The 72,089-nt window shown below is 35.2% G+C and overlaps 3 protein-coding genes across 3 annotated transcripts; 2 read left to right on the top strand and 1 right to left on the bottom strand.

The window, feature by feature from the left end:
- The first annotated feature begins 39,193 nt into the window (after window positions 1-39,193).
- LOC110657387 (uncharacterized) lies at window positions 39,194-49,080 on the top strand. The gene is made up of 12 exons (XM_021814566.2): window positions 39,194-39,603; window positions 39,677-39,761; window positions 40,044-40,174; window positions 40,280-40,382; window positions 40,591-40,605; window positions 43,230-43,375; window positions 43,535-43,715; window positions 44,944-45,018; window positions 45,638-45,754; window positions 46,219-46,263; window positions 48,428-48,526; window positions 48,833-49,080. Exons 1-12 carry the CDS (start codon window positions 39,317-39,319, stop codon window positions 48,851-48,853), a joined length of 1,305 nt encoding a protein of 434 aa, XP_021670258.2. The 5' UTR covers window positions 39,194-39,316; the 3' UTR covers window positions 48,854-49,080.
- A 116-nt stretch (window positions 49,081-49,196) lies between these two features.
- LOC110657388 (stem-specific protein TSJT1) lies at window positions 49,197-50,417 on the bottom strand. Its single transcript, XM_021814568.2, has 3 exons — window positions 50,100-50,417; window positions 49,777-50,017; window positions 49,197-49,687 (listed from the first exon to the last, which is right to left on the bottom strand). Exons 1-3 carry the CDS (start codon window positions 50,309-50,311, stop codon window positions 49,373-49,375), a joined length of 768 nt encoding a protein of 255 aa, XP_021670260.2. The 5' UTR covers window positions 50,312-50,417; the 3' UTR covers window positions 49,197-49,372.
- Window positions 50,418-62,964: 12,547 nt separating this feature from the next.
- LOC110666883 (CBS domain-containing protein CBSX5) lies at window positions 62,965-65,364 on the top strand. The gene is made up of 2 exons (XM_021827537.2): window positions 62,965-63,462; window positions 64,267-65,364. Exons 1-2 carry the CDS (start codon window positions 63,113-63,115, stop codon window positions 65,075-65,077), a joined length of 1,161 nt encoding a protein of 386 aa, XP_021683229.2. The 5' UTR covers window positions 62,965-63,112; the 3' UTR covers window positions 65,078-65,364.
- Window positions 65,365-72,089: the final 6,725 nt, after the last annotated feature.

Here is a 72,089-nt window from a genome sequence, read left to right as displayed (position 1 = left end):
CGGGGGCTTCTCATGAAGGGTCAAGATTTTCCTTGAGGGAGATGGAAGGTCTGGATTTTGAAGGACATGATCGGATGCTTGAGAATTAAAGAGAATTAAAATGAATGGCTGAGATCATTCTCAGATTACTTGTCCTTTTCCTCTTCTAATCTAACGGTCCCAAATTCTCTTGTCCGGGGCAATCCAAGGGCTAGGAGTGAAAGGCGCCGGTCTTTTCGTCTTCTTCTTTGATCCAAGGGCCCCGGGCTGGTCCTTACAAGTCGGATCAACGGTGGAGATTGGAAGGTATGTCAATGTCATGACATATTCGCACCGCCGAATGCGGGCGATTCTGGGTGCGATTGAGATTTCACCTGCAACGCTTTAACTACCTCGGCTCTGATTATGACGACAGCGGTAGGCGCCTTATTCTCTTTGTTTTCTGCTCTCTCCTCCTTTCTGATCTTCTTAACATGATCCTTCTCTGATCTTTTATACCGGCCTCCCTTCTTCCGATCTCTATCATTCCGATCTTTCCCTTAATCAGGCCCGGTCCGGTCAAAGCATTAATTCCTCGATTCCGGCGTCCGCTGCTTAGCAATAAATGCCCGATTTTCCCCTATATATACCCTTGACAGAAGAGACTTTCCTCATTCGATTTTCCTCTCTTCCTTTTTACTTCCCTGTTCTAGCTGCTCCGGCAGTAGTTCCGCCCATGATTGTGGCTTTTGATCTTTTTCCGATGGACCTCTTTATTCCCCGACTGAAAATTTACGATCCCGGTGATCGAGAAATTATGATGACTGCACTTAATGACCGTGAGAGAACCGATCTGGATCAAGGACCTCGATCTTATTGACCTCGAATCGTTCGACCGATACAAACGGCGAACTGATTTCGGGCGAGAAGACTGCTAATATTCCCCTTAACACCAGCAACTGCCCCTTGGTGTTCATCTAGCTCCTCTCCGCACTGGGTGTTCGACAATGCCTGCTTTCGAAGCAGAACATCGATGACGACGTCTCTCATCTTCATGGGAGTCATAGTCACCCCATCTGAGCTGTACATCTATCCGATGTCAACAGCCGGTCTTGTCACACCTTACCCCTCTGTAAGGCATAACATGATCCCGTAGAATACCTAATGAACTACCGAACTTCACCTACCGATAACTCATTAAGTACCCTACAAGGGATTTTAAACAATTTTCTTACTTTTGTCAAGTGGTGAGCATTTTCTAGTAAGTACTTAAAACATTTAGTTAAAATTAAAACTAGTTAAATTTTTGGTCCATTTTAGTTTTCCGCAAATTCTATAAAAATTTTGTGAGTTTCCTCCAGATTTTGAGAAAACCGTTCTTCAAATACCTGTAAAAAGCACTTCTAAAAGTTTTTCTCAACCACTACTTCAATTTCACCATCAAACTCAATCAACTTCACACTCATTTCAATAAATTTCTCAAAATACTAGCAATACATTTCATTCAAATTAAATAAAATAGTTTCATTCATATTTTATTAAAGACAAAATAATTTATATACATTCTTACAAAATTTATATCAAAAGAAATACAAACTAAACTTTATTACAAACTTCAAACAAATTTTTTTTTTTGTACAAGCTGGTCAAGACCCATTTTTACATGTCCATACATTTATGTGCAATATATACATCAAAAGAAGTATTTACAGTTAGGGTATAAATTATACCCAAAAACTTTAGGCTGGTAGCTTCTCACACCTCAAAGAAATTTCACCGCTGCTCCTCTAGTCTCTCAGATTCATGACAAAGAATAAAGCTATCACGAGTACTAGGACTCAGTGGTGCACAATGTACTAAAATAATCTTTATGCAAAACTTAAAGCACATTCATTCAAAAATTTGGCTAAACATGAAAATTAAATACAATCATGCATTGTGAGATTTTACATGTAAACCAAGTTCATTTCAAAGTATCAAAACACATTTCATAAAACCCACAGTTAGATCACGCCATTCGAAACAAATAGAATCTCAATAGCCAGAGGCTAAAGAGAAATCACATGAATCTCAATAGCCAGAGGCTAAAGAGAAATCATATCACAGGCTAGCTAGCTCAAATATATGGATATCCATTCACATCCTCTTCTACTGGCACACCTCAACACTTCTCCAGAGAAGGAATCAAAATTCGAAACTAATTACTCCCACTAGTCGTGCTAGTGAGGTGTTCAAATATATGGTCATGACACTGTGGTTTCAAAACTTATCTTAACAATTTGCTAAACATTGTCATTTCAAATATACACAATAACTTTCACAATTTAAATCAAACATCATAAGAATGCTATAATCCAATATTTCACATTATTCAAAACAATATGCAAAAGATGATTATAAAAGTATATGTTGTGCACAAACCTCAAACGAGTCGCCTGTTGGCCTTGACTCGACTCGGGTTCTGTCCCAGATTCTTTCCACCAAACACGAAATTTTCCAATGTTTCAGTACTAAAACTTAAAATAAATCCAAAATAAACTTAACTTCACATTTACCTAGCTCTAACGTGTTAAATTCGACATTCTCGAAATTTTGTGTTTCGGGTTACTATTCACTGCACTATTCCAGTCAAATAGTTGACGTTTTAAGGCTTACTAGGTATGGGAACTCTAACTTCACCCACATACCACATTTTGGTCATTAAACTTGTTGGTTTTGGTCATTTTCTCAAAGCTTAGGTCATTTTGGCAAAATTGCTAATTTTCGGTTTTGGTTCTCCGAAGTTACACTGTTCCATTGGTCGATCTACTGTTGGAATTTGACAAAACTTCCTTCATAGAAAATGTTCCTTATTGTCTTAAGTGTATTCTCATTTTTGGATCACCTCAATCGGAGTTTTGTAGCTCAAGTTATGGCTAAAATAAGTTTATCGCTTACGCAATCGCTCATGCTGAAATTTTGGGTTCTGGCAGATTTTGATCCAACTTTGGTCAATAATTTGATCAAGTTAAGTTCATAATTTGGTCTCACTTTCTTCATATGAAATGTTCTACTATGTCTTAGGTTTCCATCGGTTCAAGAATCGCCTAAATCCGAGTTTTCTAGAGAGAGTTATAACCATCCAAACCTTACTGCTCAACTGAAAATCTGCAGAGTTGCAGGTTTGGTAACTTAACTTTGCTCAATAATTTGAATGGGTTAATGGCATAATTTGGGGTGATGTTCTTCATGAAAGTTTTAAATCTATATCTCCTCTAACCGCTGGCCAAATTTCAGGTCAATTTGACCTGTCTAACTCGAGTTATGACCAAATGAACAGTTACTGTTCATTTGGTCAGTTTAGTGCAGTGGCAGCCTGCTATCAACTCACTTTGGTCAATTGTTTCACCAAGTTTTGGTCAGTTTTTGGCCATGGTTCCTTAATGAAAATTGTGCTCTTTTATGTCTATTTTCATCCCCAATTGGTGGCATATCCATTAGGCTTGTAAAATTTTAGTTTTGGTCCTTCAGTAGGTTTGGTCATGTTGCCAAGAAGATGACCATTGACCTACGAATTTGGCTTAATTTCCTACCATTCCCACACAACTTATTTGGTCATAATTGACCATTATTTCATTTCACAATAGGTTAAACATGCCATTTATGCATTTCTCCAATTTTTGGTTCATAAACCCTAGCATTGAAACCCTAATTTCACTAACTCTTGCATTTAACTACTTCTAATGATTTTAATGTTAATCATTTAACTAAGTAAGTTTTCTAAACTCATTCAATTGCATTATATTCATGCAAACCATACTCCTCTCAAGCTGCCCAAAAATTCAGTTTAATTCTTCCCCCATATTTGTTTCATTTAAATCAAGTTCTAAGCTCACTTAATTACCTAAACATGCATTTGAATGGATAAATAAAGAGTTTAGCATACTAACCTCAATTTAAATGCCAAACCTTCAATTGTTCTCTTTCTTTCCTCTTTCTTTCTTGTGCTTAAGTTGAGATTAAAGGTTCTAGTGAGGTATTTAAGGAAGTTAAGAAGGTTAAGTGAAGAAAATTTAGCTTAAATGTAAGCTTAAATGAAGAACCATTCATGGAGGATTTTGGGGAAAATGGGGTGGCAAAGAAAGAGGTGAAGAAGAAGAAAACCCTAAATTTTTTCCTTTGTTTTCCTTTTACACGTTTTTTGCTTATGGAAGACCCCTAAATCCAAATTAATTAATTCAATTTATTAATTTAGTTATGACATCATGCATGATGTCATAACTTTTGACTTTTCCAACCTCTTTCCTTTTCTCTTTTTTTTTTTTTTATTTTTCTATTAGTTCTTTAATTTAATTCTCGATTCCGAAATTTTCTTTTCTCTGATTTTATTCAACAGTTAGGTCAGGAGTCAGCTCTCGGGGTCAATTGACCAAATTGCCCCTCGCCGGTTCATCCCGGTTTGCAAATAATCCAATATTTCTTCCGGCTCCCTGACCTAATTATTTGACTGACTTAACAGTTCTTTTTCATGATTTTCTTTTCCATCGTGTTCATAAGGGTCCTAAGGACCGCAGTCACTTTTTACGGTTCGAAATTTGAGTTTAAAAGACTTAGCTGATCGTTCAGGAGGTCACTCATCAGTGACTCGGCTCGTTTAACCTCTTATGTTCTGTTTTTCTTATTTATAGTTAACTAATTAAACATTACTAATTATTTGTGTTTATGACTTCTCAAATTGTCTTAAGTGTGGCCCTAATCCTATTAATTGTCCGGACCGACACCGGTCACCGGAATAGTGAAATCTACCAGGCTATGCAACGGGGGTGTTACAGGTCTCCTGGTCAAACACATCTTTTGACTCAGCCACGAGACTAGGCTTTGACATAGGCCTTTTGATGGGATGTTCCACCGGTCTCTAGAGATCGCCCAAATGATGTATTTTATTTTCAATGTAATCCGATCTCTAGAGATCACCGAAATGATGTAATCCAATTTTAATGTAATCCGATCCCTAGAGATCGCCCAAATGATGTAATCCGATCTTTTGGAAATAAAGATTTTATTTTGTCGATCATCATCTTATTATTGTTGCATTAATTATTTTCTGATCTCTGAAGTATTTACCCGATCCAACCTTTAATTTAAATGACCCTTAACCGATCCGCAATTCAAAATATTCATCTTAATCTGCCGATCTCTAGTTAGCCGATCTCTTTATGGAATTTCCAGAAAACTCATGAGATGTGTCAGAAACAGCTGGCAGATCCCGCTAACCGATGCACCGCCTGGGATGCCGTGAGCATTTAATGCTCGGACGAGTATAAATAGGGGTGGGGTTAGCCAGTTACTCCCTTATATCATTTTCAGTCTCTTGCGAACAACTTCAAAATTCTCTCGTTTTCTCAAGTTCTTCCGACACCGATCAGACTCTAGTAAGGGCTTTGATCTTTCTTTTAGTTTAAATTCTTTATTTCCTTTGAAAATGAGCGGTGCCGAGGGTCAGAGAGCGACGAGCCCTCCTTCTATTCAGTTCTCGTGGTCGTCTGATGAAGTAGAGGTGGTAGGGCCAAGCGCGCGACCTGAACCTCCTAGGGTCTCCGTTCCAGCTCTGGGGCAAGCGGCATCATCAAGGCATGTGCCTTCTTCAGGGAGAGAGAGTCTTCCCATGGACGAGCTGCCATCGGTCCTTCAAGAAATCGATCTGCAGTCATTCAGCCAGGAGTACAACATTGAGCCTGATTCATATGAACTCATTCAGTGTCACGGTGATCACCGGGCCGATCATTTCTTCGAAGAGAACGACATGATTATAGTATATGAAGAACAGTTGAAAGCCGGGCTGCAGTTCCCTCTTAACGACTTCTTTAAGGAAGTCTTAAAATTTTACCAAGTGTGCATAGCCCAAGTTCACCCGAACTCATGGCGGATCTTAGTAGCCTTCCGAGGCCTCTGTCGAGCTAAGGGATTCTGCCCTACTCCTAAGGTATTCGCCGAACTGCATAGATTAACTCGTCGAAAGGACGACGAGTACTGGTTTTTCCAGGCGAAGCCACATTGCGGGCTCTTCACCGATCTGCCCTCCTCCCTGAAAAATTGGAAGAACCGCTTCTTCATTCTAAGGAGCAAAATTCCGAACGGCTTTGAGGGCTTCCCTCGTAGCTGGCTACACCAAGGCCCCTTAATTCCGAAGCGTCTCATGTTGAATAGGGAGGAAGGCCTTATGGTGATGGAGCTGAAAGAACAGGCGAGCAGAGAGAGGTTCTCTTGCTTGGATGCAGTGACTGCCGAACTTCATCACTGGACAATGGAGTTGATCACCGGCAAAGATCGCGGGCTTCAGCTCTCTGACCTCGGCATCGGTATTTCCTACATCTCAGATCTCAGGACCTTAGCGATCTCACTGACCTCTTCTTTGTGCAGGTATGGCAAGCGGCGAAGCTTCCAAGGAGAGCCAGAAGCGAAAGAGGGAGATCTCCCGGAAGGTACGGGAGATGAAGCGAGCTGAGGAAATGCAGACACCCAGGCATGAGCCCGGGGAAATTCAAGGAGGCTCGTCCCAACCTTCTGGACCTCCGGTCATAGAAGTGGTCCGATCTCCCCCTCGCCAAGAAGAGCCGCCTCCACCTCCTCCGGTTGCTCCAAGCGCAGAAGAGGGTCCTTCTCAACCTTCTGTGAGGCCCCTTTCTCGAAGCGCTCAAGTTCTGATCCACTCGCTGGAGAAGAACTGGACTATTCGGGAAAACCCGGGTTTTGCTAAGGTATTGGGATCCACCATCTGTCTTCGGGAGGACCGGGATAGGCTGTCCCCGGATAACCTTGATGACATCCTGACCTGATCCATGAGCCTGAATGTGGAGTGCACCGTGAACCAAAGACATTGTTCGGGAGAAAGCTCATCGCCTGGGTAAGGAAGTCGAGAAGATGGGTCACGAGGTGTCTTCTCTCCGATCCCAACTCTCATCCGCTCAGGATTACATATCTCAAATTGAGGGGCGGATGAAGTTCTATGAGGACAAGCTGGCCGAACAGTCTCGTGTTCTGGCCGAGCGAACCCGCGTTCTGGAAGAAGTTCAAGCACTTAGGACCGATGAAGTTGCTCACATCGCTCACCTTACTGAGGAGCTCAAGGCGAAAGAAGAAGAGATGGTGACAGGAGTGGCCGGTGCTTATGTGAATGCTCACAGGGATCTCTTGGCTGAACTCAAGAAGCATTACCCGAGGAGGACTTCTCCTGGATGGCAGACCTGGCTCCCAAGGGTGAAGGTGAGGGTGAGGATAGTGAGGAGGAGGCTGAGGGTGAGAGAGGAAATGAGCAGAATGTAGATCAGGCTGGGGGTGATCCTCCAGCCGAATGACCTGTACAAACTTTAATATGAAATGAAGTCTTCTTTTTGTCCAGTGAATGAATGTGATCGGAAAATCTCTAAATTATTTAAACACTTGATTGTCTGAGTATATCGAAATAACTAAAAGTAATTATTAACCTAAGTGTAAGAGGTCGGAAAACACAATAAGCATGAGATCGGCAGGGAACCAACGCTCAACAGGACTTGATTAAAATTGGAAATTTGGCTTGAACATTTAAGATCGAGATCATCATTAAACCGGATTGGAACCTTAACTTGATTATTCCTAAACTTTTAAAAGGGAGGTCGGCAATGAAACTGGTGACATAAAGATCTAGCGTTGGTTCAATTTTGTTTGACAGAAGAGATCGAAAATGTAATTGGCTGGCAAAGGGAGACTTAGTGCTGGGGATCGGTTTCGAAGTTTATTGATTCTGGGGGTCGGCCAAAATATGGTGTCGACAATTTTGATGATAACAAAACTCAAACAGAATCTATCTAACCCAGCTTTAAAGTGATGTGTAGATTCCTTCTCTTATTCATAAAGAATTTTTGAAGTTGCATCTAAGGAGAAAGGATACTCAAAGGCATTTCAAGACAAATCCAAAATGAGAAAAGAACAAGTCTATGAAAGCCAAGACTCAAAGTAAAGGTATGAAAGTCATAAAATTAGAGTTTGAGTCTTAGGACTTATGTGAGAAGTATATATGAGAGTTTAGTCGAATGGAGCTCAAAAATGAAACTTTATTTTATAAATTTTTTCTCTCTCATCATGAATTTGGATACTGCTATTGGAACATTTTTTTAAAAGGTCTAAATCATTTTATTTAAGATTACAAGTTGAGACATGCAGCTGTTGACTTAGTTTGCTAACTGGTTTGCTAAAATATTAGTTTGCTAATGTGTTTGCTAAAATATTAGTTTACTAACCAGTTTACTACTGTTGCCAAAATTTCATTAGTTTGCTAAATGATCAGAGCTGCTCAACTTCGCACAAAAGGACAAAATAACGGCCATTTTGTCTTGAGCAGTGTGTATAACATTCCAAAAGGGTTTCAAACGGTCTAACATGATTTTGGACTATAAATACACCTTCTTTACTCCATTTTACACTTGATGAAAGCTTACATTTTAACTCCAACTTTGATTTTTCATTTATTGCTTTCATTCAAGAGCTTTAAAGACTTTGAGCTTCCATTGGCAAATCAACTCATCTCTTCTTTATAGTTTGATTTGTATTGGGTAAGAGTGAGTGTAAAATCATTAAGTTGCATTTAAGAGAGGTTATACAAGCACCTATTGAAGCTTGAGAGAGAGTAAGTGCTTGAGATAGCACTTGTGAAGGGTTCAAGCTACCTTGGCAAAAGCTTGGTGTTGAAAAGTTGTAAAGGGCTTTTGGTCACTTGCCTTTAAAAGAGCAAATAGTAGAGAGAAGACTCAAAGAGGGTTCTTTGAGAGAGTGGATGTAGGCTTGTTAAGCCGAACCACTATAAAAATCATTGTGTTTGATCTCTCTAACCTTAACCTCTTTATTTTTGTGTAATTTAATTTTTATATATGACATTGAATATTGAATGAATAGATTGAGTTGGTATATTTGAGGTTTTATGAGTATGATGAGAAACTAGTTGAATATCTTGTGATGCATGTTATGTTAAAATTGCTATAAATATTGATTAAAGCTTGAATTGCAACTTAGGGACACTTTATTGAAATACATATCACTGTCATCATATATTAAGAAGCACCTAGTTGAACATAGCCACAATTTTTCATTAGGCTACAAGCAAGGGCCGAAAATTTGGTAAAGTCCAATTCACCCCCCCTCTTGGACTATTTTTGGGACAACAAACCTCTGGTTCCTTAATCCAAGTTGATTTTAATTTTCAGCATTTTGATTTCATGTTATCAACTTCTGGTTCCTTGATCCAAGTTGATTTTAATTTTCAGCATTTTGATTTCATGTTATCAACCTCTAGTTCCTTGATCCAAGTTGATTTTAATTTTCAGCATTTTAAATTTCCTATTATCAACCTCTGGTTCCTTGATCCAAGTTGACTTTAATTTTCAGCATTTTAAATTTTTTGTTATCAACCTCTGGTTCCTTGATCCGAGTTGATTTTAATTTTCAGCATTTTGATTTCATGTTATCAACGTCGAGTTCCTTGATCCAAGTTGATTTTAATTTTCAACATTTTAAATTTTCTATTATCAATCTCTGGTTCCTTAATCCAAGTTGACTTTAATTTTCAGCATTTTAAATTTTCTATTATCAACCTCTGGTTCCTTGATCCGAGTTGATTTTAATTTTCAGCATTTTAAATTTCATGTTATCAACCTCTGGTTCCTTGATCCAAGTTGATTTTAATTTTCAGCATTTTGATTTCATGTTATCAACCTTTGGTTCCTTGATCCAAGTTGATTTTAATTTTTAGCATTTTAAATTTCCTATTATCAACCTTTGGTTCCTTGATCCAAGTTGACTTTAATTTTCAGCATTTTAAATTTCCTGCCATTAACCTCTGATTCCTTGATCCAAGTTGATTTCAATTTTCAACATTTTAATTTCCTACCATCAACCTCTGGTTCCTTGATCCAAGTTCATTTTAATTTTCAGCATTTTAATTTCATGTTATCAACCTTTGGTTTCTTGATCCAAGTTGATTTTCATTTTCAGTATTTTAATTTCATGTTATCAACCTCTGGTTCTTTGATCCAAGTTGATTTTAATTTTCAGCATTTTAATATCATGTTATCAACCTGTGGTTCCTTGATCCAAGTTGATTTTAATTTTCAGCGTTTTAATTTCATGTTTTCAACCTCTGGTTCCTTGATCCAAGTTGATTTTAATGTCCAGCATTTTAAATTTCATATCATCAACCTCTGGTTCCTAGATCCAAGTTGGTTTTACTTTTCGGTATTTTAATTTTCATCATTTAATTTTCATCATTGATCTCTGGCTCTAATATCCCAACTGCCCAAAATATGGGTTCGAATCTTTACATAATTCCTATACAAGATAATTTCATTCTCTTTAATAGAAATTATGTAAAGTGGGGCAGCTGTAGACACCATATTTTGGCCGACCTCCGAAGTCAAGGAACTTTTAAACTTTTAACTTTATTATCCACTCTCAACCGATGTCCCCAATTACAAATAGCCTTTCCGGAATCACCAATTGCTTATCCCTGGAACAAATCGATCTCACGCTTAAGTTAGATTATTTTTCGATCTCTCGGTCTTTGTCAGACGAGTCCGAAACAATATTGGCTCTACAGATCACCCAATCTAGCCTAACAATGTTTTTCGATCTCTTTATGTGCGGATGTCGCGGAATTTCATTTGACTAATGTTGTGATTGAGCCTCCCGTATGAATTCCCCAGATATCCCTCAAAATGAAGTTAAGGTTTCTATCCGGTCTAATAATGGTCCCGATCTTAAAAGTTCAAGTCATTGTCAAATCTCTGCAACTCTAATATTCTAAAGTTTTATCCGGAATTTGGTTATGACTTAGTCCAATCTCATGTTCAAGTGTAATGTTTTTCCGATCTCTTATCTTCTGATTAATAGTCGCTTTCAAGTTTAATGTTCAAACTACATTCAATCAAATAAATACTCGGACAATTTGGTTTGGACGCTTTCCGATCTCATCAAGAAATTGAGCAAACAAAAAAACTTCAATCCATTTCAAGATGAAAATATACAAGTCATTCAACAGGAGGGTCTCCCCCAACCTACTCCCTGGGTACATTATCATTTCTCTCATTCTCTCTCTCTCTCTCTCTCTCTCGGGTTCCTCCTCACTCTCCTCCTCACCCCTAGGAACAAGATCCACCATCCAGGAGAAGTCTTCCTCAGGATAGTGCCTCTCGAGCTCTGTAACACCCCTTACCCGTGTACAGTATATCCGAGTAAGCAATGTCACACGGTGTACCGGCACACTCTATTTTACCTTAATTAATTTTTATCATGGTTTTGAATACAATATGTGAAATATAATTCATTTAAGCCATTTATCGAAATTATAATTTATTTGAGGTTCCGAAAATTTTATAGAAAATCCGGCAAAGTACCGGCTAAAAATGGAGAAAACAGTTCTTCGGAACCTGTGAAAAACACTTCCTATAATCATATTCAATCATCTCAAACTCCAATATCAAAATCTCAATAGTTTTTCAATTTCATTTCTCAATCATTCAGCTCATGTGATAGTCATGTGCCAGTCACAGATAATTATTTACTTTTCCATTCACAAACACAATCTTCATTATTTACATGAAAATCAAAATACATTACATAAGTTTCATTTACACAAAGGAAAATAAAAATCAATTACAAAATACCAAAATGAAGCCTAGTGTCCTACCAATGCACTGTAGATGGTGAGGTGACACGGACACTATGCAGAGCTGCAGGATGGACTCACCCAGTCTGTGGTCTACTGGGCTCTCGATCGGTATCTCCAGAACCTACGCGTGGCAAAAGCAACGCGCTAAGCAATAATGCTTAGTGGTGCAATAATAAAATAACAAGAAATAATAGAAAATAAATATGTATTGAATGTGCATGTTTTATTTGTTTTTTTTTATTTGTATATCCATTCATTTCGTTAACTTTTTCCACTTTCATTCATTTGGTTGCCCAAGTATGTAACACCCCTAAGTTCGGTAGTGCGTTCTGCTGTTTCGGTGACTAGTGCTGTCCGGACAGCTAGGATGCCTAGAACCACACTTCAAAATGAGTGAGGAGACATAAAATAATGAAATACAAGAAAAGAAAATACAAGAAAAACAAAGGAAAAATAATAGCAAAGAAATGTAACCAAGTTAAGCGAGCCGGAAACCCTAACGATGGGTGACCGCACCGGAAAGTCACGGCGTGGACTGTTGACTAGTCCTGGACTGCGGGGAACCCTGGAAAATATTTTTTGGACTTAAATAGATCTTTATTGAAGAATAAATCTCAATAGAAAGATCAAAGAAAAATTAAATAATTAGTACAAAGAAAAGTGAGAAATCGAAAAACAGACAAAACCCGGTGTTACCGAAAAATCGGATATGTAACCCGAACAGGGGCATTATGGTCATTTGACATCCCAAATTGTCTTTTGACCTAAATGTCCATTAAAAATAAATAATATTACACTTAGAAAATAAAATGAAAAATTAATTTGGTGGTACCTAAAGTAAATAGTAAGAATTAAGGGTTTAATGTGGAATAAATGAGAATTAAGCTTATAATATGATTATTTGTGTGAGTGGGCCACTAATGAATGAAATAAAAACATAATGGGGTAGATGTAAGTCCATAATGCAAGCTGAAACTTCATCTTCTCCAAGTGAATTCATCCATGCCGAATTGAGAGAAGGAAGAACCTCCATGGCCGTTTGCTCTCAAGCTTGATCCACCCCTCCATTTCACCTCCAATCACTTAGATTTCTTCATCAAAAATTGTCTACACATCATAAGGAAGAGCTTGATACCAAAATCAAGAAGTTTAATCAAGGTTTGGCAAGTTCCAACCATAAGGTAAGTTTGTATTTTTGAAGATTGCTTTGTTAAACTTTGTGTTCATGTTATGGGTGTTGGTTTTGTGAAGAAAAATTTCAAGTTTGAGAAGTTATTGATATGTTCATTGTGGACAGCCATGGAGTTATGTATTTGATGAAATATTTGTACATATATTTGATGAGAAATGATGTTGGTTAGGGTAATTTAATATCCTAGTAAATTATTCCATATATATATGGTGATTTTGCACTTGGAATGGGAATTGATGAATTATAGGACACTTTGGTGTTGAGGAAGCTTTTGGGCAGCCTTGGGATTCTTGGATAAATGTATGTGTTCATGAAGGTGTTGGCAGAAATATTGACATTAAGGTTGATGGATATGTATATAGATTGATTGTATAAAGTGTATGTAAGAACTAGTAAGGTTTAGGTGTATATGTGATTGTACTTAGACCTTGTAAATGTGAGTTTTAATTGGTGTATTAAGGATGTTTGTAATCTGCCCAAAGTGATGTTAAAGTGAAGTGGTATATAGTTTTGGTAATGTACCAAAACAGATTTGGTAGGGAAGTGAACATCTAGTAATGTAAGTGTGTAATTGATGTATGTTTAAGTAAGGTAGTTAAGGGCAGTATACATTTTAGTCAATAACTTTAAATGTGTAATCTCAATTGGTATGAGACCAATTGGAGGTGAAACTAGGCACAAAATGTGCCAACTTTCATTGAGAAAGCATACCAAAATTCTGCTTGCAAGGTGACATGAAAAATGACCAATTCAGATTGAATACACTTGAGGCCTGAAAATTTACCAATTGGATAGCAGTTAGTGTTTAGGCCATAACTCACTCAAAACAGGTCCAATTGACCTAAAATTTTAACCATGAATAGTTAAGACCCATACCTACAAGTCTTATGAAGACACCAAAGCCCAGAAATGACCATAAGCAAGTCAAACAGCTTGCACAAGTTCGGGTCCAAAAACTGGCCGAACCAAAGTTGACCAAATTGACCTAAAATTGACCTAATTTGATGCCATTTGACCAGCAATAGTATAATGACCATAACTTGGTCTACTTAACTCGGAATGACCTAAAATTTTGCCCCGCGTTCCATAAAATATAGATCTACAAGTTTTTAGTTTTGACCGAAACCCGAAAATCGAAGAAACTAGGTCGTTCGGCTAGGTCAAACTAGTATCCCGGAATCTAGCAAGTTGCATTAAAATGCACTAAACAAGGAAATGAGTTTGGTAAAACGTACCAATCCTAAAATACTATCGAATATGACATATTAATAACGTTAAGACCTAATTTACCTAGAAAACATCGAGGGTCGATATATGGGTTGATTACGCAAATAAAGGAATTCAGTGAATTACTTATCGAACATTATCGATAGAGACAGTTTAATTTAGTACTGAAACACTTCAAATTGTGTTTCTCAGTTACCAAAGACTCAGGAAAAGGGAAAGAAACACTGAGTCCAGACCAGGAGACAGTCATCAGAGGTTTGTGCACAATAACTATTTCTTTTGAATTTTTTCAATTGAAATGAATTATGACTATTTGTACATTATTGTTTTAAATTGTGGAAATGTGTTTGAATGGATGTTTATTACTTGAAAAGCATTGTAAATGATTTGAAACTGTGAGAAATTGTTTGAATGATATTGATGGATACTTATTGATTGAAAAGCATTAGAAATAGTTTGAAACCACAGCTATCATGTACATTGATTGTATTCCTCGCTAGCTTGTCTAGTGGGATGAATTGAATTCCCTCTCTGGCTGAAGTGTTGAGGTGTGTGCCTGTTGAGGACGAATAGAATGACTACTCATATTTTTGCTAGCTAGCTGTGTTATTCCTCATTAGTCATTGACTTTTGGGATGAATTGAATACCTCATTAGCCATCGGCTTTTGGGATGAATTGAACTTGAGAACATGATTAAAGCTGTGTGTGATTTATTGATGCATATTGTAAGATTGTGAAATGAGTTTAAATTCTTATTGACATTTACTGTCTTTTGAATTTAACTATGTTTTGATTACTGAGATTTATTGTAATATTGTGTTAAATTCCTTATGACATTATTGTCTTGAATTTAACTATGGTTTTAAGTATCCACTATTTACATGATTTATGAATTGTGATTTAAATTTGTATTTGGTTAATGTTGTACTGCGAGACATTGTCTCGTTGATAGCTTTATTCTTTATCGCAGTAGACAGCATGCAGAGGCGATGATTAGGCTGCTAGTACCTCCAGCGAGAGATTTTTCGGGTATAACGAGTATATGACTTTTTGCATTTTGTACTGTAATGTATGACCACTGTATGTACATATTGTTTTGGTTTGAGCAGTTGTAAATTCAAATTGTACCTTGAAGTCATAAAATAATTATGAGTTGTTTTGGCTTGTAAAAATTGTATTATATTTCCTTTATCTCAGTCTTTGCAAAATTACTATGGATTTGAGTTGAGAAACCTGTTGTGTTGAGAAAATGTTGGAGTTGAGATTTGGAAATATATTGAAGTGCTTTTTACAGGTTTTCTGAAGAATTGTTTTATCCAAAATACAGATGGCACTCTGCCAAAATTTTTATAGAAATTCCAAATAAATCAAATGAGTCAGTTATTTCACTTCAGTTCAAAAAGATTTTTAACACCTGTAAATAGTTCTCACCACTGTAAAAGAAGTAAGAAAAGTTTTTAAAATCCCTTGTAGTGTATTTAATGGGTTATCAGTAGACGGAGTTGGTAATTCATTAGGTATACTACGGGATCATGTTATGCCTTACAGAGGGGTAGGGTGTGACATGTTTTGGTGGTATCAGAGCAAAGTTTTTAAATTCTGTTTTCACCTGTTATTTGAATATTCTTTCTTCATAGTACAACTGCTCAATATCATTGTTTGATACATACAGTACATTACATTATAAATATGCACTAACGGGAGGAAATCTCCTTGTGTTATTTGTTCAGGAGATCTAAAATCCTCGCATTGAATATGGAAGAGGGTGATCATTCAGTCGATCAATCTATTGAGGCTGAGGTGCAAAGGGATGCCCCAGGCCTACATAATGTTAGTGGTTCAAAGAAGACCACCCTGCATCTGCAATTTCTGCTCGATTCGCTCGTGAGATGGCTGCAATGTTCCAACAAATGGCTGGTAATGCGCCTACTCAAGTCCCAATACAGACACCAGTGGTACAACCACAGTCTCCTACTAGGCAATATGATAAATTGATGAAATATGGGGCTACAGAGTTCAAGGGGACAGTAGATCCTCTAGAGGCTGAACAATGGTTAGAGAGGATGGATAGAGTATTCAAGAAACTGCATTGTCTGCAGGAGCTCAGATTTGAATACTCAGATCCTTACTACTGGGGATGCTTATGGTAGTGGAAAACCATTCCCCACATGCAGTAGAACTGCAGTGCTAACATGGAATGACTTCCTCGGGAATTCAGTAAATATGTCCCTGATGCTTATGTAGACCAGAAGCTACAAGAATTCCTAAGTCTGAAACAGGGGGGCAAATCAGTGACTGAGTATGAAAGAGAATTTTCCTGCCTGAGCCATTATGCAGTGAGTCTACTCTCTACCAGCAGGGAGAGATGCAAGAGGTTTGAAACTGGCTTGAAGCCCAGTATCAGAGTACAAGTGATCGGCTTCAAACACACTAACTTCTCTGAACTTATTTCTCAAGCTCTAGAGTTGGAAAGAATTGAGTTTGAAACTGCTCCTGAGAAAAAGAGATCAGAGAAGACAGAGAAAGAGGGAAAATCAGTAGAACAAAGTTCCAGTGGTCCTACTGGAAAAAGGAAGAACCATGGGGGACATGGCAGAGGTGGCAAGAAGTCGGGTAGGGGAAGATATTCAGGACAGAGACCTCCCCTATCTGGTCAACAGAGTACCAGAAGTTCCTACCCTCCCCGTCAAAGTGAAACTTGTGGAAGAAATCATGGTGGGATATGCTACAAGGCTATTGGAGCATGTTATAACTGTGGAGGCACAGGACACTTTGCCAAGGACTGCACCAGTAGTCGCAGAGTTGGACCACCTCCTACTACTGCAGAAGGGTCAGTTCAAAGCCCTATCACCAGAAGTTCACAACCACCTAGCAGAGGTAGAGGCAGGGGTAGAGGTAACCCAGCAGGCAGCCAAGGCACAGTGAAGCATTCAGAGCAAGATAGTGCTCCAGTCAGAGTCTATGCAATGAGGCAGAGGGAAGAGGCCGAGACATCTGATGTCGTGGCTGGTACCTTCTCAACTTTTAACCAAAATGTGTTTGTGTTATTTGATCCGGGCTCTACCCATTCTTATGTGAGTGCTAGCATCATTGATTGCATTGCTGTTCCATGTACAAAAATGGACTTTGAGGTGCTAGTAACAAGTCCGTTAGGACAGGAGGTCAGGGTTAATAGAATGTATAGAGATTGTCCTTTAGTGATCCAAGGACACACTTTCCTGTCTGATTTCATTAAAATGCCCTTCAGAGATTATGACATCATCTTGGGCATGGATTGGTTAGCTAGGCATCATGCCATAATTAACTGTAGGTTGAAGACAGTCACTTTTGGCCTTCCTCAGTACAGTGATGTGGTAATACACGGGGAGAGGCAGTTATTGCCATCAAACCTCATTTCGGCTGCACTAGCCAGAAAAATGATCAGAAAAGGGTGTGAAGCATACTTGGCACATGTGGTAGACACCCAAGTGGGGAGTCTAGCATTGAAGGACATCCCTACAGTACATGACTTTCCAGATGTGTTTCCTGATGAATTGCCAGGATTACCTCCGAAAAGAGAAGTACAGTTTGAAATTAATGTTATGCCTGGTGTGGAACCAATCTCCATAATGCCATACAGAATGGCACCAGCAGAGTTGAAGGAGTTGAAGATACAGTTGCAAGAACTACTTGAAAAGGGCTTCATCCGCCCTAGTGTGTCACCTTGGGGAGCACCAGTGTTGTTTGTTAAGAAGAAGGATGGTACTCTCCGCTTATGTATAGATTATCGGCAGTTGAATAAGGTGACAATAAAGAACAGATATCCATTGCCTCGCATTGATGATCTGTTTGATTAGTTGAAGGGTGCAGCTGTATTCTCCAAAATTGATTTGCGATCTGGTTATTATCAGTTGAAGGTGCAAGAGCAGAGTATTCCAAAAACTGCTTTCAGAACTCGGTATGGCCAATATGAGTTTCTAGTAATGCCATTCGGGTTGACAAATGCTCCAGCTGCTTTTATGGATCTGATGAACACTATCTTCAGACCATATCTTGATCAATTTGTGGTGGTGTTTATTGATGACATTTTGATATACTCGAGGAATGCAGAGGAGCATGACAGGCATCTGCGGATTATCGCAGACCTTAAGGGAGAAAGCATTTATACGCCAAATTGTCGAAGTGTGAATTTTGGTGAAAGAAATCTCCTTTTTGGGACATGTTGTGTCACCGAAGGGATCAAGGTAGATTCGGCAAGATAGAAGCTATCCTTAATTGGAAGCCGCCAGAACATCACGAAGTTTGCGATTTTAGGTTTAGTGGATATTACCGTCGGTTTGTGAAGGGTTTTCTATGTTATCTTCTCCTTGACTAAACCGCTTGGAAAGATGTGAAATTTCGGTGGGCGGATAAATGCCAAAGTTTTGATGAGTTGAAGAGGTGTTTAATCAAGCTCAGTCCTCACTTTACCTACTCGTAAAGAATACACGGTTATAGTGATGCTTCTCACAATGGGCTAGGGCGTGTCTTGATGCAAGATCGAATGTCATTGCTTATGCATCACGCCAAATTGAAACCGCATGAGAGGAACTACCCAACACATGATCTGGAGTTAGCAGCTATTGTTTTTGCTCTGAAGATCTGGAGACACTATTTGTATGGGGAGAAATGCTATATTTACACAGATCATAAGAGCTTGAAGTACTTAGGCACCCAGAAGGAATTAAATTTGAGGCAGAGGAGAAGGTTAGAACTCATTAAAGACTATGATTGCTTAATAGACTATTAGCCAGGGAAAGCAAATGTGGTGGCTGACGCCTTAAGTCGCAAGACTATGGCAAGTCTCAGAGTTTCTCCTTTGTCCATGGTATATGAATTGAAAGCACAAAGATGCGCTTTAGAGATTGATGATGAGGGACAGTAGTTGCATGGCATGCACACGGCCGGTGTTGATTGATCGGTCGAATGGTGCTCAGTGATGAAAAGTATCGGTTCTTGAAAGAAGTCCAGAGGCAAGAAACTGAATTCTCTGTGAGAGATGATGGTTTATTACTACATCAGGGTAGAATGTGCGTTCCTAGTGATGTGGAATTGAGACAAATCATTATGAAGGAAGCACATGAGTCTCCATTTGCTATGCACCCTGGTGGAACTAAAATGTACAGAGGGCTGAAGGAACATTACTGGTGGATGGGTATGAAGAGAGACATAGCTGAATTTGTTTCCAAATGCCTAACTTGTCAGCAAGTAAAGGCAGAACATCAAGTTCCAGCTGGTTTGTTACATCCTTTGTCGCACTGCAGTGGAAATGGGAACGAATAACTATGGATTTTGTTACAGGACTTCCAAGGACACAGAGTAGTCATGATGCAGTATGGGTTATAGTTGACAGATTGACCAAGTCTACTCACTTTTTGCCAGTTCGGATGGATTATAGCATGGCAAGATTGGCCAGATTGTACGTATATGAGATTGTAAAACTGCATGGAGTGCCAGTATCAATTGTGTCTGACAGAGATCCTAGGTTCACTTCTAGATTCTGGGATAGTCTTCAGAGAGCCCTAGGAACTAGATTGAACTTCAGCACAGCATTCCACCCACAGACAGATGGCCAGTCTGAGAGGGTTATTCAGATATTGGAGGATATGCTACGGGCTTGTGTGATTGAATTTGAAGGTAGTTGGGATACACACTTGCCTTTGATTGAGTTTGCTTATAACAACAGCTACCAATCAAGCATAGGGATGCCTCCATATGAAGCTTTGTATGGCAGAAAGTGCAGAACTCCTTTATGTTGGGATGAAGTAGGTGAAAGGAAGATGATTGGGCCAGAAATTGTCCAGCAGACAGAGGAAAAGATCAGATTGATTAGAGATAGACTCAAGGCTGCATCAGACCGTCAGAAGTCCTATGTTGATATGAAAAGAAGAGATATTGAGTATGCAGTGGGTGATAAGGTATTCCTCAAAGTTTCTCCTTGGAAGAGGATTATGAGATTTGGCAGAAAGGGGAAACTGAGTCCTCGTTTCATCGGACCATATGAGGTTCTGGAAAGAGTGGGTCCTCTGGCATATCGGTTGGCATTACATCCAGAGCTAGCAAAGATACACAGTGTCTTCCATGTATCCATGTTAAGGAGGTACAGATCTGACCCATCTCATGTACTACCAGTTGAAGAGATTGAAATAAATCCAGACCTCTCATATGAGGAAGAACCCATAGAAATTCTGGCTTATGAGGTGAAGCAGCTGAGAAACAAACAGATACACCTGGTTAAAGTGTTGTGGAACCATCATTCAGGCCAGGAAGCTACTTGGGAACGTGAAGAGGATATGAGGAGACAGCACCCACAGCTATTCAGAGACTAATGCCAGGTAAAATTTCGAGATGAAATTTAGTTAAGGGGGGGAGAATTGTAACACCCCTAAGTTCGGTAGTGCGTTCTGCTGTTCCGGTGACCAGTGCTGTCCGGACAACTAGGATGCCTAGAACCACACTTCAATATGAGTGAGGAGACATAAAATAATGAAATACAAGAAAAGAAAATACAAGAAAAACAAAGGAAAAATAATAGCAAAGAAATGTAACCAAGTTAAGCGAGCCGGGAACCCTAGCGATGGGTGACCACACCGGAAAGTCACGGCGTGGACCGTTGACTAGCCCTGGACTGCGGGGAACCCTGGAAAACATTTTTTGGACTTAAATAGACCTTTATTGAAGAATAAATCTCATTAGAAAGATCAAACAAAAATTAAATAATTAGTACAAAGAAAAGTGAGAAATCGAAAAACAGACAAAACCCGGTGTTACCGAAAAATCGGGAATGTAACCCGAACAGGGGCATTATGGTCATTTGACATCCCGAATTGTCTTTTAACCTAAATGTCCATTAAAAATAAATAATATTACACTTAGAAAATAAAATGAAAAAATAATTTGGTGGTACCTAAAGTAAATAGTAAGAATTAAGGGTTTAATGTGGAATAAATGAGAATTAAGCTTATAATATGATTATTTGTGTGAGTGGGCCACTAATGAATAAAATAAAAACATAATGGGGCAGGTGTAAGTCCATAATGCAAGTTGAAACTTCATCTTCTCCAAGTGAATTCATCCATGCCGAATTGAGAGAAGGAAGAACCTCCATGGTCGTTTGCTCTCAAGCTTGATCCACCCCTCCATTTCACCTCCAATCACTTAGATTTCTTCATCAAAAATTGTCTACACATCATAAGGAAGAGCTTGATACCAAAATCAAGAAGTTTAATCAAGGTTTGGCAAGTTCCAACCATAAGGTAAGTTTGTATTTTTGAAGATTGCTTTGTTAAACTTTGTGTTCATGTTATGGGTGTTGGTTTTGTGAAGAAAATTTTCAAGTTTGAGAAGTTATTGATATGTTCATTGTGGACAGCCATGGAGTTATGTATTTGATGAAATATTTGTACATATATTTGATGAGAAATGATGTTGGTTAGGGTGATTTAATATCCTAGTAAATTATTCCATATATATATGGTGATTTTGCACTTGGAATGGGAATTGATGAATTGTAGGACACTTTGGTGTTGAGGAAGCTTTTCGGCAGCCTTGGGATTCTTGGATAAATGTATGTGTTCATGAAGGTGTTGGCAGAAATATTGACATTAAGGTTGATGGATATGTATATAGATTGATTGTGTAAAGTGTATGTAAGAACTAGTAAGGTTTAGGTGTATATGTGATTGTACTTAGACCTTGTAAATGTGAGTTTTAATTGGTGTATTAAGGATGTTTGTAATCTGCCCAAAGTGATGTTAAAGTGAAGTGAACATCTAGTAATGTAAGTGTGTAATTGATGTATGTTTAAGTAAGGTAGTTAAGGGCAGTATACATTTTAGTCAATAACTTTAAATGTGTAATCTCAATTGGTATGAGACCAATTGGAGGTGAAACTAGGCACAAAATGTGCCAACTTTCATTGAGAAAGCATACCAAAATTCTGCTTGCAAGGTGACATGAAAAATGACCAATTCAGATTGAATACACTTGAGGCCTGAAAAATTACCAATTGGGCAGTAGTTAGTGTTTAGGCCATAACTCACTCAAAACAGGTCCAATTGACCTGAAATTTTAACCATGAATAGTTAAGACCCATACCTACAAGTCTTATGAAGACACCAAAGCCCATAAATGACCATAAGCAAGTCAAACAGCTTGTACAAGTTCGGGTCTAAAAACTAGCCGAACCAAAGTTGACCAAATTGACCTAAAATTGACCTAATTTGATGCCATTTGACCAGCAATAGTATAATGACCATAACTTGGTCTACTTAACTCGGAATGACCTAAAATTTTGCCCCGCGTTCCATAAAACATAGATCTACAAGTTTTTAGTTTTGACCGAAACCCGAAAATCGAAGAAACTAGGTCGTCCGGCTAGGTCAAACTAGTATCCCGGAATCTAGCAAGTTGCATTAAAATGCACTAAACAAGGAAATGAGTTTGGTAAAATGTACCAATCCTAAAATACTATCGAATATGACATATTAATAACGTTAAGACCTAATTTACCTAGAAAACATCGAGGGTCGATATATGGGTTGATTACGCAAATAAAGGAATTCAGTGAATTACTTATCGAACATTATCGATAGAGACAGTTTAATTTAGTACTGAAACACTTCAAATTGTGTTTCTCAGTTACCAAAGACTCAGGAAAAGGGAAAGAAACACTGAGTCTAGACCAGGAGACAGTCATCAGAGGTTTGTGCACAACAACTATTTCTTTTGAATTTTTTCAATTGAAATGAATTATGACTATTTGTACATTATTGTTTTAAATTGTGGAAATGTGTTTGAATGGATGTTTATTACTTGAAAAGCATTGTAAATGATTTGAAACTGTGAGAAATTGTTTGAATGATATTGATGGATACTTATTGATTGAAAAGCATTAGAAATAGTTTGAAACCACAGCTATCATGTACATTGATTGTATTCCTCGCTAGCTTGTCTAGTGGGATGAATTGAATTCCCTCTCTGGCTGAAGTGTTGAGGTGTGTGCCTGTTGAGGACGAATAGAATGACTACTCATATTTTTGCTAGCTAGCTGTGTTATTCCTCATTAGTCATTGACTTTTGGGATGAATTGAATACCTCATTAGCCATCGGCTTTTGGGATGAATTGAACTTGAGAACATGATTAAAGCTGTGTGTGATTTATTGATGCATATTGTAAGATTGTGAAATGAGTTTAAATTCTTATTGACATTTACTGTCTTTTGAATTTAACTATGTTTTGATTACTGAGATTTATTGTAATATTGTGTTAAATTCCTTATGACATTATTGTCTTGAATTTAACTATGGTTTTAAGTATCCACTATTTACATGATTTATGAATTGTGATTTAAATTTGTATTTGGTTAATGTTGTGCACCACTGAGACATTGTCTCAGTGATAGCTTTTTATTGTCGCGCAGTAAACGTATTGCATGTGGCAGATTAGGCTGCTAGTACCTCCAGCGAGAGATTTTTCGGGTATAACGAGTATACCACTTTTTGCATTTTGTACTGTGATGTATGACCACTGTATGTACATATTATTTTGGTTTGAGCAGTTGTAAATTCAAATTGTACCTTGAAGTCATAAAATAATTATGAGTTGTTTTGGCTTGTAAAAATTGTATTATATTTCCTTTATCTCAGTCTTTGCAAAATTACTATGGATTTGAGTTGAGAAACCTGTTGTGTTGAGAAAATGTTGGAGTTGAGATTTGGAAATATATTGAAGTGCTTTTTACAGGTTTTCTGAAGAACTGTTTTATCCAAAATACAGATGGCACTCTGCCAAAATTTTTATAGAAATTCCAAATAAATCAAATGAGTCAGTTATTTCACTTCAGTTCAAAAAGATTTTTAACACCTGTAAATAGTTCTCACCACTGTAAAAGAAGTAAGAAAAGTTTTTAAAATCCCTTGTAGTGTATTTAATGGGTTATCAGTAGACGGAGTTGGTAATTCATTAGGTATACTACGGGATCATGTATTTAATGGGTTGTCTCTTTTTATTAGTTGATTTAATGGTTGTTTACAGGTGATTGGTGGGAACTTCAAATGACATCATAATGATGTCATAAATTGCATTATATGGTATTTTCTTTTCCTTTCTTTTCTACTAATTTCAAATTAATTTTTCATCAACATTAATTCATATTTTATATCATAATAATTATTTACTCAACTGGACAAGTCGGCCAAAAATTGTCTCTGAAGGCGAAATGACCAAAATGCCCTCCGTTCGGCTTAACGGGTCAAAATTGTCTGTACCGATTGAAAATTTTTTCTAAATATTTTCTTGGCATTCTAATGCCATAGGAACCTCAATGACCCTTCTCTGGAGTCCCAAAAATTATTTTATGAATTTTTTCCCGGGTCTAGGGCTCCTAGTTACGAGAACCGCAACTTACCTCTGGGTTACCCATCGCTTGGGCACTGACTCATTTGACTTGGTTGTATTTTATTTCTAAAATTTTTACTAAATTTTTCTTATTAATATTTGAGTTAATTATGGTCCCTCACTTTAATTTAAATATTTTTCCGGACGTTCTAGTCGCTTGATCGACATCGTCACCGAATAGAATGTACGGAGTTGCTACCAGGAGGGTGTTACAACTCTTCCCCTCTAATTTAAATTTTGTCCTCGAAATTTACCTGATGCAAACAGTTGAGGGAACTGCTGCCTCATCGTCTCTTCACTTTCCCAAGTTGCCTCCTCGATGTTGTGGTGCCTCCAAAGCACTTTCACCAGTGGAATCTGCTTATTCCTCAATTCTTTTACTTCCCGAGCCAGGATCCGTAGAGGTTCTTCTTCATATGTCAAATCCGGTTGTATTTCAATTTCTTCCCTGGAGATGACATGTGAAGGATCTGAGCGGTATCTTCTGAGCATGGACACGTGGAACACATTGTGGATCTTGTCCAGCTCTGGTGGTAAGGCTAGCCTGTAGGCTACTGGTCCCACACGTTCAATGACTTCATATGGGCCAATGAACCTAGGGCTCAACTTACCTTTTCCTCCAAACCTCAATACCTTTTTCCACGGTGACACCTTGAGGAACACTTTGTCGCCAACCACATATTCTATTTCTTTTCTCTTCAGGTCGGCATAAGATTTCTGTCTGTCTGAGGCAACCTTCAGATTGGCTTTGATTAGTTTCACTTTCTCCTCAGTCTGTTTCACCAGGTCTGGCCCTACCAGTTTGTCTTCGCCCAATTCAGTCCAAAGACACCGAGTTCTACATTTTCTCCCATACAGTGCTTCATATGGGGCCATTTGGATGCTAGCTTGGTAGCTATTGTTGTATGCAAATTCTGCCAGTGGGAGGTATCTATCCCAACTTCCCTCAAACTCAATGACACAACTCCTCAGCATATCCTCAAGGACCTGACATACATTTCATGTTATTTTTATCATTTCAGTTCAATATGTGTATTTGTTTAATTGGTTTCAATTGTTTACCTGGATTACTCTTTCTGATTGCCCATCCGTCTGAGGATGGAAAGTTGTGCTGAGTGGAGTTGTGTACCCAAGGACTCATGCAACTTCTTCCAAAATCTCAATGTAAACCTTGGGTCCCGATCAGATATGATGGAAAGTGGAATTCCATGTAGTCTAACTATCGCACTAATATACAATTCTGCTAACTTCTCCAGTGAGTAGTCAGTCCTAACTGGCAGAAAGTGTGCTGACTTCGTCAATCTATCTACTATCACCCATACTGCATCATGTTTCTTCTGGGTGAGAGGTAGACCACTTACAAAATCCATGGTGACCCGATCCCATTTCCATTCAGGTATGCGTATAGGCTGTAGCAAACCTGATGGGACTTGATGTTCTACCTTGACTTGCTGACATGCCAAGCATTTAGTCACATAGTCAGCTATGTCCTTCTTCATACCAGGCCACCAATACTGAAGCTTTAGATCATGATACATCTTTGTACTTCCTGGGTGCATAGCATAAACACTGGTGTGCGCCTCTTTTAGAACACTGGCCTTCAATTCCCCATCATCTGGTACACACAGTCTTCCTTTGAAGTACAGACACCCATCTGCTTTCACCTCATAGTCAGTTGCTTTTCCCTCTAAGATTTTGCTCATAATAGCCATTAGCTTCTCATCTACCTTCTGCCCATCTAAAATCTGCTGTAACAGGTTTGGCCTCACTTGCAACTCAGCCAAAATAGCTCCATCTCGAACCAAAGATAGACGGGCATTCAATGATCTCAAAGCTGTGATGGATTTTCTGCTCAAAGCATCAGCAACTACATTTGCCTTCCCAGGATGGTAGTCAATTACACAATCATAGTCCTTCAGGAACTCAATCCATTGTCTCTGTCTAAGGTTGAGCTCCTTCTGGGTTGGCAAATATTTCAAACTTTTGAAGTCTGTGTAAATGTAGCACTTTTCACCATACAAGTAATGCCTCCATATCTTCAGTGCGAAGATAATTGTTGCAAGCTCTAGATCATGGGTAGGGTAATTTTATTCATGTGGCCTTAGCTGCCTAGAAGCATAAGCGACCACCTTCCCCTCTTGCATCAATACACACCCTAACCCATTATGAGAGGCATCACTGTAGACTATAAAGTCCTTTCCTGACACTGGCTGTGTTAACACTGGTGCCTCTGTCAACATAGCCTTCAACTTCTCAAAACTAGTCTGACACTTGTCATTCCAGTCAAATCTAACATTCTTGTGTAACAACTTGGTCATTGGAGCAGCTATTAAGGAAAATCCCTTCACAAATCTCCTGTAATACCCAGCTAGCCCCAAGAAGCTTCTGACCTCAGTTGTATTTCTGGGAGGCTTCCATTCCATCACTACTTCTATTTTCTTGGGATCCACTCTAATCCCATCAGCTGACACTATGTGTCCAAGGAATGCAACCTCATTCAACCAAAAGTCACACTTGGACAACTTAGCATACAGCTTCTTTTCTCTCAGGGTTTGCAGAACAATCCTCAAATGCTCATCATGTTCTTCATTGGTCTTGGAATACACCAAAATATCATCAATAAAGACTACTACGAACCAATCTAAGTGTGGATGGAAGATACGATTCATAAGGTCCATGAATGCCGCTGGTGCATTTGTTAGGCCAAAGGGCATCACTAGAAACTCATAATGCCCATATCGGGTCCTGAATGCAGTCTTTGGCACATCTGCATCCTTCACCCTCAACTGATGATACCCTGATCTGAGATCAATCTTAGAAAATACCCCTGCTCCCTTCAACTGATCAAACAGATCATCAATTCTAGGCAACGGATATTTGTTCTTCACAGTCACTTTATTCAACTGCCGGTAATCGATGCATAGCCTCAAAGTCCCATCCTTCTTTTTCACAAACAGCACTGGAGCTCCCCATGGTGACACACTGGGGCGTATGAACCCCTTATCAAGCAACTCTTGCAACTGAGTTTTCAACTCCCTCAATCCAGTGGGTGCCATCCTATAAGGAGCAATGGAAATGGGTGCTGTACCCGGCAGTGTCTCAATAGCAAATTCAACTTCCCTTTCTGGTGGCAAACCATGCAATTCTTCAGGAAATACCTCTGGGAAGTCTCTTACTGTGGGTATATCACTCAGGTTTGGCTTAGCCTGCCTAGTATCCACCACATGTGCTAGGTAGGCTTCACAGCCTTTTCTCATCATTCTTCTTGCAACTGTGGCTGAGATAACATTGGACAAGAAATCTGTCCTTTCACCCACAACAGTGATCTCATTACCCTCACTAGTTTTCAGAGAAATTCTCTTCAATTTGCAATCAACTATTGCCTGATGACGTGACAACCAGTCCATTCCCAAAATCACGTCAAACTCATGCAAAGGCAACTCAATCAGGTCTGCCAAGAATTCATACCCCTGAATCCTTAACGGGCAACCCTTGTACACTTTGTTCACCACTACACTGTGGCCCAACGGATTAGTGACCAGAATGTCTTGGTCACTCTCCCCTACTAGTATCCCCCTTTCTACGGGTAGGTTGATGCAAATGTATGAATGAGTGGATCCTGGATCCACCAATGCATGCACAGATGTATTGTAGAGGGAGAACGTACCCCTAATGACATCCAGGGCATCTTGCTCCTCCTGAGCTCTCAAGGCATAAGCTCTGGCAGGTGGTCTATTATCCGCCTCTCTCACGGCTTAGATGCAGCCTCAGGATGGTCCCATCACACGATTTGCCGATTTCCTACCCCTTTGTGGTGCAGGAGCAGTGTCCGCTACTTGTGTTGGAGAAGTCAGAGTAGTTTTGTGTGGACAGCCTCACCGATGCTCTGTCGACCCACACCTTAGCGAGCACCGCCACTCTCCAACACTCCCCTTATGCCATTTCAAACAAGCAGTGGACATGCGTAAGATGCTAGGTTGGTCCTCAACCCCAACCCCGAGAATCGCCCACCGATGGTGTGGACCGACCTCTCCTAGGGGTAAATCGTGGCCCGGCCCCGAGACCGACTCGACCTTGTGGTTGACCTGAACTCTGTGCAGGTGGACCTTTGAACTTCTTCCCAAATGCAGGAGATGAACTAGACTAACCTGGGCCCCTCTTCTGCTGTCTTTCCCTTCTGGTTTGCTCACTAATTCTTATTTTTTCAACCTTTATTGCAGCTTCCACTAACTTAGTGAAGTCAGTAATTCCCAAGGCAGTGATCATAATCTTTATGTTGTCATTTAGTTCCTCTTCGAATCTCTTACACCTTTCAGCTTCATTAGGGACTATCTCCCTTCCATAGCGGCTCAATCGGACAAATTCCTTTTCATACTCGGCCACTAACAGCTGTCTCTGCCTCAGATTAATGAACTCTCTTCTTCTCTCTTTTAGGTATACACTACCCACATATTTTTTCTTAAATTCGGAGAGGAAGAAGTCCCAAGTCACTATTTCTCGTCAGACTTCATCGACACAAGATCCCACCATTCATATGCATCGTCTTGCAAGCAGAGATACAAAGATTCCAAGTTTTGCTCGAGTGCAAAGTGGAGTTATTTTAAAACTCTGCTCTGCATTCAACCAATTTTCTACCGCAATGTAATCATCTTCTCTCTTGCTAAAGAAGTCCACTGCTCGAAACTTTCTCAATTTTTCCAGGTGTGATTTTGGTTGTGGAGGTGGTGGTGGTGGCATTACCCCAGCCATTTGTTTGAAAAATTTGGCCATTTGCTGGAACATGGCATGTGGAGGCCGAGCGTGCTCGCTTGAGTCAAGTGAGCAAGTTCTCCCATACCCCCAGTCTCAGCTGCTGCAGGTGGAGCATGACTCTCCACTTCCTCCTCAACTGCCCTCTAAGATGTAGGGTCCATATCCTATTCAAAATAACAAAGACAAACAGATCTGCATTAGTGTCACCTCGACTCTTACAAATGCAATGCATGGTATGGACTCAATCTAGGCCCAGAAACGCCTAAACCGTGCTCTGATACCACTAAATGTGACACCCCTTACCCTTGTATAGTATATCCGAGTAAGCAATGTCACACGGTGTACCGGCACACTCTATTTTACCTTAATTAATTTTTATCATGGTTTTGAATACAATTTGTGAAATATAATTCATTTAAGCCATTTATCGAAATTATAATTTATTTGAGGTTCCGAAAATTTTATAGAAAATCCGGCAGAGTACCAGCTAAAAATGGAGAAAACAGTTCTTCGGAACCTGTGAAAAACACTTCCTATAATCATATTCAATCATCTCAAACTCCAATATCAAAATCTCAATAGTTTTTCAATTTCATTTCTCAATCACTCAGCTCATGTGATAGTCATGTGCCAGTCACAGATAATTATTTACTTTTCCATTCACAAACACAATCTTCATTATTTACATGAAAATCAAAATACATTACATAAGTTTCATTTACACAAAGGAAAATAAAAATCAATTACAAAATATCAAAATGAAGCCTAGTGTCCTACCAATGCACTGTAGATGGTGAGGTGACACGGACACTATGCAGAGCTACAGGATGGACTCACCCAGTCTGTGGTCTACTGGGCTCTTGATCAGTATCTCCAGAACCTACGCGTGGCAAAAGCAACGCGCTAAGCAATAATGCTTAGTGGTGCAATAATAAAATAACAAGAAATAATAGAAAATAAATATGTATTGAATGTGCATGTTTTTTTTGTTTTTTTTTTTATTTGTATATCCATTCATTTCTTTAACTTTGTCCACTTTCATTCATTTGGTTGCCCAAGTAACCTATACTGGACGACTGGACTGGATAAACGGGTAAACTGGCACTGGGTATCAAGTACGTCGGGCCGTCACACCATCGGTCACATATGTATCTCCCGGTGTGCAATGTAATGTACCAACAAGTCAGAATAATATTAGGCACGAGGCCAAGTCTCAACACAATATCAAAATGGCTAAAAGCCATAAAATCACAAAATGGCATAATGCCATGTGCAGTACTGCTAACTGAACCCTATTGGCATGCCAAACTATCCAAACCAATCTTGTTAGGTATACTAGGGCATTTGATACTTTAAAATTTTTCAATTTGTGAATTTCAAGTTTTGGTGTCACTATTCACTTCATTAGTTAACAAAAATGTTGACTTTTGGATAAAAAATAGGTGTATTGGTTTTAACACTCCCAATGTACCACATTTTGCATTTAAAACTTGTTGGAATTAATCACCAAATCCATTTCCAAACTTAGCACTAAGGGGCAGAATTTTCAGTTTTTGTACTATAAATTTACTGTTCCATTAGGGACTGTTACAGTGGAAATTTGAGGAAATGGTAAACATGAAAGTCGTTCCTTATTTTGTCTAGTTGAATTTCTTTTTCTGAATCACTCTATTTGGAGTTTTGTAACTCCAGATATGGTCCAAAAACCACAGCTGGCCGGATTGGAAAACTGCAGAATTTACCAAATCTACAGTACCATGAACAGTGACTGCCACTACCTTGTTGGATAGGTTCTGGTCATAATTTGGGGTAGGTTTCTTCATGAAAGTTGTTTGTCTATGTCTTATCTTGTTGCTGTAAAAATTTCAGGTCAAATGGACCATTTTACAGTGGGTTATGGCTTACTGTTCATTTGGTCATTCTGCAGAATCTGCTTGCAGGGTATCCGGATTGGGGCCAACTTTTGGTCTACTTGCTTTGGTCTTTTGGGCATGGTTTCTTCAGCAAAATTGTGCCATTTTATGTCTAGTTTCATGTCCAATTGGCCAAACACCAATTGAACCTACACAGCCAAAGATATGGCAGTCCAAACAGGCTAGACTCACAGCCTCCCTGCTGCTGTCACTAGGCAGCCTACCAAAACACTTTGTAACACTCTAATGCACTTCAAATTGTGGTCAACTTACCTCAAATGGTCACTAATTGACCATTAGAATGTTCTTTAACAATTTCATAAGCCAAGTCAAAATTTCACTCCCAAACCCTAGCTCATATTCAAGGTTTACACAAATTACCTTAATTAACTAACTAATTCATTATCCTTATGTTTATACACTTTAAACATGATTTCTAGTTCACTCCAAGTCCATCAAAAACACTCAATCCTATGTATAAATATGCACTTAACTTTTATTTATTTAATTTACAAATTCTCACTTAATTCAAGTCTCTAACATGGATTAAAAGAGGTATATGTATAAATATGCACTAACCTCTTGTAGGGCAGAATTTTCCAAGCTCAAACTTCACTTTCTTTCCTTTTCTAGGCTGCCAAACACTTTCCCAAGATGAGTGGACAAGTTTTAATGAAGAGAGGAAGGGATTTTATGGTGAAATGAAGAGAGAAATGGAGCTTGCTTGAGGTGTTAATGGAGGTTTGGGCAAGGCATAATTTTTGGCTGGTTTGGGGAGGAAGATGGCAGCTGGTATTTTTTAATTCCCTTGGTCTCATTTGTCTCTTTTTATTAGTTGATTTAATGGTTGTTTACATGTGATTGGTGGGAACTTCAAATGACATCATAATGATGTCATAAATTGCATTATATGGTATTTTCTTTTCCTTTCTTTTCTACTAATTTCAAATTAATTTTTCATCAACATTAATTCATATTTTATGTCATAATAATTATTTACTCAACTGGATAAGTCAGCCAAAAATCGTCTCTGAAGGCGAAATGACCAAAATGCCCTCCGTTCAGCTTAACGGGTCAAAATTGTCTGTACCGATTGAAAAAATTTTCTAAATATTTTCTTGGCATTCTAATGCCATAGGAACCTCAATGACCCTTCTCTGGAGTCCCAAAAATTATTTTATGAATTTTTTCCCAGGTCTAGGGCTCCTAGTTGCGAGAACCGCAACTTACCTCTGGGTTACCCATCGCTTGGGCACCGGCTCATTTGACTTGGTTGTATTTTATTTCTAAAATTTTTACTAAATTTTTATTATTAATATTTGAGTTAATTATGGTCCCTCACTTTAATTTAAATATTTTTCCGGACGTTCTAGCTGTCCGGACCGACACTGGTCACCGGAACAGTAGAATGTACGGAGTTGCTACCGGGAGGGTGTTACATTATCATTTCTCTCATTCTCTCTCTCTCTCTCAGGTTCCTTCTCACTCTCCTCCTCACCCCTAGGAACAAGATCCACCATCCAGGAGAAGTCTTCCTCAGGATAGTACCTCTCGAGCTTGGCCAAAAGATCGCCATGAGCATTCACATAAGTACGGGCTTCCCTCGTCACGGCCTCTTCTTCTTTCACTCTGATCTCCTCCGTAAGACGAGTGACATTGGCAGTTTGGAGGGCCCGAGCTTCTTTGAGTTCTCGTTCCAGTTCGGTTATCTTATCCTCATAAGATTTCGCCCACCTCAATCTCAAGAATGCAACATGGGCGCATAAAAGCGGATCCGCGAGCCGCTTCCTAAACCGCCTTCAGAATTTCCTGCCTTAAGACATGAGCCTTTTCTCTGATTATATGTTGATTCACAAGGCTCTCTATGCTTAAGCTCATTGTCTGAGCCAGGAGATCATCAATGCTGTCCGAGGTCAACCTGTTCCGGTCGTCCTGGAAGTAGATGGTGGCACCCAAAACTTTGGCCAGGCCAGGATTCCCCTAAACTGAATGGTTCTTCTCTAGGGAATGAATGAGGACCTGGGCGCCATGAGAGAGGGTCCTCACAGTAGGTTGAGAAGACGTTCCCTCTGCACTTGAAGAAATAAGTGGAGGTGGCGGTTCTTCCTGTCAAGGAGGGGAAGGAGTGATCTCCACCTCTGGGATCGACTGTCCTGAAGGTCTGGACGAAGAGCCCGGCACTTCTGTTGAGTTTCGCCCTGGTATTTGGGATACCGCAGCAATCTTCATTTCCCGCACTTTTTGGGTGACCTCTCTCTTTTGCTTGCAACTCTCCTTCGCGCCTTCGCCTCTAGCCATACCTGCACGAAAAACAAGTTAGTGAGATCACCTAAGTCAGGAGGCTAAAGATTCAGGTTATACCGATCCTGGGTCCGAGGTCAGAGAGCTGCAATTCATAATCTTCATTGGCGATCATCTACATAAGCCACCACTTCAGTTCAGCCATTATGGCATCTAGACATGAATACTTATGGGTGGCCGCCTGCTCCTTCAATTCCTTTACCATGGCATCCTCGTCTCTATTCAAAGCGATCTTCTTTAGAACTGAGGGGACCAGGTACTGCCAACTCCATGGAATACGCTCGAAGCTGTTTGGAATCTTGCCTCTCAATATAAAGAACCGGTTCTTTCAATTCTTCAATGAAGAAGGGAGGTCGATAAAAAGCCCACAGTGCGGCTTGGCTTGGAAGAACCGGTACTCGTCGTCCTTTTGACAAGCGAGCCTATGCAACTCAGCAAAACCCTTTGCTGTAGGTTCGAGCTTTTTAGCTCGACATAAGCCTCTAAAAGCCACCAGAATCCACCATGAGTTCGGGTGCACTTGGGCTACACATACATGGTGGAACTTCAGAATGGTTTTAAAGAAGTCGTCCAGGGGAAATCGAAGCTCGGCTTTCAATTGTTCTTCATACACCATGATCACGTTGTTTTCGTCAAAGAAATGATCAGCTCAGAGATATGCATGACATCTGATAAGCTCGAAGGAGTCAATCCGAAGGTTGTACTCTTGACTGATGAACTGCAGATCGGTTTCTTAGAGGACCGATGGCAACTCATCCATAGGGAGATTTTCTTTCCCTTAAGAAGATGCTTATTTTGATTAGGTCACCCGACCATGGGCTAAAGCAGAGGTCGTAGTAGGTTCAGGTCTCCCACTCGACCTGACCACCTCAACCTTGCCCGGCGTCCATGAGATATGAACGGAAGGCGGGCTCGCAGCTCTGACCATCGGTACCGCTGATTTTCAGAAAACAAAAAAGAAATTAATCAAGAAAAGAATCAAAACCCTTGTCGGAGTGTAATCGGTGCCTAAAAACTTGAGAAAACGAGAGAAAATGCTGAGATTGCTAGAGAAGTTCTGAAAATGACATAAGGAAATGACTGACTCACCTCTCCCTTATTTATACCTGTCTGAGCATTAAATGTTCGCAAAGTCCCAAGCGATGCATCGGTTAGTGTAACCAGCCACTTCCTTGACACATCGCAAGAAGGTTCCAGAAACATAATAAAAAATTGAATAAATGAGATTGGTTAGCCAAGGTCATCGGATTGAACAAACTTCCAAAACCACGGATAGGCTAATGGCGATTCGTTTAGGGATCAGATCGGATACACATATCATAGATCAGAAAATAACTAATGCAATAATAAAACAAAAAACACTTAAACAAAAATTTCATTTCATTTCCAAAAGATCGGATTACATCATTTGGGCGATCTTAAAAGATCGGATTACATCATTGGGGTGATCTCTAAAGATTGGATTACATCATTTGGGTGATCTCTAAAGATCAGCACTACATCCTACCTAGTTTAAGACTACTCCGGATGCTGGCCTATGTCAAAGCATAGTCTTGTGGCTGAATCAAAAGATGTGTTTGATCAGAAAGCCAGCCATAAGTATTGGATAGATGTGCAACTTAGATAAGGTGACTATGACTCTCATGATATTGAGCGGAGTCATCGTCAATGTCATCGACCAGAACCGAGCTGTAGTGGGGACGCCCGGTATGGTTGGAAGCCAAACGAACTTCAAGAGGCGATCACTGACATTAAGATAAAATTTACAGTCCTCTTGCTCGAGATCGGTCTACTGATTGTACCGGTGGACCGATTTGAGATCGGTATGGTCGTCACTTACGTTCTTGATCGGTAAATTAGTTTGGTTCCCTCACTGTCATTAGATGACATTCTCATAGCTCTCAAATCGTCGGGGTCATAGATTTTCAAGTGAGGGGCGAAGAAAACAATCAGAAAAAGATTAAAATGGCCACTATAGTCAGAATTATCACTGGAGAAGCTAGAATTGGAAAAATGGAGCACTAAGAACAAACTAAAAGAAGAAAAGTGAAGTGTGAAGGGAATTTCCCATTGATGCATATATATATAGGGCCTTGGCATTTATTGCGTATAGACCCCGAAGCGAATGCATCGGTAATTGAAGAATTTATTGTGTTGACCAACGCGAGTTAGATAAAGGGGAAAGATCTATAATAAGAGAGATCGGGAAATAAGAGGGGACCCGATGCAAGAGATAGAGATCGGAAAAGGGGATGGTCATGATAAAGCAGGAGGCAACCTATAGAGATCGGAAAGCGCAGAAGGATTAAGTAACTTCTGGTCTGAACTTTCAACTAACTCTCTTCATCCTCAGATTGGGGTTAGTTAAAGCATGGCAAGCGTGATCAGATCCTCAAAGCACATCTCATTTGCAAGGACACCTACCTAGCCGCCAGATGCCAAAATTGTTAAAGCAGTCTTATACATTTTGATCTCCATCATTGATCACGATCTTAAGGATGGATCCAGAGCCCTCGGATCAAAAAGCAAATGATAGGTTCGGCACTCTTTATTCCCAGCCTTTGGATCCATTTTATAAGGCAAGACCCCTAGCTGTTGGATTAAGAAGAGGAAGAACGGATATTCTGAATGGGATCCCGACCCTCCATTTTGATTCTCTTTAATTCTCAAACATCAGATTATGTACTTTTGATTCTAAACCCTCCATCTCCCCCTGGCGAGATCCTCACCCTTCATTATGGGCACCCGTTCCCTATAAATACCTACATGCAATACTATAGAGGGAGAGAGGAAAAAAGGTAGTGGTGATTATAGTGGAAAGACTCTGAAATTTGATTCAGTCTTGCTACTCGCCATTCTAAGCTTTCGAAGTATGGAGAAACTTTAGAAACCAGTTTTCTTAAGTATTTTCATAAAAAAGGAGCTCTAAGTCCTGAAACTTCCATTTTCTATTTTTGTGCAACCATCCTCACATCACCTCATTCCCACTACCTTCCGAAGTTCAACTTCGTTCCGACCTACTCCCATTACTCCGGGTAAGTTTGAGTCCTTCGGCTGTCAGCTTTCACCTCTATAAGATTTGTGGATTCTGGAGTTAGCTCATTTGTCTCCTCAACTTCCCACAGGTTAGCGTCTAAACTGTTACTTTGTCGAATATCCTTGTTTTGTTTTCTCCAGTTTTCTTTTGAAATTCCTTTTATATCCAGTCGCACTAAATCCCAAAAATAGATTATCTAGGCCAATAGTTGTTTCCTGTGTCTTCTTTTATTTCATTAGCAAATTCTATTTATCGTCATTTAGTTTTCATTTCCTTCGAGAGTAGACGTTCAAATCACAGGCAACTTATATATACTCAAAAGAATATAGGCAGGGGTATTTCGAACATGAGAGTTTTCGGTCTAAAAAGATAAAAATGACAAAGGAAGATAGATTTAGCATAGGTCAGATAGGTTGGAAACGAGAATAAGTCAAACAAATAAGTTATGAGGTCAGGCCACGAAATGAGCCCAGGTGATGATATAATAGATCGGGAATCAAGATGAGGTCGGATCCTGGACTAGCAAATAAAAGGAGATCGGATATCGCTAATTGAAAAGTTCAAATAAAGCGATCATACGGAAAATCGGCAAGGAGTTTGGTTTTTCGCTCACTATCTAATTATAAGGTCTCGTAGGCTACGAAAAACTGTACACAGGTCTCTTGTTTCCTCAGTACTTCATTCCCATAGAAGGGGGGTCAAGAAGGACCCTTTACCAAGATCCTCAATTCCAAGTTCTTACAAAACGCCATTTTAATAAACATATTAAGAATTCGGGGGAGAGTTCTTACCCGAACTCAATCTAAATTTTAACGCAACACATTAAGAGTTCAGGGGAGAGTTCTTACCCGAACTCAGTCTAACTTTTAACGGAATGCATTAAGAGATCGGGGGAGAGTTCTTACCCGAATTCTCAATTAAAATTCTTAAACACACTAAGAGATTGGGGAAGAGTTCTTACCCGAATTCTCAGCCAAAAATCTTAATAAAATATGTGGAGATCGGAGGAGAGTTCTTATCCGAAATCTCCCGCTTAAATTTTAAACAGAATACACTAAGAGATCGGGAGAGAGTTCTTACCCGAATTCTCGGCCAAAATCTTAATAAAATATATGGAGATCGGATGAGAGTTCTTATCCGAAATCTCCTGCTTAAATTAATACATCAAAAGATCGAGAGAGAGTTTTTACCCAAATTCTCTTAGCATTAACCCAAACTCAATCTAAAAGCACAACCTCAATATCTGAATTAACCCCAACAAAAACCTATTACACAACACCTACTCACTAAAGGGCCAGCTCATGAACTCGTGTTCTTGGACAACCCAAAATAAGTGAAATAGTAAATATTCCTTTTATTTGCATAAAGGATTAACATTATCACTATTCCAACCCCTTAATTATCAATTTTAATCTATGAAGAGTATAACATTAAATCTGCTTACCCTCGTTGAGGGACGAGGTAGGGTGCTTAACACCTTTCCCACCCGTGCGCGGACCCCAAACTTAGAATCTCTGTTTTCAAAGTAGTTTTCAATTTATTTTTAAAAATGGTTTTCTTTAATTTCCTTCAAAATTAAAGTAGCGACTTCTCACTTTTCCCACTTCGATGAGAATTCGTTCGGGCGACCGCAAGATTCATGGCGACAAAAATTGAAAATATTAAATTTATAATTGATTATAATCGAATTAACTAAAAACATATAATATATATTTTATATTATTAATTAATGAATATTGACAAAAATATTTTTAATCATTATTATTTATAAAAATAATATGATTTATTATTAATAAAATAATTATTACAAACTAAATATTATTAATAAAATTATAAAATATTAATTATGAATAATATATTATTAATAAAATATAATTCAGTTATTTGGATCAATTTAATAATCAAACCGATTTTTAAAAAAATAATAAATAAAATTATTAACCAAAAATCAAATCAAACTTGAAATTCATTTATTTGATTTTATGATTAAATTTCACCATAATAATAGCAATTTTAGTATTTTTTTAGGGTCTATTCAGTATTATTGTTGAAATTGTTGTTGAAATTGATGTTGAGAAAATTATCTTTTTAAATATATTAATTAAATAAGATTAAAAAAATTAAAATTAAATTTAATACATTTTAGTTATAAGAATATTAAAATAATATTTTTTAAATTATTTTTTTAATAACATTTAAAATAATTTTTTTTAAATATATTCGTTAGATAATATTAAAAAAATAATTAAAATTAAATTTGATAAAATTTAATCATAAAAATATTAAAATAATAAAATAAATTTTTTAAAATTATTTTTTTAATAATATTTAAAATAAAATTTTTATTAAAAAATAATTTTGACCTTTCAAACTTAATGTCAAAACATTTAAATCTATCTGATATTATTGTTGAACTGTTGGGAAAATTACCATTTTAAATATACTTATTATTAGGGAGTATTAAAAAATAATTTAAAATTAAATTTAATAAATTTTAATTATAAAAATATTAAAATAATATTTTTTTTTTTTTTACGATGTCTAAAATAACACTGTAATTTAGAAAAGTAATTTTGGAAATGCAATGCCAAACAGTACTTAGGATAGCAATGCCACCATAAAATCAAAACAAAACGACACGTAATTCTGGCTCATTTAGCAATTGATGAAAACAGCACTTGCTACTGTTGTAGTAGTGGATTCTTAACGTTTCCTCGGACTCGCCTGAGCTCCAACCATCTCCAGACTTCCTCATCATCCTCTCCTCTCCTCTCCTCCAAATTTCGTTTCAAATTCACTAATCGGTCATTTCAGTTCCATTGAGAGAGAGAGAGTGGAATAATCATGAGCACAACGCAGGGGACGCACTCGCTGGCCTTTCGGGTGATGAGGCTATGCAGACCTTCATTCCACGTTGAAGCCCCGCTTCGTGTGGACGCCTCGGATCTTATCGTCGGCGAGGACATCTTCGACGATCCAATTGCCGCTTCTCGGCTTCCTCCTCTAATTGACGCTCATGTCACCAAGCTCACCGACACATCTGATCTCACCTATCGCACCAGATTCCTCCTCCAACACCCCTCCGATTCATTTGGGCTCACTGGTCTCCTCGTGCTCCCTCAAGCCTTTGGGTATCGCATCATATCCTGTTCTGTTTCTCAAAATGCATAATTTATTATTCGTTAATTTGATTTTTTTTTTCAGGGCTATATATTTGGGGGAGACCTTTTGCAGCTATATAAGCATCAATAATAGCTCTAATTTTGAAGTTAGGGATGTTACAATTAAGGTGAGTGTGTCTTCCTGTTGATTGCTTTGGTTATTAAAATCTCTTTTTTTCATCTACTTGGTGATGCATGATAATTGTGCTTTACGACATGAAACTATAGTTCTAAAGCAGTTGCATTGGCCTACAATCATTAGTTAAAAGTGCCAGTGGATGTCAATTTACTTCTGGGACATTTATGTTTTTCTCATTATTTGAGCAATGATACAAGTATAGCAATTTTTGTTGAGCATTAGAGTGTGATTTATAGACCTGGGATCTAACAAAGTTCGTGTTTAAATTTAGGCAGAAATTCAAACAGAGCGTCAGAGGATCCTCCTATTGGACACATCAAAAAGCCCTGTTGAGTCTATACGTGCTGGAGGGCGTTATGATTTCATTGTAGAGCATGATGTGAAGGAACTTGGAGCCCACACGTAAGTTCATTCAAATTAGTAGTGAATGTTTATGTATTCAATTGTCTTTGTATTGATTTCATTAGTTTTTTCTAATTTGAATGTTTCATGGGTGACAATTGTTAGGTTGGTCTGCACTGCAGTTTACAATGATGGTGATGGTGACCGTAAATATCTTCCACAATTCTTCAAGTTCATTGTTGCCAATCCACTTTCAGTTAGAACAAAGGTACAGTACCTTGCATGGTATATATAGTTCACTTTGATTGTTGATAGAGTTAGTATTCGCAGATGAAATCATCTTGACGAAAATGAGCACTCATATTTAGCACCAGAAGTGTTGTTGCTTACTGATATGACACTTTGACATTATTCATGCCTGTTAGATTGATTTAAAATGAATAACAAAGTAATATGTTTTCCTTTTCATTGTGCAGGTCCGTGTTGTCAAGGTATGTTCAGCTTGACTACACTTTGTATTGTAAGTTTATGATCCTTTGTGAAGAAAAATACTGATATTTTAGACTTCACTAAATAAAGATTGAATATAAATGGAATTAACAACAAAAGATGACCCTTAGGATTAGATTTCATTATGTTTTCTTAGTGTATTTTACAGTGATTTTGTTTTAGTTCTGCAAAGTTGAATTTCTCATTGGGTTAGGGGGGGGGGAAGGGTTGTTGGGAATAGAAGCCTGGGTAGTGGGTACTTGTCCAGTAGTGGGGATTAGAATGCGAATGTGCATATCTCCTATCTCTGACTGGGCTACTGAGTTTATGGGGATGGGGAATGAAGTCTATGGAGGTAGATAATAGGAGGGAAAAATCTGAAGTAGATAACAGGAGGGAAAAATCTATTCAGTGTCCTGTTTGGTTTTGTATTTTTCAAAGTGCTGCTAGATCGACCTTCATTGAAGACCAAACTCAGCTGTTATTTTACTCTTGACTAGGGGTGAGCATTCGGTTAAAATCAAACCGAACCGATAGAATTGAATTAGCCAAGTTTCATTATTTTACAAAGCAAAGCGAACCAAACTCTGCACCAAACCAAAATATACCGGTTCGGTTCAGTTTAAAAAATGGTTCTTCTCCCATTTTATCTGCCTTTTTTTCTCACAAATTCACACCCATTTTCCATTTGAAGCTTTCAAACTTCAGAGTCACAGAGCCACAATAAATGAATAAAACACAAAATCAACTCAAATAAACACAATCAATGAAGTAAACACATAATTAATTCAATTTTATCATTCATCTAATGTCAAAAGACCAACAAGAAGTTCCAACTTGAGATTTCCATAAAACAATCAAGAACTCATAACTAAGACTTACATTTACTAAAAACCATATGCCAACAAACATATAAGCATTAAGAAGTGAAAAAAACCAGGCGAGCTAAACAATCGAGACCCATGTAAGCAAGGTGAGAAGAACTTGCACCAAGCGAGCAAGGCAAGTTGAGAAGAAGATCGGGTCATCGAGGACCTCGAGGCATTGATGGAGTTGAGGAGAAGCAGTGGATCTCTCCTTATGGGCCTGTAGCTGTGTTGACGACGTGGGTGGTGGGTTTGTTGAACAAGGAGTGGTGAGTGCGAGGGAGTGAGGGAGTAGAGGAAAAGTAGTGAGTCTGCCGTTATGGGCCTATGGCTGTGGCCTCTGTGCGGATGGAGAGTGATTGTGGAGAAGAAGACGCATAAGAAGTAGAAGAATAAGGTAAAAGAAGACTAAAAGAGAGGGAGATGAAGAAGGGTCTCTGAAATATATATTTGGGAACAGATATAGGGAAGGATATTTGGGTCTCTGAATAAGGGTATCTATGGTTAAAGATATTTGGGAACAAATATAAAACAACATGTTTTTTTTAAATTTCAATTAAGTACGGTTTTTCCAGTTTTTTTTTTTTTTCTTTAAACTAAACCAAACCAAAAATTTTAAAATTTAAAACCAAAACCAAACCGAATTACCGAATTTAGTCGGTTCAGTTGATTTATTCGGTTCATACCAAATAGAGCACTGCTTTACTCTTGACATAAGGTGGATTAAAAATGTTATTTCAAGTTATTAAGAGTTTACAGGCGACCTGAATGGAGCCTGCTGTTCCTTCTTGGTTTAACTGTTTTGTATTGATTAAATTCAATGATTTGTTCAGAAGATTGTTGTAAAAATCACTAGTTGACTCATACATTTTACGAGTTATAATAATCTAAACTGATCAAAATGTATAGAAAACCGAAATCAAATAAAATCAAGATAAATTCATGTTTTCAAATATTGAAATAATATAAAATGAATACAATTCTATGATTTTAAGAGTTTATGATTTTATATATTTAAAATTTCTGAGCTTAAAATATTACATTTAATTGATCAAAATCTTTGTCATTTGTTTATTTTAACATCATTTTTTTTTAGTTTTTAAATATAGTAATAACTGCTACTTATATTACTATAAATATAGTAATAACTGTTACTTATATTACTACAATTATTATGTATATACATTATAATTTTTAATATTTTTTTGAGCAAATTTTGTTTTGTTATTATTTTCATAAATAAGAGCTAATTTCTATATATTATTCATCAGAATATATAATATTTTTCATAGTCAATGCATTCCTATTATTTGTATTTAAAACTTTTCAAAGTTGGAATTATGCTTTCAAAAATGAGGTTTATCTCTATATTGATTTATCAAATTATTAAATGAATATAATTGTTCTCATATTGATAACTTAGTAAGAAAAATACATATAAAATTAAAATAGTTTGAATATTAGAATTAATAATGTATTAGAAAGTTTATTTATAATTTTTTATAAGGATATGAATATTTTTTACAATTATTTTATTTGGTTCTTAAAATCTTGCAATTTTACAATTCAAGTTTATAGACCTCTCTTGATTCTAGTTTAAAAAAGCAAGTTTAACAACCTTGGTTCAGAAGTTTTTTAAGAATTTCTAATTACAATGGCATCTATTTGAATTTTGGCATAAATGATCAAATTTTGTAAAATCAGTTGGTTATTCACCGTATTGTTCATCCTTGCTGTAACTGCCGCATCTTCCATCTCAGGAAACTACATATTTAGAGGCGTGCATTGAAAATCATACAAAAACAAACCTTTATATGGACCAAGTTGAGTTTGAGCCAGCACAGCACTGGAGTGCAAATATAGTAAAAGCTGATGAACACAAATCTGAGAAAGATTCTCTAAGCAGGTGTGTACTGACATATTATTTGAGATGAGTATAATCATAACATGCTATTTCTCATTTTATTTTATTGTGAATAATTGCATTTGTTCATTTAATTTTTGTAGCCATTGTTGCAATCAAATTGCATACAAATTTATTTTGTTGCTAATCATATACTGACAGGGAAATATTCAAGCCTCCTGTACTGATTAGATCTGGCGGAGGAATTCACAACTATCTTTATCAATTAAGATCGTCTTCAAATGGTTCTGCACAAAGTAACATTCTTGGTAAGCTTCAAATAACATGGCGTACAAATTTAGGTGAACCTGGTCGCCTGCAGACACAGCAAATTCTTGGCACTGTAAGTCTTCTTCTTTAATATTAGAAAAACAAGCGAGCTTCACATCTTTGTTGACATATCATTTACATGTTAGAAGAACTAATCTTCCACAAGTCCATTGATTTTATAATTCCAATCTGCCCTAGATGTTTTCTGTTCCTTTTTTTTTTGGCATAAATTATAACTTACACATCATGATGCAATTGCCCAGCAACACAATTACTATTGGAGGCATGCTCAGCTTTGGCCTTCCCTTTTCTAGTGCACGGCATAAGAAACACAAAAGTATTAAAACTAAACATTGCTGCAATTTACTGAAATATTTGTGGGGGGCTGCTAGAGCTTTGGAGAAGTACTCTAGAGTCAAAGGGCGTTAAGTTAACTAGAACAAAGACAGAACACATGCATTGTAAGTTCAGTGAAGGCTGAACTGGTGATAGGGAAGTAGTTAGTTTGGATAGAGTGGTACTGTCCCAAAGTAATTACTTTAAATATCTCGGCTCAGTCCTTCAAGTAGATGGGGGATGCGAGAAGGATATTAGTCATAGGATTAAAGCCAGATGGTTAAAGTGGAGACGTGCCACGTGAGTTTTATGTGATCGCAAGATTCCCAATAAGTTGAAAAGAAAATTTTACCGTACAGCCATACGACCGGCCATGTTATATTGTAGTAAGTGTTAAGCACTGAAGGAGTCGTATGTGTCTAAAATAAGAGTTGCGGAGATGAGAATGTTAAGGTGGATGAGTGGCCATACTAGACTAGATAAAGTCCGTAATGAGAGTATTGGTAGGAGTGGTGCCAATTGAGTATAAGTTGAGAGAAAGGAGATTGAAGTGGTTTGGTCATGTGAAGCGTAGACATACAGGGGCTCCAATTAGACAAGCAGAGTACATTAGGTTAGAGGATAGAAAGAAAAGAAGCGGTAGACCTAAACTGATTTGAAGGAGAGTAATACAATATGATCTAGAAGCATTACACATTTCCAAGGATTTAACCCAAAATCGTTTAGAGTGGAGAAAGAGAATCCAGATAGTCGACCCCAAATTTTTGGGATAAAGGCTTAGTTAAGTTGAGTTGAGTTGAGTTGAGTATTTGTGGGGGGCTGCTTATAACAATTAATCATGTTTTCAGACTCTACTTACATATTAACACTTATTATTGCTGTTGTCCTGTCTGTCTGTGCATGCTTGACATGTCTAGAAATATAAATGGTGGTTGTATTTAGTGTCTGATACCTTCCTTCTACAGCCTGTTACACATAAAGAGATCGAGTTGTGCGTTATGGAGGTTCCATCTGTCATCAACTTGGACAAGCCATTTTCGGTAATTATAGTGTAATCTATGCATTTTCTGTAAGGTTGTGTTGGATAACACATTCCAAATGCAAGGATTTGAATTTTGAGTTTTCAGTTCAAATTGTATACATCATGATTTGAACTTACTGAGGGATGAGAAAGGAAAAACATGTTTCAATTCTGCATTTGAAACACTGGCACCTTATAGGATGATTTTGTTTTTTCCTGTTTTTTTTTCTATTGCTTTATCTGCCACCAATCAAGTTTTCCTCAAATTATTCAATGGTGGTTATTGTCCATGTATATATTTTTTTTTTGGCTCCCTTACCATGTCCATATAGTTGTTTCCAGTTTATCCACAAACAAGTATTCATGAATCTAATCTCCATTCATGAAAAGTTTCAACTAAATAAATGTTATCTATTATAGAACTCATTCAAATCCAAAGCCCATTTCAAATCTTCACCTATCAAAACACAAGCTGAGCAATTTAGTTGCAGTTAGGATTCTTCATTCCTGGTATCAACTTTTAAGTTAATAATGCCACTTCTTCTGTCTTTAATGCTTTATTTGTTATTTGTAATACAATACTGTGTTTTTTTGGATACTTAATTCATTTAGGAACTGAATCCATGCATTTTCTGCAGGTGCACTTGAATCTCAAAAACCATACAGAGAGAGAATTGGGCCCCTTTGAGGTTTGGTTATCACAAAATGATTCACTTGATGAGAAGGCTGTTATGATAAATGGCCTTCAGACGATGGTAATGCTTTCTTATTGGGCTTTAAGGTGTCTCCTTTTCTGAATATGTTGTTTTTTTTTTTTTTGTCACATTATACCCATTATTGCTCAATGTAAAACTCACTTCTAATATATCCACTCGCCATAGTAATTTTGTTGTTCATATATATATATATATAAACCTGCATGCTTATAGGAATATCCCACTCATTTAAAAATGGGTTTGAACCTGTGACCTCAAGTTTGTAGCTTAAAAGTATAAATTTAACTTTATGGGGCTAGGAAAAACATCAGCTTGCAGTATTCGAATTAAACTGTTTGAATTTTAGGAATGATTAGGATGATTGACCTATTTTGATGAAAAGAAAATGTTAGGAATGGAGACTGCTATGAAGAGACCTCTATATTTTGAAAAGGGATTTTCTAATTGCATGAGGGTCTTTATTTTTGTATTTACTGATGCGTGGATGTGGTGCCTGTGCACAGGAACTACCACAGTTGAAGGCATTTGGAGCTAATGATTTCCACCTGGTATGTAGAACAATTCTGATCCTAGCCTTTGTTATGTAACAGAATCCCTAACAACAAGATCTCAAGCAGCATAAAGAATAGAAATAGAGCAGAGAAAGAAATAGAGTTTTAGGGAGAAGAGAATAGAGAGAGTGAGAGAGAAATTTAATGGATTCTTGATATTTTTCCGGAATGCCCCTTCTTCGGTTACAATAGCTATTATTTATACAGCTGCCAGCCCTTCCATAACTGTCCTGCCAATTACAACCTTCTTAACAACTTTCAGTTCTTCAACTAACTACCACAGACCACCCTAACTATTCTATTACTTTCACATAAAATCACAGCCCTTTATTCTCCCTATTAGTCATAACATTTCCGGCTTCTTGAAATCATTCTTGTACTCAAGAATGAATAATGGAAACTGCAATATATCAGTAAAACTGTTGCCTCCATATCCTGGAAATGACCATCAAATGCAGCAGAAAAAAAAAAAAAACTGGAAAGAGTCAAGATTGTTGAATTGATTTTTTTTTTTTTATCCCTTCCTGCACCATAGGAGATGAATTTCTTCTTTTGCCTTCTGGCTATTTCCCATTCATCTTCCATGGAAATGAAGAAATCTAGTATCCGCCCTTTTTCCATTCCAGCTGAAAATATGTTGCAAAGCTTTGCTTTTGACTAAATTGCTCCTTATCAAAATATTTCAAAAGAAAATCTTTTGCCTCACTAGTCCCCAAAACCTTAAGAACAATGACCCTACTAGAGAGCTATGACAACCCTTCTTGTGCTTTTGCCCTGTCAACTGATGCATATGATGTTTTCTTTAGTATAACAGTAACTTCTTCCTTTCCATCAGCCTTGGATGTCTTGCCCACAAGATTTTCATCTTTTAACCTCTCTTCCATCAATTTCTTGTCTCCACCATCGTACAAAGGTATTGTGTTACCAAGAAGTATAGTCTCCTTCTTAGCATGGAAATCCTCTGTCTTCTCATGGATTGTTAATTCCAATTCACTACCACTACAAGAATCTTCAGATAGATGGATGCTGGTTTTTAGAACTTGAATGGACTTCAGCATCTTACCTGTTTGCCTGTCAAATCTTTCCATTTTCTGATCTAATCTTTCCAATTGTCGCTCCCTCAATTCTTCATATGTTCTCCATCTATCGATAATTTCAGTTATACCCAAAAGAATCCTTTGTTCCCAAGATTGTATTTCCATGATCTGATGACCTGTATTTTGTTTCCGAAAAAAAAAATTGAGGAAGAAAATTTGCGGAAAAAAATACTGAAAGGAAACCAGCTGATGCCTAACCACTCTATTCTGGATGGAAAGAAAGAAAGGGAAGGAAAATAGGAAAAAAGGAAGGAAAATAAGATTGGAAGAGAGAGAAAAATAGGAGAATAGGAGAAAGAGAAGAGGAACTGAGAAAGAATAGAGAAAGAGAATGAGAAATAGGGAATCAGAGAGAGAATTAGAAACCCTAGAAACAGGGTTTCAACTTTGAGAAAAGACGGAATGGAGGAAGAAGAGAAGAAATAGAGATCAGAGAAAGAAGTTAGGAAGAATTGGAAGAAAATGTAGAGAGAAAAGAATACAGAAAGAAGAGTTTCAAGAAAGAAGAAGGAATTCAAGAGGAGAAGAAGAAGAAGAAGAATAAGAAGAGAGAGAAGAGTAGGAGAAACCTGGAATTTGGGAAGACTAGCACTGATCTGGACATGGATGCTATTTAGATGAACTAGAAAGCAACCGGTGCCCACCCCTTGAAGGCTCTGATACCATTTTGTTATGTAGCAGCCAGCCCTTCCATAACTGTCCCGCCAATCACAACCTTCCTAACAACTTTCAGTTCTTCAACTAACTACCGCAGACCACCCTAACTATTCTATTACTTTCACATACAATCACAGCCCCTTATTCTCCTTATTAGTCATAACACCTTCCTGACCAGTTCATTTTCATGCTTTAAATTTTATTGCAAGTAAATAATTTCATTACTTTATGATTTAGAGCATGGAACCATTCAAGCTTATATAAGATTTTGGATTTTGATTTTGGTCTGAAAACTGGTTTTGATTAGATGATGGAAAATCATTACTGTTATGGTAGTTAATACAATGTTTCTCATGTGGACATGTCGACTGACATGTGATTTCTTAATGTTGCTTTTATTTTTGCAGAACTTGATTGCTACTAAACTTGGAGTACAGAAAATAACAGGTATTACAGTGTTTGACAAATCAGAGAAGAAAACCCATGTCCCATTGCCTGATTTAGAGGTTAGTTCTCTACACTAGTCTGCAGTGATTTTGGAGATCACTAGCATTTTGAATATCATACGTTAAACTCTTTTATGCAATCATAGCCTAAACAGCTAAGTTGAAATTCAAAAACCTTTAACTGAGCTGATTGCTTGGAAAGTAGTCTCTTGAATCTTTCTAATTCAACTATTCTAGTAGTAGCATGAACATTAATGAATTTCTAGAATCCATTTCAGATTTAGTTGGAGAAAATCCAGCTTTGATGCATAATATAATCTTGTGCATTTTCAATGACCATTTTCTCAATCATTTCTCATGATGCAGATTTTTGTGGACCTGGATTGATTTATTCCCTCAGGTGGAGTTTTCTATCCATCTTAGGAAATGTGTTGATAAATGAGCGTCATCTTGGCCAGTGGGACTTGTGCCCAAGTCCTGTTTAGTCAGGAGATATACTGTTTTTTTTTTTTCCTTGATTCCTGCAACTCTTGTTAGATTTTCTGATCCAAGTGAATTAAAAAGTACATTACGCTGATTTCGATATATTATATAATTCTGTGCTGTACGCCAAACTTTCTTGTTTCTATTTAGGGAGTAGGAACTCTATTGTCATATCTATGTAATTCATTGCAGCCATTAGAACTATCAACTGGAAAATCAATTTAGTTCTGTTATCTACAAACGTGCATGTGAAAGTGAGACTTGTTCATTGAATGGCACACCAAGATAAACACCAAGTTATCAAAGCCTAACAAGGGAAATATACACAGTACACTGAAAATAAAACAAACGACGAGAAAGGTTCCACACAATGTAACAGTTAGAAAAAAAATTTTTTTTTTTTTTATGCACACTTTGAAGGGCTTAAGCTTGCGAACCCCACAAAGCCCAATTGGCCTCACTACCAACACGGGGCATGCTGCTAATCCTGGATTGATTATCAACCTTGAAGTTGGCTCCACACATGGCCCCCTCACTATCAATTCTGGGCATTGCCTTCATTTTGCTCATTGGATGTTCAAAGCTCATCAACCCTTGTTCGCTATGGAACATGCACCCAGATGGAAATGGTGCAAATGACTTGGCACAACTTCCTTTAATGACCTCCAAGTTGTCGGATATCACCACCGATCCATCACCAGCAATCCCCCAGAATAGCCCCACACCTTCATTTGCACCCTGCACATATGCATTGTAAGCATTTCCACTGTACAAAAGAGGACTACGAGATAGCTCTAATTATACAGAAGGGCTTCAAAGAGGTTTACCAGGGCAGCAAAGACATGTCCAGCTTTGGTATCATAGACCACGAATCCGAATGTGCCCTCAAGATCCTTTAGGACCTGATGGGCTGGGTATGGGCCACGATCACGTAGGGTTCTGTAAGCTTCAATTACAAACATGGCCTCGTTGGTGCCCTTCGACAGCCCATACTGTCTATTGAGGCTACATAAGTTGTTCAAGCTTCCCAAGAAAATGCAGTATATGTCATTCAATCCACAGAACAACCTGCAACACAAGAAGATCATATCATATGAGAACAATTTCAAAGGAGAAATCTGTCAGAGAGAGGGTAGAGATGGGTACATACCTCTGGTGAATAGAGTAAGGATTTTGTGGAGAAATATAAGCAAGAGAAGCAACATCTCCAAAGCTAATTGAGAAATTATTAGAGGGATTAGAAGATTCAAAATCCTTAAGAATGTCCTGAGGAAGCTTTGGCTTTCTCGATGATGCCAATGAAGCTGGGCTATTCAGCTCCTGAGGTGGTTTCACCAACCCTTTCTTGAATATAGCCAACATATTTCTTCAATCAAAATTGAAATAAGATCTCAAAAAGGAATGAAACAGAGGCCCAACGGATACAATACAGTACAGACACAGATATTGATGCTATGGAGATCAAAGTTGCTATTCTCGCCTCTTATTTATAGAGAAAATACTAGCTAGCGTGGCAACATTATCCAAACTCGATAATCGCGGCTTCAAATACGCGTCATTATTAGTTGGGTGAGGTGTACGTTCGGTAGACCTTGCTCATACCAGTCTGTCAGATCATACAGTCATTAAATCTAGTGGTTTACGTTTATTCTTAGCCCATATGCATGTAGATATTTGTGGGCTCATATGCATTGAATCATTTTCACGTCTTCTAGAAAAGGATAATCTCTCGTTTATCCTGTAAGAGCGCGTGAAACAGCATCTGCTCGGAGTAAAAAGTCACGAGTGGTCCCCATATCTGACAGTGCACCATGTGATTTATTTTTTTAATTATTATTTGCCTTTTTTTAGAAGATTTTTCATATTTAGAAATTTTAATATGAATCATTACAGTAATATCAAATTTAATAAAAAATATAAGTATATTTATAATAATATTTATAAATTAGTAATTATAGTTTAATTAATTAATTAATTAATAAGAAAATTATATTTTATGTAAATTTTTCCAAATAATATGTCAATAAAAATAATTAAATTTAAAATAAATACGAATAATTTAAATTAAATTTAACTGTTTATTTATAAATAAATTTAATTAAAATTTAAATTTGAAATTTTTTCAATATAAATAAATTTAATTAAATTTAATATATATTAAAATTATTAATTAATTTAAGTTTAAATATGATATCTTTGTAGGAAAATTAGGATATGAGGCGTCGGTCTGAGGGTCTTATCCATAAGCATGTGGAATGTGGTAAAGTGGTCGTGACATTAATCTGAGTCAGCAGATACACATGGCAGCTATAATGCACATATTCCTTTAATTAATAATTAATATATTATTAAAATTTTTAGTAAATTCGGAGAGTTGACTTTTTGGACGGTGAAGGGCGTCTAAGCAATTTCCAAGTCCTTATCATGCCCATGAAGTCTATAGATAATAATAACAAGCTCAAATGCTATGCAATTTATTCTTCATCAATAAAAAATATTAATTAGGGAATCTATTTGGATTTTTATGAAATAATTATCACACATAATTATTAAATTTTATAAATATTTTTATAAATATTATTATTTTTTATAAAATTTATTAAATTTAAATTTAATTTTATTATTATAATTAAAAATTAAAAATTATTATATTAATCTGTTGACTTATCAATTATTTTATAAATAAAATTACTTAATTAGTAATTACTAATAAAAGAAGAAATAAAAAAAAAAAAAGAGTTTGACAATAGAGAAAATAATTGGGTACATTTTATATATTATTTTTTTTTTATTTTTATAAAATTAATAAAATAAAATAATTTTTAATTATAATAATTTTTATAAAATTCAATTAAAATTTAATGAGTTTTATTTATAATTTTTATAAAAATAAATATAAAATTAAGTGTCTGCTTATAATATTTATATTTTTTATGCTTGGGCCAGGTGGAGTTAGCCCAACAAGGTGTTGCAATGTTGGTTTGGTGGAAAATCTAGTGGGCTTAGCCCAACTGGAGAACCACTTTCTGTTGTTAAATTTCCTTCTAAACCTACAAATTCACTCTTTCCCCTAAAACTATATTTTAGAGAAAGTTTTACAAATTAATAGAAGCATTTGACAATTATAATTTCATATTTTTTAAACAAAAATTTTAATTTTTTTAACCCATCAAATGAATGAATGAATACATTTTTCTCAAAATCTCCAAATATTTTTTTAAAAAACATTTACTTTTCCTTAAATAATAAATTTATAAAAATTCAAAAATTATATATATATATATAAAAAAAAATCTTACTTTTATCTCCTTTAGAGTGCAAGTAAACCTTTAACAATCATTAAGAATAATCAACTCTCTTTTTTCCAAAATCATAAGAATAAAAGGAAATTTATAATTTGATTTCTAAATTTTATCCTATATTATATTTTATTCTATAAATTTTAAAAAATTAATTATTTAATTCTTAAATTTTCTATTATTTTATATTTAGTCGCTTAAATTTGAGAAATTAATTATTTAATCCTTTTAATTTTAATATGTAGAATAATTTAGTTTATATAATTTTAAAATTTACAAATATTTCATCAATTAACAGAAAGATTAAATTATTATATATAAAATTACAAAGACTAGAATATAATATAGTGTAAAATTTAAAGATTAAATAATTTATTTTTCAAAATTTATGAAATGAAGTATAATATAATATAAAATTTAAAAATCAAATAATTAATTTTTTTAAAATTCAGATACTAATATAAGAGTAAACTTTGGTGGCCAACCCCATTAGCTCCCAACAGAGTACGGTAGGCTACTGCTTCTTCTTAATTAGGCCGACATTGATTGAGGAGGCCCATGATAATTCAAGAGCGACTCCTGAAGCCGTAGCCCGTTGGATTTCACAAGGGAATGGAGGGTTAATTGATACCTGAATTATATCATATTACTTTTTTAACTATTTTTTTAATTATAATGTTTAATTATAAGATATTTATAAAATTAAAGATTAAGTATATTAAATAATATAATAATACATAGATGATTAAAAATTATAAGACTATTTTATATATTTGTAACTAAAATTACACAAAAAAAAGGAATAAAAAATATATAAAAAAATAATCTTAATTGCATATAAATGTATAATTACATTGGAAGCGTATAGTGCATCTAAAAATTTATAAAAATATATATATATTTATAAAATTGATTGCGATTTTCCTTAATTTGATATGAATTCAGTATGATTTTGATTTAGTTTTTAATGAAAAATTAGCATTAAATCAAAATAATAATATACGTTTAGTTTAATAAGATTTATCTATTTAATTTAGAATTTTAAAATATTATTTATTAATATTTTATATTTAAATATTTAAGTTTTTTTTTGTTAGACTATAAAATAAATAAAAAAAACGTGAATTAAAAATATGATAAAGGAGAAAAATTAAAATTAAGATAATAATAGTTGGCATATTATTCAATTATTATATTTTTTTATCAATAGAAAATTTGTTAAAATTAATGAAATATTGAAATTATTAAATAAATTAATAAAATTAAAAATATTAACCAAAACTAATAATATATAAATGAAAATATTTAAATAATTTATCAATTAATGAATTTAATTGTTTTTAATAAAGTTTATTGCTAAAATTAAACATAACATGAAAAGTTTATAATTAAATTAATAAAAATAATTTTTTAAAAAAAAATTACTGACAACAATATTATAATTAATAATTATCATATTATTTTTTAGTAAAAGGAAAAGACTCGGTTTCCAGAAGCATCTTTTCAAGTTGCATCAATATGTGAGATCTGCTTTGAACTCCACTAACATTTTGTTAATTCATTTATTAAATTTATAAAATAAAAATTATTTTAATTTAAATTAAAATAATTAAAAATAATAAATAAATTGCACATTTTTTTCCTCGCCCTTCTTTATGAAGCGATGTAAACTTGATTTGATGAGCAATTTGAGTCAAATTTGTCTATTGACTAAATGGTACGCAATTTATGCAAAGTGGGCCAGCCCTGCACCTCGTACGTACCGTATCCAACATTCCACATGTAAGGACAAAACAAAAAAGAAACTCGTGATAAAGACTCGTTTGTCTTCGTCCTAATATTATAATCCCCCGCCCATATCCTGATCTTATGATACCAAACGCGGAATATGTACGGAAGAGAAGAGGTCCACACACGTGTCTTTTCTGCTGACAGTTGATGATCACTTTCGCCCTGTTGGGAAAATTTGTAGGGAAAGGAAAATAAAGTATTTATAATTTACAATTTAGTATTATAATTTTATGCGCCGTTCAATGTATGAAACGTAGTGGACCCATCATTTTGTGTACTGTAGCCAACGGTGCCGTTTTTACAAGTTGGTCAGATTCTATGTACGGATCCAACTCATGTATTGTTATTTAATTTTTCACATATTTATATTAATTAAAATTAATTTTTTTTACTATCGTTCCAACTGAAAACAAAATTTATTTATAAATTTTTTATTATTTAAATTTAATTTATTATATATTCAATATAAAACATATGAAACTCATATATTAAATACGTTGATTTTATATATTTATATCTTAAATTTAAATAAAATTAAATATAAAAATTTTATGTATTTATTTATGCTTAATAGATTTGATATAAATAAGATAAAATTATAAATTTTATGTATATATATATATATATCATAATTAATGATATAAATAAAAAAAATAAAATACAACTATAATAGATGTGGATTGCATCATAAACAACCATAGTGTACGTTACACCGAATAAATTATCCGCCGAGGGGGGGAATTTGAGCCGTAAATGTGGACCGTGTCCTGCTCAAAGATATCTCTTGCGAATTGCAAGGCCAGTAGGCCATTGATAATGATATTCAGGAGGGATTCAATTTTATTTTCTCACCCAAGAATTTTGCTGTAGCTTGATGTCAACTTGCTTGTTGTTTCTTCATCATGGATTTTGGCACCATTTAAATAAGCTTTATTCAAATATGCCAGAACAGGCTGGCCTTTTCTTGTGTGAAAACAACGTACTTCTACTGATTTAAACCAAACTTTAAAGAAAAAAAATATTTTTTAATTTTAAAATTATAATATTCGATTAATTAACAATCAAATATATAGAATTTCAATTGTTTTATAAGATAAACAATATATATAAACATCCCTTACTAATTAATTTAGTGAGGTATATAGTTAGAGTTTTTTTTAGAGTTCTTTAATTTTATTATATATATTAGAGTATTTTTTACATTTATTTTATGGTTAATAAAAAATTAATCTCTTCAAATTCTAACCGATAAAGTCTGAATATGTTATTTCATTAATATAATCTATATTTTCATCATTTCAGCTAAAGAAACCTGTAAAATTAAAAAAGAAATGGTTAAAGATCCATCAAGGAGAGGGGTAGTAATTTTAGACATGACTCACAACACGAACACAATATAAAAAAATATAAGATTTGAGTTAGACTTATTTGAATTAGGCCAGTAGGCCATTTATAATGATATTATTCAATTTTATTTTCTCACCCAAGAATTTTGCTGTAGCTTGATGTCAACTTGCTTGTTGTTTCTTCATCATGGATTTTGGCACCATTTAAATAAGCTTTATTCAAATATGCCAGAACAGGCTGGCCTAACTCATTTGAAACCAACGTACTTCTATGATTTAAACTCACTTTAAAAGTAAAAAATATTTTTAATTTTAAAATTATAATATTCGATTAATTAACAATCAAATATATAGAATTTCAATTGTTTTATAAGATAAACAATATATATAAACATTTAATATTAATTAATTTATCGTGAGGTATATAGTTAGAAGGGTTGTATAATTTCATATCTAAATTTTTTACACGATTTATTAATAGTATCGTGTTTGTGTCACATATTGACACGATACGAATATGACCCATCAATCTAAATTGTCACTCTAATTAAGGAGATCATTATTAATAACCTTTCAATACTCAGATTAGAGAGAACAAATAGTGTGGTAGATAGAGAGAGAGAGAATATAAAGAAAAGGGTTTTGAGAGGAGTGGGTAGAGTAAAGAATGAGAGTATGGAGAGAATATGAACAGGGTTGAGAGAGAGAGAGAGAGAGAGAGAGAGGGGGGGGGGTCTGAGGGAAAGTCATTTATTTTTTTCCTACCTTATCTTATTTATAAAAAAGGTTGATAATAGTATATTTTAAGAAATATATTTTTGATAGGATATTTTCTTAAGTAGAGTAGGTATATATTATGTGTAATTATTATATATTATATGTCACGACCCAACCCATCAAGACTAGGACTGGCCCTAAAGCCCCGAGGCCACTGTTCATTTACCCAATTCTAAGGCCCATTTGGGCCCAATTTCAGAAACCAAGCGACAGAGTCCCCATAAAATGGACTTTCCAACGGGGTTTCGACTCACCCGCATGTAAACACAATAAATACTCAATTGGGGAGCTCACCCTCCACATACTCATCGACATAAAAATAAATGGGAGCTCGGCTCCTCATCCAATCCATCAAACATGCATAGAATATTAAGTTTCTGGTCCAAAATAATAATTTAGTTTGACCCAAATCAAATAAACATTTCTAACACATGCGGAAATTCTAAGATTTAACAAGTTTATACAAACATTAGTAATCGACTGCAAGGAGAAAGCATGTTAACCTCAAAAATATCCTCCGTGGCACAGAAAAATTTTTGAGCAGAGTGAGCGTTCGACTAGAGTAAAATATCAATTTTAAGCATAATCTCTATAACTATCTAAAACTAATGCACCCTGTAGAGTGAAATGCAACATCAACAATATTTTCACATCATAACATCAAAAAGGTAATTTGGAGCACTCACGCACCCTGTAGCATCAATCATAATATATGGGAGCTGATCCCTATCTGACTCTCTTAAATCCAACAAGAACTCAAGCGGGACTTTCGCTTAATAAACTAAATCGGAGTCCCAGAAGAACTCAAGCCGTGACTACCCCGAAGGATCGTGTCAAGAACTCAAGCCGTGACTACATAGTCCACACCACATCACACGCACACCAACGCCAAATTACCACAACAACATCATGGCACTTTAACAGTTATCAATGCAACATAAATCATGCCTAGAGTTTAACTACATAAATATATGCATATAAGTGATGCATGGGCATGCTTGAACATATAATAATAGTGAAATTACAATTAAAATTAATATTTTACTCACAGACTTGACGATGGTCAGGCGGTGGTGGAAGAAAGTGTCGACTCACGACAATTTTATTACAATCATTTAATAAATTTGACTCAATACAAAAAAAAAGACCAATACGTCCCTAAGTCGAAATCGCTCAAAACACACTTCTATATTCACAATCCATATGTCCACAACTCAATCACATCACACAGCCCCTCCTGGGCCCACCCAATCAATCATTCATCACAACATGTAAAATTTCAATTTAGTCCCTATAATTGACCATTTTTGCAAAAATTGCCCAAATAAGTTCTAAAAATTCTAAAACTTTTCCCCGCGGTCCTTAGCAATATTACTAGGCTATTGCAAAAAGAATCATAATTTTCTAAGCTACGACGAATATTTTATGGATTTTTAATTCTATTTAAGCACTAGAAAATTACGAAAAAGCAAGGTTCGGGTTTACCTTTGCCGATTCCGACTTTGGGGACGCGCTCGGGACGTCTAATAATGGGGGGATAGCCAAAACCTCGATCCAATTCGGAGACTTTTCCGTGAATGCAGTCTGTCGTAAATTCACCGGACAACCGCGAATTTCCACGAATTGAGGATACCTACAAGAAGCTCATAACACGGGGGTTAGTAAATAAATTTTTCAGAATTTTCTAAGCTCATTTAATGCTCGGAAAAACACTGCGAAGTTCGTGGACCCACCAAAAAATGTCGAAAAATTTTGAAATTTATATCCCCAAGCTCTCGGCGTGGAGTGCTCTGGTACTCTCGGTTTTCTCGTGGGATTCACGATTTTCGAGAAATCTATCCCAAAAGTCGAAATAGGCTAAAAACTTCCCGAGCAAAAATTGGACAAACCGTTCGATGGATTTTGGCGTTCTTGGTGTCTATGGAAAGCTCTCGCCGAGTAGATAATTTTAGACACAAGACCCGATCCAATTGGTGGCGGATCGGATTTTGGCCGGAAGCCGAACGCCGCGAGGGAGTTTGGGTGGCGCTGGTCGGGAGGTGGCAGGAGGAGAGAGAAAAGAGAGAGAGAAGGAAGAGAGGTCGACGCACGCGGGGAAGGAAAGAAGAAAAAGGAAAAGGTCGGTCCGATCCGGTCCGGTTCGATTCAGCCGGTCCGATTCAAGATACAAAATTTTAAATTTTTACTCCAAAATTCGAAAAATTCCAAAAAACTCAGAAAAATACGTAGACTCCAAATGTACTTTTAGTTTTGCCAAGTGATTTTTAAATTAATTTTTAAAAATCATCAAAGTTTATATTTTCGGAAAATCGAATTCGATTTTTAAAATCCAAAAAATTTCAAAAAAATTTCTAAAATTTAAATAAAATTAAAATATCAAAAATGCTCATAAAATTTAAAATTTTGGAGTGTTATATTATATTAGTGATTATTTCTTTAATAATTTTAAAAAAATAATTTTAAATTTTCTTTTTAAAAATTTAATAGGTTTTATTATTATACTTAATATTTATTTAATTTTTTAATTCATTTTTACTAAACTTTGGATTTTTTTCTATTAAATATATAAAAATTGATTTTTTTTTTTAAATGAAGAAAGCGGGATGCCTTTTTGCTTCTATTTACGTAGATATGATTATCACGTGGCGAATAAAGAAAAACTTGTTCATCAAATGACAACTACGCCAATAATAACGACAACGCGTGCCAGATGGGACTTTACATGAACGCTTGAAAATGAAATTTCATTAATCAATAGCCATCAATATTTATTTTTGTTTATTAAATTTATTTTTTTTTTTGAAAATTTTATTAAATTTAAATTTAAGATTTTATAATTTTAAATAATTTTAAATTAAAATATTAATAATTATGACATATGATAATATAAAATAATATAAAAAATAAATAAGGAAAAGAATATACCAACCGTACAATGGGATTACGCTAAAGTGTACTATCAGGATGATGATTGACAAGCCGTGTCCCGTGTTGCGCGTCTATAACAAACGTACTGATAACCGCTTCACGTGGAGATACCCCACTCCTCGTCATCATCAATCATTCAAGAAAACCTTCACCTAACATCATTAAATTAAAAAATATATAATAATAATAATAATATTCAAATGTTTTCATTGCGAGAAGAGGATTTGGAGATCATTTCTTAATGTTGCGTTTGGATTGAAGGAAAATGAGGGAAAAAAAATTTTGGAAGAAAATAATTTTATTTTTTATTTATTTATATTTAGTTAAAGAGGAAAATAAGGAGAAAAAAATTTTAAAATAAAAATAAGAGTTAAATTTTACTCTTATTTACTCTTTAAATTAATATTGTCTTTAGATTAGTGGAAGAAAAATAGTGAAAGAAAAATAAAAAATAATAATAAAACAAAAATATATTTTCTTTCACATGTTTAGATAAAAGCAGAAAAATATTAAAGAAAAAGTTATTTTATTAATAATAAAATTATAATTTTACCTTTAAATTAAAAAAAATAGAAACTTATAAGATATATTTATAATTTTTTATATTTTTTCCTCACTTTTTTCTATTTTGGAGAAAAAGTGAAAGTGGATAAAAAATTTTTATTTTTCTCTTAAATTTTCCTTTAATCTTTATTTTTTACCAATTTAAACACAAAATGATGAAAAATAAAATTAAAAATAGTGAAAGAAAAATAAAAAAAAGATAATAATAATAATAATAATAATAATAATAATAATAATAATAAGAGAAAAATATATTTTCTTTCGCATGTTTAGATAAAATCAGGAAAATATTAAAGAAAAAGTTATTTTATTAATAATAAAATTATAATTTTACCCTTGAATTAAAAAATAAAAACTTATAAGATCTATGGATATATTTATAATTTTTTATATTTTCCCCTCACTTTTTTCTATTTTGGAGAAAAAGTGAAAGTGGATAAAAATTTTTTATTTTTCTCTTAAATTTTCCTTTAATCTTTATTTTTTACCAATTCAAACACAAAATGATAAAAAATAAAATTATTTTCCTCTCAAATTTTCTTTCTTCTCTTTTTCTTTCTATCCAAATATAGTGTAAAGTGAAAGTGGGAGGAAAAACATTTAAAATTATAAAAATATCCCTATATATTTTTTGGTGTTTTTTGAACATCTAGGGGTAACATTGTAATTTTATTATTAAAAAAAAGTAACTTTCCTTTAAATATTTTACCTCTTAATCTAAACATAAAATGAGATAATTATTTTTCTCCCTAATCATTGCATTCTTTTATTTTCCTTCTATTATTTTCTTTTCTCCATCCAAACATAGTGTAAATTTCTACATCCATCCTTTGTGGTTTGTAATAATATTCCAAGCCTATCTACACACTTTATATAATAATAATAATAATAATAATAATAATAATAATAATAATAATAATAATAATAATAATAATAATAATAATAAATAAATAAAACTTTAGTTTTTTGCAAAAGGTGCATTTAAGTCCTTAATAAAAAAATTTGAGTAGTCATTTAATCTCCAATTAAATTAAGTGAACCATTAATTTTTAAAATTTTAATAATTAAATTTATAATAAATTTTGTTAATTTGTAAAATAAATAAAATAATTTTATAAAATCTATAAAATAAAAACAATATTATTAAAAATTTATATATATTTATATTTAAATTTATTAAAAATCTATAAAAATTCCTTTACTTTAACAAACAATAAAGTAAATTCTCATGAATTTTGATGTGAAGTCACAGCCAGCCACAGAGCCATGATACGGCCAAGGGGGCATTGGACCGTTAAAATTTTAAAATTTTTTAAAGATTTAATGATAATTTAAAAAAAAAAATTATACTAATAATTTTATTAAAAAAAATTTAAATTTTTATTAAAAGAATAATATTAACAATAAAATACACATCCTCTTACTAGAAAACAAATCAAATTGCTATTTTCTCTTAGCCTTGTGTTCTTCATTAATTTTATTTTATCATATTTTTTATCTAATAAATCCACAATCACTAATTTCTATTTTTTAAAATTTAAATTATTAAACAATATTATTAAAGGAGAGTTTAACATAATTCTTTCATTAATTTTTTATCAATGTAAAATATTAGTAGTTTTCTTCTTGTAATCTCATTATTAATTTTTTTTTTCTTGCTGAAATATCTTCATACTCAAGTTAGGAATAAAATAAAAAATTTTATTTCATAACATTAGGAATTAAGCCAAGTCATTTATTTTATTTAATCTATAATTTTAATTAAATTTATTTTTCATAATTAAAAAAAAAAGATTTAAGATAAATTAGATAAATTTTTTAATATTAGGCTATTAATATATTTTAGGTTTAGTAATTTACGATATTAATTATTCATTATAATTTTGAACTAATAGTAATTTCATTTAATTTTCAACAAATTAATTTTTTTCAAAATAAAATTTTTATTTTTATCATTATATTTATTAAATGTTTTTATTTATAGTTATAAAACGATTCTATTAATTACTCAACTCAACTAAGTTTTTATTCTAAAAATTTATTGGAGTCGACTGTATAGATTCTCTTTCTCCACTCTAAACGATTTTAGGTTAAATCCTTAAAAATGTATAATGTTTATAGGTCATACTGTATTACTAAGTACATACCTCTTCTTTTCTTTCTATACTCTAACCTAATGTACTCTACTTGTCTAATTGAAGCATTTGTATGTCTACGCTTTACATGACAAAACTATTTCAATTTTCATTCTCTCAACTTATCCTCAATTGACACCACTCATACTTTTTCTCTAATACTCTCATTACGGATTTTATCTAGTCTAATATGACTACTCATCTACCTTAACATTTTCATCTCCGTAACTCTTATCTTAGACACATAGGACTCTTTCATTGCTCAATACTCACTATCATATAACATGACCGGTCGTATGACTGTACGGTAAAATTTTCCTTTCAATTTATTAAGAATCTTGCGATCACATAAAACTCCGCCTAAGCAATTTATACTTAGTAAGTTTCAAGCCCGAATAAATAAAAAGGGTTACGGTAAGTGACAATCAACGTAAAAATTTCATCATACCACATTATATGAATTCTTATAATTTTATTAATTCTTATGATTTTATTAATTAGCAATACAAAATTATCATCATTAATTAATTAATTTTTTAATTAATAATTAAATAAATAATTTATTAATAAACTATATATTTAAAAAAAAAATTATATATTTTAATTAATCCTCTAAATTAAATTTTTAATTCGTCCCCGGCAATAAGTGGCGGTGTTTGCAACAAAAGGAGAGGTGGGATTGTGGTCACGGTGGGTGCAGTGACTCTGTTCCTCAGTGGCGATGAAGAAGGAGTTTACAAAATTAGATTTTTAATTTGAATTTGGGAGACTTATATATTAAATATATAAATTTAAAAGTTTAGATAAAAATTAAAAAAAAAATTTGAGACAAATGATTGTTACGTGATAAATTTTTAGAGTATTTTATCAAAAATTTTTAGACTTTTAACTATTTGATTTATCAAATTTTTTTAACATTTTATATAGGATTTTAACTTTTTTTTAATATTTAAGACTGTAATTTCTCATATTTAACTAATATATAAACTCTAATTATTGAAAAATGAGATTTTTATTCTAATTATCTAAATTAATCTCATTATATAAAAATTAAAAATTTATATAAAGACATTTGATAAAATTATTGTATTAGTTAAAAAAAATTGAAATTAAAATTTGTCAATATTTTATAAATTTAAATCCCATGCGCGTAACCAAAGGTATAGTGACCGGGTATACCGGTAAAACACGGTCTATAAATGGTCGGAAAAATCAATCCTTTGTCAGAATTCTCCTCCTCCACCTCCTCCTGCTTCACTGCCACCAATTGCAAAATAGCCTGTCCTCTCCTCTCCTCTACTCTACACCTCCATCTCTCTGTGCATGGCAGTGAGTTTACTGGCCCGTGAGGTATCTGACCTATGCCTTGGAAAGCCTGCGCTTAGGTCTCTCTCCGTCTCTGCAACCGTCGGTGATGCGCTGTCTTCTCTCAGGAGATTCGGTGACCCGTATTTGAGTGTCTGGAGTTGTGATCACCACTGTAACGCTTCAAGATCTAAGGTTTCTGATGTAAATGAATGCCGTTGTATTGGTAAAGTTTGCATGGTGGATGTCATTTGCTTCTTGTGTGAAGAAGACAATCTGAAAAATCCAGGGAGTGCTCTTCAGGAACCTGTCTCTGTTATCCTTCCCAAGGTTCCTGGCCTTGTGAGGCACTTGGAGCCGAACGCAAGGTTTGTTAATTATTTCTTTGAGACATGAGGTGAAAGAAAACTAATTTTGATTATCATTTGAAGATTATACGTTCTTTGGGCTTCAATTAATTCAATTTCTATAACCCTTGTCCGGAATAGAACTCAATTAAATTGATTTCTTTAACTGATTCATATTTTGAATGGAAAAAAAAAAAACATTTCTATGATTATTTGACAATTTAGAATTCTTTTATTAAAAGTGAATTAGTCAAGGAAAAAAACCTAAAGCAGGCCTTTGATTTAAGTGGATTTTATTTTCTTTGAAGTGTCAGGTGAATTTTAACTTTTGCATTTTCTAACCCTTTGTTTGGATGAAGGGGATTTCTCTCCATTTTCAATTTTCTTGTTGGATAAATTGGAATTTTCTAACAGAGTCTTTTCTTTTTTCTTCATTTCTCATTTAATTTCTCTCCAAAATTCCCCTCTTCAATTTCCCTGCACATATTAAGGATCCAAACAAATGGTAATTCTTAGATTGCATGTAGCTTGCAGCTTTGGGATTTTAATTTTACCGTTAGAATTTTAATTGCTTAAGTAATGATGCTTAAGTGAAATTAAATGGAAAAAAAAAAAAACAGTACTTTGCATCAAAAGAATTGTTATTGTGGTTTTAAGAATTGGTTTTAAATATAATAGAATTTGTGAATATTCATGAATAAAATATAACCAAATCATAATTGTAGTTCAATCCCTAGTTATTCAATTATGCAATATCCCATCTTTACTTAACCTATCCCTGTTACTTGTTCATATCTAATTGCTCTCTATAATCTATTGTTTCAGCTTGTTGGAGGCTATAGATCTCATCCTTGAAGGTGCACAGAACCTTGTGATACCAATTCACAGTCCCTTCTCAAGAAAAAAGCTGATACACAAACCATCGTCAAACTCCACCCTCCATGACAATCGTGTTCAGTACTGCTGGCTTACCCAAGAAGACATAATTCGCTACCTTCTTAACTGCATTGGTCTCTTCTCCCCCACTCCTAACTACGCTGTTGAGTCTCTCAACATCATAGACACCAAATCGATCTTGGCTGTCTGCTATGATGAGCCTGCCTCCTCCTCATTACCCTTAATCTCTCAATCCCTTGTCAAGCAAACATCCGTTGCCATTATTGACGTAGACGGCAAGTTGATTGGTGAGATCTCGCCATACGTACTGAACTCTTGCAACGAGTCAGTGGCTGCTGCAATTGCTACTCTCTCTACTGGGGATTTTATGGCTTACATAGACTGTGGTGACCCACCAGAGGATCTGATACGGTTGGTTAAGGAAAGACTGGAAGAGAGGAATTTAGGTGAGGCTCTGGAGTTGCTGGAAGAAGAATCAGAAATTTCGGCATCCTCATCTGACGAGGAGTTTGGGCTGGGTAGGAGTGGGAGGTTAGGTAGGCGTTCATCAAGAGTGGTGAGCAATACTGATGCAATTGTGTGCTTTCCATGGAGCTCCTTGGTGGCAGTAATGATTCAGGCACTTTCTCATCGTGTGAGTAATGTGTGGGTTGTTGAAGAGGATGGCACTTTGGTAGGAATAGTTACCTTTGCAGGAATGATGAAAGTTTTCCGAGAACGTTTGAAGTCAATGATGTAGGGATTCAAAAAAATATCAGAGAAATAAAGAACTGCCAAAACCATATTGAAAACCAACGTTCCTTGGAAAATTTTTTATTTTCTAGTCTTAACTTCTTTTGAGAGTGAGATTATACTTTCTTCATTGGTAGTTTAATGAGTACTGTTAGCCTGCTAGGTTTGAAGTAATTATGAAAATGATGGAGCTTGTGGCTTTCCATGATTCTGTGTTCCAAGTGTATTTGCTATGTAAAGGTTTAATTAAAACAGGGTGCAATGGAAGGATTACGAATATGAGGAGTTCAGTAACTTTCCTAGTATGCTAGGCTACGCCACGCCAGAAGATTTGGTGGGCTTGGCATCACTGTTGGTTCATCCATGCATTTTGCTTGATAATATGATATTCTACTTTAAATATTCTATGAGGGCATTCATAATTTGTGAAACTAATTGGGTCTGCAAAAAATTAGGTTTTTCTTTGGGGATTTATTCGATAATTGAGCATAGGTTTTTTTCTCAGCCTCATCCCTCAGTGATTTGGTTAAAGCTTTTGCTCGGCACTCGCAGTGATGTGAAGCCTTTGACTTGGAAGTAGAAAGGGTATTTTCGTCAATAGAAATAAAGCTTTGCTTGGTTCGCCCCCAATAAACACAACGGTGCGTCGTTTTAAATAACTGAGCCTCCTTAAAAGAGGGTCCGAGTCCATCAAAAAGTAGTTGAATAAACCCGCATCTGCTTGATAGCTAAGCCTGTGAGCAAAATCAGAGGCCCAAATGATGTTAATGGACAGCCTACATTGAATTTAAGTTTTAACCCATAAATTTTAATAAAAAAAAATTATTCTTTTTTATTTCTAGCATCAATATGCCAGATCCTATTAGGCAAGTAGCCCATTAATGGAATGAGTGTTTGTCTGTTTCACGAGAAATTAAATATTTCAAAAAATATATATTTTTAAAAAATTTTAAAAGGTGAAAATTGATAATTATATGATCATAAAATTAAAACAATCAAAAATTAAAAAATAAAAAATTTTATTTAATTGGATATATAACGTTTAATGTTTTAATTATCTCTCTTATTTATACTGTTTAGTAACATAATATTTATATTAAATAAAAATTAAATAAATTATTTATAAAAAATTACTTTCATGGAATTTTAAATTTTTAAAAATTAAAAAAATATTTTAATTAAAATTAATAAAATAATAATTATTTTTATCAAATATTTTTATTTTAAATTAATATATAAATAATTAATAATTATTAATATAATAAATATTACCAAACAAGGTTTTAGGAATCCAAAAATGATGAATAAATGTTATTAATGAAGAGACAGCAATAATTAAAAACAAATAAATAATGTTAATAATTGGTTATTTGAATAAATAGAGGGGACCATTTTGAAAGAGACAAAAGCATTAATGTTATGATCCAACATTTTGTACAGAAATAGATACAGTGTTATCGTTAAATCATAAATGCAATGATAAGGTGGATAGAATAATAATGGCTGTGACGTTGGCTGCCCATTTAGCCATCACATATGTCTATGAACGCCAGCTAGAAAAATTATTATTTAAATTCGAATATTATAAATTAAAATATAAAATATATTAATAATTAAATTTATTTATTTTATCATAAGTTTGCCCTGAAATGATGCAAAATTTAAAAATCTCAGCCGGCAACCTAACTCACTCCACCGTCCCTTCTTTTTGGGGTTTCAAGTATTCTTTCTTCACCAGCCACATATCTTTTTCCCTTCTCTTTATCTCTTCACCCCGTCACATGTGTGGACAATAATGTATTTTCTCTTAATCATCTAACTTATTATTATTTTTTTAAATTATCATTTAGTATCTGTATTTTAATTTTATTAAATTATTTAATTTTTTTATTAAATTTTTTATCATTTATACAATTAAAATTATTATTTATTTTTTTATTTTAAGAAAATTAAATAGTTGATCCATATACTTTGATAAATATTACTATTTAGTCTATTTATTTTAGTAAAACTAATTAATTGACTCATATATTTTAAAAATATAACATTTTTAAAAATACAATCTTTGATACAAATAGAAATTTTGCTAAACGGAGACTAAATATGAATTTATATTTCTTTTTAATTTCTAATTTATTGAATATTATTTTTATGTTTTCTCTACTGAAAAATAATTTTTCTTAATTATTTAGAAGTTTAAGTAAACTAATTCACTTTTTTGTGTAGATAGCTTGTACTATTTTTATCAATAAATGAAAACAAAGAGAGAATGAGGGGGAAAAAGATGTGGGTGTAAAGAAATAAGAGGGAAAGAATTATAGTAGTTTAGATATAAAAAATAATTATAACTAAATAGTTAATGGAGTCAAATAACATGGATTAAATAATATATTTTTTTCAAAATATAAGGGCTAATTAATTAGTTTCGTTAAAATAGAGGAACTAAATAGTAGTTTAGCCACTATTGACTAACGAAAAAATTAACAAACGGACTAAACAGTTCAATGGAAGTAAAATATATAGAGTAAATAATGTATTTTTCAAAATATAAGGACCAAATAGCTAGTTTCGTTAAAATATAGGGGTTAAATAGTAATTTAACCTTTAAAAAAATATATATACTTGATGAAGGCTAATTTCAAAATTTGATATAGCAAAGCTAAATACCATCTTGACTCGAAATGGGAGTAGGTTTTAAAAAGGATCTTAGTGTAACAACCCGAACCAAGGGCCGTTACTGGTACTAAGATTTAGGTCGACTTAAAACTGTTGGAATCTGTAGCAAGCCTAAGAACTTATTATACATGAGCATATTCTTTAAAACCCACAATCTAAGCAACTCCAAACCATTACACTTTAGTCTTTTCATCCATATATAAACATTTATAATATGAACTTGGTTCAGAATTTGAACATTTACATACGTAAAAAGTCATTAAAGTGTAATTAGTTAAATAGAAGAGTTAGCTTAGATTGCAAGCATCTATCATTACATCACTCATACTTAAAATAAACATGTATCAAGAGTCTTGCATTCCAGCACAATAACTATCTATTTACAGTTTATATGTCCATCTAACATACAACATACATAAAAAGAATTCTACAGCTACTCTTATTGCTCACTCTCCAAGGCTCCTCTATTCCTGCAACCTTGCATTTGAGGGGTTAGGGGAAAGGAGCAAGTTTATGCAAGTTTAGTGAGTAAACTAGCCAAACATGCAAAAATTATTTTTTCCATTTTATACATATGCAATGCATCAACCAAATGAATTTTCGCATTATAAAAATTTCACATAGGATAGACTTATCACTAGTAGTCTCCCAGATCCAATGTGCTCGGTTCTACAGAGGCTCCTTAGGGCTTTCATTTAAATAAGTAACATATCTAATGTGTCCGACTCATATAAAGGCTCTTCAGAACTTTCGCTTAAAAGTAATGCACCAGGGGCTTGTTAGGCCTCACCTGGTCTTACCACCGCTGATCATGCATGATCATATTATAAACATAACTTATACATAATATGGGGGAGGCTCGTGGGTCATCCAAGGTCCATCGAGCATCAACAACAATTATGCAGAAAATGCAACATATTTGTGTTCTAGATTAATGTTGTCTACCAAATTCAAAACTTCTCAAACTATTCATGACTTAGAATTTCCCAACCTAACTCATAAAATAATGTTTGTAACCCCTTAGAAGATGGAAAAGAAGGAAAGAATTAGCTCTTTTACCTTTGAACTTGAGTGTGAGAGAAAAGATGAACGAAACTTCAATTCTACTCTTGATCTTGAAATCTCCCAAAGGAAATCTAAGCTTTAAAACAACAATTCTCAACAAGAACTCTTTTTCACCCTTGCATGGTGTCACGACCCAACCTATGGGCCGGACCGGCACTAGGACCTGGGCCATCTTAAAGCCCCCGAGGCCCGTAGTAAGCCTAACTATTCCTCAAATCTATAACCAGGCCCACAATTTAGACCCAATATGCATATAAGATAATTTAAATTAAACTGTTATAATTTCATTTTGGGCCAACTTAGCCCAGAACTTTTCAGAAAACTAAAATCAGGGGAGCCCAGCTCAACCCTATTACCTCATTTATAACCATTTAAAACTCATAAAAAATTTTTTTCTTTTCATTTATTAATATGAAAACTTGAATTCATACAGTCTCAGATAGGCTTAATGCTACTACTAGCACATGCGGAGTCCTAAATTACAAATTTAGAGAATAATAATACAATTAAGTAATCTTTTCATAACCTGAGAGGAAAGGGACAGGTTATTCTGAAAAAGGTCTCCTCCTGTAGCCTGGAAAAATATGGTGAACAGGAGTGAGCGTTCGACTCAAAGAGTAAAATATCAATTTTAACCATAATCTCTATAACTATCTAAAACTAATGCACCCTGTAGAGTGAAATGCAACATCAACATCATTTTCACATCATAACATCAAAAAGGTAATTTGGAGCACTCACACACCCTGTAGTATCAATCATAACATATGGGAGCTGATCCCTATCTGACTCTCTTAAATCCAACCCGTGCCGTAATTACTCAAGCTCGGACTTCCACTTAATAACCAAATCGAGGGTCCCAACGAATTACTCAAGCCGTGACTACCCCTAGAACGATCGAGTCCCATCGAATTACTCAATACGTGACTGCCCCGTCCTATCCATAGTTCACACCACATCACACGCACGCCAACGCACGCTGCTGCTCCAAATGACCACAACAACATCCATGGCACATCAACAGTTATGAATGCAACATAAATCGTGCCTAGAGTTTAACTACATAAATATATGCATATAAGTGATGCATGGGCATGCTTGAACATATAATAATATCGAAATTACAATTAAAATTAATATTTTACTCACAAGATAATCGACTATTGTGGTCATTGGATGCAGGAAAATAGTTGATCTCGATCACCTAATAATTAAATTATAAATTTATTAGTACTAACTCAAAATAAAACTCTAAAGAGGCAATAGACAACCTAATTCATACCGAAATCCAGTGAGTTTCCTATACAGGACCTACCCAACTGCAAAGAGGCTCAAATAACACTTCTAAATTCTCAATTTCCACAATCACATCTCATTAATATCACATGGCCCCTCCCGCCCTCCAAATCAGACTATACTCAAAATCTTAAAAATTACGTTTTAGTCTATAATTGATATTTTTCAAAACCCACTCAAACAAGCTCTTAAAATTTTAAAATTTTGCCCATGATCTTTAATAATATTATAAGGCTATTGCAAAAGGAATTATAATTTTCTAATCACCCATGATTATTTTATTCAAGAATTTTACTTGATTCCATAAGTTTCCAACATCTAATGTATTCTTAATCCAACCCAATTAAATATTTACATATTTAAACTTCCATCCTCAAGCTTCAACCAATTATATAAAATTTAATTATCTTAATTTCAAATAATCTTATATGCCCATATGCTAAAATCTAACTAAAATCTATCTATATTTTTCAAAAATATTCTACAATCACTCAAAAATTCAACAAACACCATAGAATATCTCCAAATAATTTTACTTTCATCATATATTTTTCTTAGAATTTTTCTCCAATTTTTCTTGTTTAAGAAACACTGTATTTATGCTCCACAGACAGAGAAATAATGAAAATTGTCTTACCCGAAGTTTATCTGTGTCTCAAAAATTCCAAAAATTTATGAGGAAGCCTCTGGAAGTTGAACCATCTCCATAGCTCACCGGAGCCACAGCACCGCGCCTGGTGGCGGCGCCGGTCGCCGGGACATTTGCCGGGTCTGATCATACCACCATGTTCCTCTCCTCTTCCTCAGTCCATATGTGGTCTCGGATCGTCGATCCAACGGTTGGATCGTCGTAGATCTGACGAAAAAGCTTGAAAAACCCGAAACTTCTCTCCTCCATATCTCACTCATCCGACCTCCATTTGCTTCAAAATTGGTATCAAAAGAAAGCTCTCGGAACAAGCTTTCCAACGCCACCAGAATCGCCTCGATCGGACGTCGGATGAAGCCGGAATCGCGCCATCATGCGCGTTTTCTCTCTCCTCTCCCTCTCTTGCAGCCGTTTCTGGTGGTCGCCGGTGGGGAGCTGCTTGGGACGTCGCCGGCCGGTCACCGGAGAAAGGAAGAAGAAGAAGAGAGGGAAGGAAAGGGAGAGAAGAAAATGAGGGGGCTTCCTCCTCCGCTTTTTATTTTGATTTTTTTTTTTTTTTAAAAAGGCTTTGTGATGGGAAACCCCATCTGTCGCCAATCCATTTTTCAAATTTTTTTTTTTAATTTCTGGGTTGTTACATTCTTCCCCCCTTAAGAAAAATTCGTCCTCGAATTTACGAATAAACAAGAGATATGGAAAAGAAGATTATCAAAATAAGTGCAATCATTACTCCTCCAGCTATGCAGATATTGGTAAAACATTTATTCTTCGAACTCTTCGTATATTATATATGACATTCTATTGTTCTCTGATTCTACTATAGTGTCCTATTTGTCATCATCTCTTTCTAGAGGGCTTTTATCTTGTAACTATTCATTGACCATTTTTCTGACATTTCAAGTATTCGCTATACCTCACTGTTCTTGACTTGATGTCTCATAACTTCAATCAACTTTGGTGCTTACCTCACTTTTATTACGCCCCAACATGTCTCTTGGTGACTTCAGTCATCATTCCTTTGTTTTAATAATCTCTGTTTCCCCAATGACATAACTTATGTTCCTTATTCCATGGTATCCTATGAGTAGCTTTCCTGTAGCTCCTAATCTAGGCATCTTGTTTGAGATCTTCACTCTACTTATGACCTCAGTGGTCAATACCTATAAATCTTCTCCTCCCATGATACTTCAAATTTTTAATCTCTTTTGTGTCATTACTAAGGTACTTAGACCAACCTCTATCGATCTTATGTAACTAGTCAGGTAGAGTCTCCTCCAAGGGCCAAGTGTATCATTTATCAATATTGGAAAGTAAACTGGGTCTCTCCTTCTAG

Source organism: Hevea brasiliensis, chromosome 11, assembly GCF_030052815.1.
Source record: "Hevea brasiliensis isolate MT/VB/25A 57/8 chromosome 11, ASM3005281v1, whole genome shotgun sequence".
Lineage (NCBI taxonomy): Eukaryota > Viridiplantae > Streptophyta > Magnoliopsida > Malpighiales > Euphorbiaceae > Hevea > Hevea brasiliensis.
Note: the sequence above shows the minus strand (reverse complement) of the source record. Positions and strands in the feature narration are given on the sequence as shown.

Bases quoted from the DNA above. Each gene is read 5' to 3' on its own strand.
- LOC110657387 (XM_021814566.2), top strand. From the start codon at position 39,317: ATGAGCACAACGCAGGGGACGCACTCGCTGGCCTTTCGGGTGATGAGG. The intron at 43,716-44,943 runs GTAAGTCTTCTT...TTCCTTCTACAG, and splicing joins CACAGCAAATTCTTGGCACT to CCTGTTACACATAAAGAGAT. The intron at 48,527-48,832 runs GTTAGTTCTCTA...CTCATGATGCAG, and splicing joins TCCCATTGCCTGATTTAGAG to ATTTTTGTGGACCTGGATTG.
- LOC110657388 (XM_021814568.2), bottom strand. From the start codon at position 50,311: ATGTTGGCTATATTCAAGAAAGGGTTGGTGAAACCACCTCAGGAGCTG. The intron at 50,018-50,099 runs GTATGTACCCAT...CTTGTGTTGCAG, and splicing joins CCTTACTCTATTCACCAGAG to GTTGTTCTGTGGATTGAATG. The intron at 49,688-49,776 runs GTAAACCTCTTT...GCATATGTGCAG, and splicing joins GACATGTCTTTGCTGCCCTG to GGTGCAAATGAAGGTGTGGG.
- LOC110666883 (XM_021827537.2), top strand. From the start codon at position 63,113: ATGGCAGTGAGTTTACTGGCCCGTGAGGTATCTGACCTATGCCTTGGA. The intron at 63,463-64,266 runs GTTTGTTAATTA...CTATTGTTTCAG, and splicing joins CACTTGGAGCCGAACGCAAG to CTTGTTGGAGGCTATAGATC.